The sequence below is a fragment of the Catharus ustulatus genome (genome assembly GCF_009819885.2).
Source record: "Catharus ustulatus isolate bCatUst1 chromosome Z unlocalized genomic scaffold, bCatUst1.pri.v2 scaffold_29_arrow_ctg1, whole genome shotgun sequence".
NCBI classification, from domain to species: domain Eukaryota; kingdom Metazoa; phylum Chordata; class Aves; order Passeriformes; family Turdidae; genus Catharus; species Catharus ustulatus.
In genome coordinates, this window is record NW_024879446.1 from 558,161 (window position 1) to 629,306 (window position 71,146).

General features: G+C 44.0%; 1 protein-coding gene and 1 long non-coding RNA gene across 4 annotated transcripts; one reads left to right on the forward strand and one right to left on the reverse strand.

Annotated features, from left to right (window-relative positions):
* The first annotated feature begins 3,447 nt into the window (after positions 1-3,447).
* TMEM38B (transmembrane protein 38B) lies at positions 3,448-43,939 on the forward strand. Of its 2 annotated transcripts, XM_042780197.1 has the most exons (7): positions 3,448-3,586; positions 24,767-24,858; positions 33,721-33,877; positions 36,411-36,595; positions 37,393-37,480; positions 39,462-39,579; positions 41,433-43,939. In XM_042780197.1, the coding sequence occupies exons 3-7, from the start codon at positions 33,750-33,752 to the stop codon at positions 41,637-41,639; spliced, it is 726 nt and encodes a 241-aa protein (XP_042636131.1). In that variant the 5' UTR covers positions 3,448-3,586; positions 24,767-24,858; positions 33,721-33,749; the 3' UTR covers positions 41,640-43,939. The 2 variants fall into 2 exon arrangements, with proteins under 2 accessions (XP_042636131.1, XP_032942442.1); XM_033086551.1 differs by lacking the exons at positions 3,448-3,586; positions 24,767-24,858 and adding an exon at positions 29,193-29,373.
* Positions 4,535-29,124, reverse strand: LOC117011224. 2 transcript variants are annotated; one of them, XR_004420907.1, is made up of 3 exons: positions 28,977-29,124; positions 28,199-28,278; positions 4,535-5,230 (listed from the first exon to the last, which is right to left on the reverse strand). It is a non-coding gene; the product is annotated as an uncharacterized LOC117011224 (long non-coding RNA). The 2 variants fall into 2 exon arrangements; XR_004420906.1 differs by lacking the exon at positions 4,535-5,230 and adding an exon at positions 21,586-22,418.
* Positions 43,940-71,146: the final 27,207 nt, after the last annotated feature.

Sequence of the window (71,146 nt, forward strand, 5' to 3'; positions counted from 1 at the left end):
AGCAGGACTCCGAACTCACAGTGATAACGCAGCTGTGTGTTTGCAGCTTCTCACTGTCCTTTTCCTGCCCATCATTCTGTGTGTGCTGCTTTCATCAGGCTCACCTGGGTCACCTCACATAGCAGGAAAAAAATTGCTTGAATCCAGGCCCCTCCTTTGAAATCTCTGTTGGTATTCAGGCAGGATTCTCTGCTACATCCTGGTCACTTGCAAGTAAGAGTTTTGCTAGAGAAAGACAGAGTTTGAAGTCTGGCCCAGTGGGAACCATAAACATTTCTTTGCCATCACTCTGTCTTGGAGAGGCTTCTCTTGGCCCTGGAAGTTGTGCAGCAGGATAAAGCCTTTTGCTCCTGCTGGCATACCACACAGTCCCCTATGCCAGAAACAGCTTTTCTTCCTTTTGAGAAGAGGAACAACGAGGGTTATGCCCCTAGTTTGTTTCAGGGGCTGGAATTTTAATCCAGGCACGCTGAATTTCAAAGAGACCCAGTTTTGAGATGTTCACACTTTGCAGCCACCCACATGTTCTTGACCCCTTGGAAGTGGCCAGCTCTCAAGTGTCCCACTTCACAGAGTCACACATGGAAAGTGCAGTTGCATAAGACAGAGAATCCCATCTGCTGCTTCATCCAGGTCAAGCAGTTCCTGGTGCCTGTGGTGCAGAGGTGAGGTGGCTGAAGTAACCTGCTATTATCACACCTTACAAAATGCATTAGATGTCCCCTTCAATTTTCATGAACTGGTAACAGGTGCCTGCTGAAAACCAGATCTGTTGCAGGTAAAAAATTGCCCCAGACTCCAGGAACATTGTTAGGATGTATTCCAGCAGTGATTTTTGTGAGGAGGAGCAAGACCAGGGTGAAAAGTTGCTTCCACAGCTCTTGTTCTGGGCTGAGCTGTACCGTCCTGGCAACTATGGGCTGGTCTGGGGAAAAGTAATGCCAGGACTGTAGGGATGGATTGGTAATGTGTTTCCCCTGCTGCCAGGTCACTGACAAGTATGGAGAGGAAGATGAATGAGTCTGGGGTGGTTCATGGGTGCCAAGTAATCACAGCTCCGTAGGAAGCTTAATAATGACACAGTGAAGCAGACTCTGATGTATGACCCCTTCAGAGCATTTTGACAGGGTGAAAAAGACCCTCGAAGCTGGCGTAAAAGTCAGCAACCCTGTGCCATCTCATCAGCAGTCCCAGCGCCGGCTCTGCACCTGGGACCTCCTGCCCCGTGCCTGGCAGTGGGTCCTGGTATGCCCCAGTAGTGCAGAACAAAGTGCTGTCATGTTCCTGCATGGGAATGAAAAGCAGTCCATGCTGTCCTTCTCCTTGCAAGGAAAGAAGCCTTCCTGATTGTGTATTTTATAGTGCTTTGTCTGGACAGGTTTTGGAAACTCTAGGCTGTCAAGTATCCAAGCAGTTAGGGATCAAGAGCTTCAGTTCCCTTCCCTTTCTGGACCCACAAGCCCTCTTCCCTTCTGCTGCCCCCCGGCTGGAGCATCTCAGGGCAACTTTTGGGTACATAATAGGTTGGAGGAAGTAAAAGTAAAAAGTAAAAGAGAGGAGGGGCACTCTAACTCTCCAATGTAAATTATATGGAAATTAGGCTTCTGTGAGGCCAAAGGCCCCTCCGGAATAGGGCCTTTAGTTAACATAACACTTGTGCTAAATGAAGCGGTTGACACAGCTTTCAGGCTGTAGTGCCACTGTTAATTTACCGTGTGAAAGGGCTGAACCTTCAGTCGAGTTCTGCAGGGAACAGCTCTGCCCCGGCAGGGACCCGAGGCTCATTCTCTCTGGAGAGCAACCACATCATTCCACTGCTGGCTTATTAATATTTATGGAGCAATCCTGTTAGCTGAAACATTCTCAGTGCTTTTAAAAACCCAATAGGTGGCCACTGCTGAGCCATCTTACTGTTTGGGGGTGGGCTGGTCTGGGTGATATCTGGGCTTTCCTGGGACTTGGCAGAGGGAAGTGATGGAGTGTGCCTAAAGCTGCTTACCCTGGGTGAAGAAGTTTTTTCTGCCCCATGAAAGTGGGATGATGAGCTGGGGCTTCTCCTTCCCCACCCCCTGTTCTCCTTTGTATTGCCAGGATATTTCCTGTTGCTCCAGGGCATAAGCAGGTATCTTGTTCTTGTTCTCCCTATTTGCTCTCATGTTCATCCAAAGCAAAATCCCAGCACATAACGGAAAAGTGGGTAGAGGAGCAGAAAGGATTGGACAGATCCCAAAGGATCTGTATGATTGCAGTAAGGCTAGTTTCCCTGTGCCTGGGGTAATTTTATGACTTTTTTCATGGAAACAAAGACTAGTTTGGGCTGGAAGGAACATTTAAAGGTCACCTAGTCCAACCTGCCTGCACTGAGCAGTATCTTCAATTAGATCAGGTTGCTTCATGCCCACCAAAGTGACCTTGAGTGTTTCCAGGGATGGGGCACCCACCACCTCTCTGGGCAGCCTTTGCCAGTGTTTGATCTCCTAATGAGGGCAAGGGTGAGGCTGGATGGACCAGTCTCTGTCATGGTCACAGACACATGATTGGGGTGGGGTTATTCTGCAGGTTTTGGGTTTTGCACTCACATGTCACCTTGCTTGCCTGTTCTCCTTGAGCAGAGAGGAAGGTCTGGGGACACCCCAGCAATGGAAAAAGAAGTTTGTGTTTCACTGACCCTACATCTTAGCCACAGGGGTATGGACCTGATTCATCTTTGCTGTAAAAGCGTGAGTTAAACCTTCAGTGCACTGCCTGGGCCCTGAAGTGAAGGGCAGGTGGAAGAGGTGTGAATTCACACCTGTGGCCTCCTGCTGTCACACAGAGTGAGGCAGAGGGGCAGCCAGCGCTTGGGGCAGCACTGGGACAGCAGCAGCTGTCGCTGTCCTCTGGCTGCAGAAGGTGCCAGCCGTGACTCCAAGTGAGAGGGAACTTCCACCACTTGTCTGCACAGGATCACCCCACAGCTGCCCCTCACAGAGCAGAGCAGGAGCTTCCTCCTGCCTGGGAGTGCAATAAATACCCCAGCCTGATCCTCAGCTCTGAGCCGTGCCAAGGAGGGCATTTGAAAGAGCCAGATCTGGAAACACTGACAAGCTCAGAGCTGGATGAGTAAGTAAAAATTAAAAAAAAAAAAAAAAAAAAAAAAAAAAAAAAAAAAATCTCCCCAAACAGAAGAGGAAAAAGAGAGGAAAATTTACTATTGCTAATGCTGGTTCCATCCTTTCCTGCAAAGTTCACCTGACCTAACCAGTGAATAAGCTGGTAAGGATGGTTCCAGCTACCACGCCACACCAGCCCCAGAAAAGGGCAGGGGGCATGTGGTGAGCAGAGAAAAGGCAAGACAGAGAGAAGATCTCCTGGGAGATGCAAAACAAGCTCCCTGGATTGCCAGGACTAGTGGTGACACGCGCCAGACAAAGGAACTGCTACTCTATAAATGAGGCAGCCAGGACCAGCGCTAGGCTGCCTCCAGCAAGAGCAAGCTCTGTGGCCAGGCACTGGAAAAGCAGTCGGGAAAGAATCACAGGAAGCGCCTGATTTTGCTGCCTGTTCGCCCCCTGACCGGGTTTCCAGAGGTACGAGTTCCAGAAAAGTAAGTGACAATGGCCTCTTCTCTTTACAGCTGTCCTCCCCTCTGTTGGGCTTATCTCGCAACTTTCTTAGGAAAGCCAAAATTTCCCCTCAGAGCAGGGAATATCCTTAAAGGAAGGGATTTGTGCAGTAGCCTTTTACCAATTCGCTGGATTTTCATTTCTTATTGTGGCACCTCTGGTTCTTGTCATCAAAAAATTAAGAGTAAGGCATCTTATCTGACAAACAGCCATTTATACCTGGCTGCACTTCATCCAGCGAAGAGACACTTTGTACCTGAACTTTCCAAATTCCTAGTGTCCACAGAGACTCGGTGAGTCAGACCTTACCAAAAGAAAATATTGATTGGTTTTACTGCTTTTGAGAGAAATGCTGGTGGTGAGATGTGGAGGAAATGAAAGCGATTTTTATAATCACTGTTCTTAACTATTCTTGGGTTTTCTTACAGCTGTTTAATTACACACTAGGCAAACTCATTTATAGCACTGCAAGCCGCTGTAAATCAGAGTTATTGCACTGGTGCAAAAGGATTAGACAGAGCATCATAGACTCCCTGAATTCAGAACTAAAACTTAAATGAATTCTCCAATGCTGTTTGATATTTAAAACAAATTCATTGCTGAAGACAAATAATCTAATTATCTACTATTCTGTGTGGAAATTCACTGACAGTGGCAACAGGTAAAGGTATAAGGAATCAGTTTTAAGTTCCAATTCTCACATATTTAAAAGTATCCCCAAACTTTATGGGTCATCTATGTTACAGCTGATGCAGATGTAAAATATATAGACATTTGGATTTTCCTTAGTACAACAGTGCACTTAGGACGAAAAACATATCTTTTTTAAAAAAAATAATTTCTCCTGTTAAATATTAGTAACTCTCAGATTTGTGAAAAAACTTTTGAAACTGCCGATATAAAACATGTTTCTATTTCCAGTGGTAGCCTTCTGCATAAAACTATTTGCCTGAGAAAGAACATAAACAGCAAAATATGCGTGTTTTTTGAAGCTGTCTCCACTCCATCCTTCCTGATTTCCTTGTAACACTACAGGACAATATTTCATTTTCAGAATTTTTTTCCACCATGCATTTCTATATTATTCCACAGAGACCAAAAAAAAAAAAAAAGCCAAACAAACAACCAACTGCAAAGTGAACCAACCAGAAAAAAGCCCTAAAATAAATGCAGCTTGTTTTCACTCCCTGTTTACATAAATCTTTATGATTGTTGTAATATGAGCAGGTGATGTGATATGAGCAGGTTTTCCAAGAAATGAAGTGCACTTCATAGCCAGCATGCCAAGAAATTTGTGAACAAATGCAGATGGTTGAGGCAGGGATGATCTTTGTGCTGCTGTTCCTCTCAGGAGCAGCCCCACAGAGGTTGGTGGCAAGACATTCAGGGGAAAACGGGGTTGTTATCCTTGTCCTGCAGTGGTTTGTATCTCACCTTCAGCAGCTAGCACCTCTGTGCTCATGGTGACCTCGTGTCTTAGGCACAGCTGGCACTGGTGTCACCCAGGGTGGTCAGCAGCCTGGTTTGGGCTTTGGCAGGAAGACAGGGCTCAGCACTGGATGCTGTCAGACCTTCTTGCTTTGGCTGTAGTTACAGACAGATTTGCCACCAGCCTCAGAGCACACCTGGATAGAATGCAAGAGCAAATATTGTTTGGAGGCCACGTCCAAAAATGATAAGTATCTACATTCCCTCTGGTGCAAATGTCCTTTGCAGACCTGGATTTTCTCCTTTCTGCTCCCAACAACTTATCTAGCAGAGTGAGCTGCTGCAGACTGCTCTCTGCTGAGCATCTGGTTCCACTCCTCACTTGCACCCCTCCTTCCAGGAAGATGTGGACTTCCCCACATACAAAGGCAGGGCACATGGTTTCTGCTATTCACTGCTGCCCTCCTGCCTCGTTGTGGCAGAGAGAGGGAGGCAGGAATGAGTGATGTGATGAGCTGGGAGAAATATGAGTGTAGAACAGGGTTTTGCACACTGGGTCTGGTGGGGGATGGGGGGAGAATAACAGAGACCTGAAGAACTTCTGGAACAGAACCAAACTGTTTTCCTCTCTCTCTTTACCTTAAAGCTTGGGGAGGGTGTCTCTATGTAGTATTTGAGCTGTTAATTTGGCAGAGACTGTTGTTAAAGGAAACCCACAGTAACTGTTGTTCAGGCCAGAGAAGCACTTTTCCAAGACAAACTCCTAGACTCTCTGAACAGAAAATAACACAAGTGCAACTTTAGCAAAGAAAGGCTAAACTTTCTGTCAGAGTGTTCTTTTTTCAGCTTACCAAGCTACCATGCCCCTGCCATTGCACTGGAACTCCATTTAGCAAAAGCTGTTGCAGCCCATGTGTGGGTTCCTTACTTTTTTTGGAGTAGAGCTGGGGTATAATTCACCTTTCTGCAAAGAGCCTTGAAAAGTATTGAGCAGAAGGGAGCTACATGAAAAAATCTAGCAACAACAACAAAAAAACAAACCCCGGAAAAGCCCACTCCATGTGCAGAGTAAACCATTTCTTGAGCTACATCTCTATCACTATTGACAAGTTCTTGGCCACATACTTTGTGCTCTCCCAGAGCCCATCTGGGTGGCAGCCCATTCATTGCTCTGCAGATCTTCCTTTCCCAAGGCAGATCTAGAGGGCATGATGCCACAGTATGCATGCTGTGGAGTCTGCAGAGTCTTTTTTTCTCAGAAAGCAGAGTGCTCTTCGCTGCTGAAGACCTGCATCCTCTAGGAGGGCAGCTGGATTACAAAGCTCAGTGACCCAGGGGCAGCACTGGATCAAGTGAAGGACCTGCCCCTTGAAAGTGGGATCACATGCAGTGTAGTAACCCCAAACAGGAAGAATGACTTATTCCTGAGACCTTCACATGGCTGCTTTTGAAGACTCCAGTGATTATCTTTTTGTAAAGGTTCAGTGAGAGCACAAATGTGGCTGTGAGAGTCTCTGTAAATGCTGCCCTTAGACAGGAGGGCTCCCAAGAGCAGATATTATACTATGTGTATTTTGTCCTAGATTTACACACTCTAAAAAAGGTAAATCACTGTGTCAGCATGGACTGTTTTTTATAGTGCTTTTGCTGCTCTGCTCTACTGTGTACCGTGGTGTGATTGTCAGGTAACAGCCCCAACAGAGGCATGAGGCAGGGAAAGGAGCCCTTGTTTACTCCTGAAGTAGCTCCTCTTCCCACATGTTATTTGAAATAAAATGAAGTTCACTGCTAGTGTAAGGAATCACCCTGGGGATGCAGGGAAAGGCTCTTCTCGTTCATTATACCAGCACTGCAAGGCTGGAACACCCTGGGCTTGTGTCTGCTCTAACACACAAATTCTTACATACACTTGACAATATTTTTTCCACAAACGCTGCAGAGATTTATAAGTGGGAGAGTCAAGGAGGTGCAGGGGAAAAATAAATAGAAAGGAAAAGAAAAAGGAATTTGCCAGAGGCAAGGAAACCACAGAAACACACAGAGAAGTTCATCTCCCTGGTTTCCAACCCGTCTCTCAGCACTGAGATCTCTCTGAGTCCTTGTCCTGTGGGATTTCAGGTGGGAGGTACTTTGGAAATGGTCAGCACTGAGTTACAGGGAGGCAGCAATGGGGAGAGTGAGCTGAGGAGAGCTGGGGGGAAGAGCCTGGTGAGCAGTGGTGAGCTGCTCGTCTTGCAATCCATCAAGCTGGGGTGCATTGTCCCCTCTGCCAACAGAAGGAAAGTCCCTGAAATCCAAGTGGTCACACAGGAAACTGTGCATGGTTAAGCAGCAAGGAGTGAGCTTATTCCTCCTAGGGAATGGGAAAAAATAAAGTCACATGTCAGCAATAGGTAGTGTTTTGTCTTGTGATACCCATGCTCAGTCTTGCCCTCTGCATGAAGATGAGTGCCACGCTCTGAGTCTTGTGTGAAACTGAAGAGGGAAACTGTGAGTTTCCCCTTTCTCCTCTTGCCCAAAACACAGGGATGCAAAGCAAACAAAGCACAGCAGCAAGGAGTGACAGCTAGGGAATCTTTGCTCCCCATAGCAGATCAGGCTCACAAGCACCTGCCTGGTAGAGGAAACAGGCACCATCTGCTCTTGTGTTGCCATTTACTTAAGGGCTGGGGGGACTTTACAGAATCCAGTGCAATGTGTTGAATAACCAATTTTAGCAGGCACTGGGTTTCGTTTCCCCTGTGGAGAGATGTTGTGGCACCGCAGGTTTGCTAGAGGCACTCCAATTCTTGGTGGCAGCAGGCATCTGCTCTCTGATCAAGATTTGCAGGAGCAGGTCTCCAGTGGCCAGTTTCAACACAGATTTAACTTCACCGAGGTCAGAGGTATAACTTGAGGGAGGAACTTTCTCGTCCAAGATCGTTAGTTAATAGCATCCTGCTAATTATGACTGAGTGCCGGGCCGCCAGCGAGTCCCCTGCCAGCCCTCAGACATGAACCGCTGGCTCGGGGGCCATTTGCTGGGGAATGTCTGGCTGAGATGTGCTTTGTACCTAAGCTGCTCTGCTGCTGCTGCTGCCTGAATTGCCTGAAAGACTTTTGCACGGAGAGAGAGGCTGTGAGAACTGTTGCTGCTACCGGAGAGATCTTCATCTCTTGCGCCGTTCAGTCGATGCTGCATTAAAACAGCCAGTATTCCGCCACCACACATTTTTATATTTTTCAAATGGCAAAGGTTTGGTAGGTTTGGTGGGTGGTGGTGGCTGGTGGTTTTTGTTTGTTTTTTGGTTTTTTTTTTTTTTTTTGGTTGGTTGGGGTTTTTTTCCCAATTTATTTTTTCTTTTTTTTTTTTTTTCTTTTCTCGTTCTGGCTGTTGGTACAGATTCGCTGGGGGTTATTTATTTATTTATTTGCATAATTCTCTTTACATGTTGCAGATGTGCACCTTCAGCTCATGAAACTGCATTTATCTCCTACTTCTGGACATGCCTTCTTGACCTGAGTTAAACCCCTTCCTCAGTGCAAAATTTTCTCTTTTCAAAGTAATTCCTCCTATGAAAATGGTGTAAATGTCCAGATTTACATTGCTGAGAGCAGCATTAATCCTCTTGAATTTAAGCAGCTGTCTTCCTGGATTTTTAATTGTCAGATAAATGTGGGGCTGTTAATCTGGGGTTAGGAAAGGTGAGCAGAAAGTACAGAGTCCAAACCTGCAGGTTAATAAATCTGTACATTATTTGTACAAACAGGTGATTTCTGCACAGATTTAAAGCAGACCAGTGGGAAACAAGCAGCACAGAATCAGTAGATGACATGTATTTTATACAGTGCATCAGAGAAAGCTAAAGAATACATTGCTTGGTTGTGCAAAATCAGCAAAGACCTGAAGTCTCAAATAACATATTGAAAGACAAGTTTGGAGAGAAGGGTTGGAGACAAGGAAGGAAGGAAGGAAAAGAAGGAAGGGAACGAGACAAAAGAAATGGAAATCAGATCCCTTGCCAGCAAACTGGCTGCATTTTAACTAGAAGGTGCTGTGGTTACAGAGAACTAGAGAGAGCAAAAAGCTGTGCTGAAACATTATAAGTACTGCAGGATTGGATCAGGATAATTTTTTATGCTATGTTTCTAATGGAAACTCCAAGCACAACAATAAGAAAGCCACACCAGTAGAGACAAAAAGGACAGGAATTTAAGGTGGAGAGACGTATTGAGGTGGCTTACACCTGAAACAAAGCTCCCCATAGAGCTATCCTTGCAAGAGAAGGCACTGGGAAAGGAAAGGAGCTGTTGTTTGCTGATGTCGAATAAATGTCAGAAATACAAACACACGTTTTTGAAGTGTAAAGCAGGAGCTGTTCTCACAAAGGCATCTGTTTGCCTACAAGGCTTGTGACCACAAACGTAGCATTGTCCTTTCCAGAGGCATGAGTAGAGAGACAAAGAAAGCATGGCGTGAAGGAGTAAGCTGGGTTTATTTTTCCACCAATAACACCACTAACAGGACAAGAGGGCATGTTCACAGCACCAGGGCTGGGTGTTGACCTGCTTTCCTGGAGTGCTATGCTGGGGGCTGTCTGGAGCTGGAGGAAGACAAGAAGCACACTCCCTCTTGGTATTTGTCACTGAGATGTAAAGAGGTACTCAGCAACTGATCCACATGGCAGAATTACAGTCCAGAGCACCAAAGTCCTGGCAAAATACAGTCCAGTCAACCCATCAGAAGAAAAAAGAAAGCCCAAATTACTTCCCCTATGTTACAAGAAATAACTACCTTTGAACAGATAGCTGTGTCTTCAGAAGAAAAAAAAAAATCAAAAGAAAAAATCAAACAACAACATAAACACCAAAACAGAAGACAGAGAAAGAAGCAGGTGGCATTCTGCATTTCACATGGGTCTAAGCAGCTGCCTGGAACAATAAATCTGTAAAGGCAAAATTTTTGCCTTGGGCACTAAAACATTGCAGTACAGAGAAGCACTGGAAAAGAGTGTTTAAATCTGTACCACTGGTGTGGCAGTGTTCTTGCCAGAAAGGTACATGCAACATGTTTGAGGTAGGTGCAAAGCACCACAGTACAAGCCAAAAATTATACATGGAGCAGGAGACCAATTTTTAAAAAATAAGTAAAAGAAGATACATAATCCCCATTTGGATCAAGCAATGAGTCTTAATGGAAGTTTACAAAAGACAAGAAAAACTCTCAGCAACCTGAAATATAAGGGTTTGTTTTTTTAAAGCAGCCTTTCATGAAGCAAGGCCATTTTGATGAGACAATTTTCTCATCCCCTAAAGCTATGACAGTAATTTCAGATTTCTACCAAAATAGAAATGTATTAGCAGTGCAAAGGCCAGGGTCAAGAGGAGCCTGTGAGGTGGTGTCAGCACGACCATTTACAGTGTATAGGGTTGTTCCTTACTGGGTGCAGCCCTGACCAGAGGTCTCTGAACACAGCTGTGACAGGATTTATAGTGCTGCAGCTGTGCTCCCCTGACAGCTAGTAATCCCTGCTGGACTGGAACTTGAAGGAACTGGGCAGGAACTTCCCTGCCTTGGCTCCCCGACAGGGCATCCCAATTAAACTGTGAGTCACATTTGTGTTTCTTTATTCCCTTGGACTTTCACTGTGTATTTTGGTGAACCCTGAGTGTCTTACAGGGTGTAAGGCTGCTTCAGATGGAAACAGGATCACAGCTGGGCTGTCATCCCAAAGTTTCCTCTTCCTGGGCATGAAGGATGCTATTCCCTCTGCTCCCCACTGCCCTTTATAGGACTACAGTAAAAAGGGTTTGCCAGTGAGTGTAAAAAGCTGAGGTTTTCACATGCATAAGAGGGTAAGTGGAAACATTTGTCCTTCAGTCTCTTGGCTGTGGATAGCTCTTCCCTCCTCCAAATGTCTGTGTGCCATTGGCATAATCAGCTGTTTCAGAAATGGAGTCTGTCTCTTCCAAGGCTGTGGGAGAGAAGGGAAGACACTTTCCCATGGTAGTGGGAGAAGTGTTAGGGCAACACAAAGAACTTTTGGCAGTCTTTCTGGTAAATGGCATTTAAAATCACTGTGCTCCCTTTGCCTCAGTACTCTTCTTTGCCAGGTCTGCTCTGGGCACAGGGCTCCCTTTGCTTGGCTCTGTGAGGGTGGACAGGGAACAACTGGGGAGAGGTTTTGTCTGGGATGCCAGCATACTTTGAAGGAATCATACTTTCCCTCATTCACTCATGGCACTTGTGGCTTAAGTCTTGGCATTTCTCAGAGGCTAAAGCAGAAGCCAGACTGAAAAGAGTCTGATACCAGCAGTGGGCAGCCACTGTGGGCTGGGCAGGGAACCAGACTGGTGCAGTCCTGGAGAAATAACCATGGTCACACAGGTCTGTGGTGTTGGCTGGCCACTCACTGAAGGTCCATCGTGATGTCCACATGGCTTAGTTTCAGCCAGGAATCATGCAGATTCCAGGGAGGTGTGAAATGAGGTTGGGAAACCGTGGATGTGTCTGCACTGGATCTGCCTGCTTTCCCGCATAAAAAGTGCCTGTGTGGTTCTCATTCAGCCTGGTGGGATGGCAAATGCATTGTCTGTTGGGAATTCTGTTGCAGGGGAACACTGAGGAACTCGGAGAAGCTGGGCTTGTAGCAGCACCAAATGCTTGTATAAGGAACTTAAACTCCTTTACCTCCTTTGTGAATTCTTACTGAACTCTGGAATCCAGTTGCATCTCTAATACTTCTGATCATGACTTCAGGGTGAATCTGTGAAGGGCATACAGAACAAGAGCACCAGCCAGAGAGGGTAAAAATTAGCAGCCTGGCACCACCACTCTGTGCTTGCCACTGGCCCAGAGGTTATGGTGCCCCTAAAAAAGCAGCCTGTATGAAAGCCAGGGATATCCTGCATTCACTCACCATCTCCTTTGCTTTACAGCACCTTAAGAATGACAAGGAAGATCTTCACCAACACCAGGGAGAGGTGGAGGCAGCAAAATGTCAACAGTGCCTTTGCCAAGCTAAGGAAGCTCATTCCCACCCACCCACCAGACAAAAAACTGAGCAAGAACGAGACCCTCCGGTTGGCCATGAGATACATCAACTTCCTCGTTAAGGTCCTGGGAGAGCCAGGCCTGCAGCAGACAGCAGTGGCTGCTCGGGGCAGCATCCTGGGATTCTTCCAGCAAGCCCCACACTTGCAGAACATGGAAAAGCTGACACTGATTGAAAACTGTGGTGTCTCCTGTCCCAGCATGAGCAGCAATATCGTAGAGTGTTGGTCAGAGGCATCATGTCCCTAGCAGACAATGAGATGTGCATTAGTGTGAGAGTCCCTCTCTCCTGGCAGGGTCTGTGGGCTGCTCTCCTATGTATTGTGATTATTTATTTATATTTATTGCTATTTAATTTGTGGTTTTATGTAATAGGATAGGAAATCCTTGGTCATGCAAAAACCTGGAAGTCCAGATGGAGAACTTGTGGTCTCTGGGAGCTTGGAAGGACTCACTGCTGTCATGGCAGAGTCCAAGCTGGAAGAGTCTTCTGCCCAGATCTTCTCCATAAGTCAGGGCATAGAAATTCCTTCAGTGTTTCTGACAGGGAAAGAGATTATTCTCTCATGCTATTTCAAGGAAACATTATTGAGATGAAGAATTATGACAGCATAATTCATAAGACACAAAATTTGTCCACAACAGACATCTCGCCTCGGTAGTGAAATATTTTGAGAGATGTGATATTTGACATAGTCCTCCATGAGTTGTTCTAGGGGCTAATTACACGCACTCTTGAACTTGTGAATCTTATTTCTAGCTTGATTATTTATTTATTTATTTTAAATATAAGTCCTAGCCCTTGAACCTAGCTATATCTTTCTTCATCATACCGGAGGAATCCCTTATGTCAGAGCAAAGCACATTAAAGAAAATTAAATATTAGGTTACAGCAAAAAGTGGCAATTTAAAATGACAAAATACATAGTCGTAGATGGCTTTCAGTGGGTTCAGTAGGCAAAGTAAATCTTCTCCATAGTAGCAACAGTGTGCATATGAAGGAAGACGGCCAGCTATGCCCCAGCTGTCTTAAATACCCATCAAAGAGGTTGGTGACTCAATGCCTTTCTTTTTCTGTAGGAGCTGTAGCAATGGGGGAGGTCCTATTTGGGAGGGAGGTCCCAGGACAAAGGCCTCAGTGCACTGTGAAAACCTTTGTGGACACAACTATGTCTATGGTTAAGCATGCATCCTTCACTGCCTGCCCTTAAACTCCCTGCTTTCACCTGCTCTAGCTGAGGTTCTCCCACCTGGATACTATCCCAAATGGGCCAATGGAACAAGGACAAAGACATGGGTATAAGCATCTTCCACTTGTGAGTCACTTCCCTGTAGGAAAGCACCAACCATCACGCTGTAGGGGTTTCTGTGACAAGCCGCAGGAAAAGAGGTTTCATGAAAGTGGCCACTGGGGGTTATTGTTGCCCACAAAAAATTCCAGTTTAATTTCCTGAGTTATAACCCATGCCAGCCATGGTGTGGTCTGCTCTTGTGACTTTCGAGCAGCTCAAAATAGCAGAAAAAATTACACCAGGTTTAAGTAGGATGGCTTTATGGTGAGATCCTGTTCCCACTGACACAAGTACCTCTTGCTTTCTATGTGGACCAAGGTATACGTCAAGGCTTAGAAAATACAATTGTTCATGACTGGTGAAGAAAAGTAGCTCCTGTAGGCCAGGGCATGTCCCTGGGCTGTTTCTATTTGTTCATGAGACAAAGAGGTGCTTTCAGAAAGCAGAATTAGGCTTTGTGCATGTAACATGTATGGCCTTTCTGCATGAGGGGATTTGGCACCTGAAGCTGAGCTGCCTTTCAAAGCCTCACCAAGCACCAGGTGCACCAAAGAAGCCAGGGCTGGCTCCTGCTATGGGAATGTTGAGCTGTTCTCAGCACTGACAAAAGCCAAGGTCTGACAAGAACGCAGCTCACCCCATCCGGTGCTGGTGCTGCAAGGTACAGGCATGCCAGTGGACAGATTTTGACCGAAAGAAAGAAAGAAAGAAAGAAAAAAAGCTGAAAGGGTACATGTTGCTTTGGTTTCCTTTCTGAACACTGCTAATAGTTTGCTTATCCCTGTTTGTGAGCTGTCAGGATGGCTCTGGAGAGCAGCTGAGTGGCAGGGCACCAAGAGTCCTTTGCACGGTTCAGTTCATTTTTCCCAACCTCTGCCCACCTTAATGTGACTAAACAGAGCCACAGCATTTTCTGAATGGCACCTCAAAGGTAATGAGCCACATCCTCCTCCCAGCTTTCCGCTGGTTTGCTGGAGCTGCAGCAGGACAAATTAGTCCAAGTAAATCAGAGCACTTCCTGCTGAGGTGGGGTGGTGCTGTTGGGTCTATCAGTCACTTGCTATCCTAGGAAACACACATCACCAAGGCCAGGAAAAACATCTTGTGAGCAGCTGTCATACTGGGAAGGGGAAAGAAAACCTGGCAATTTTTTAACATAACATGCTTGTTGTATTTCCTAAGCTAAAACCTTTCCCTTCTTGTTATTACCTCTGTTCATATCACCGTTTTCTTTGATCTCCTTTCAGTTTAGGGGCTCCCTACTGTCACATTCAGCAAGCATTTCCCTAGATCTCTCTACCAAAGACTTCTTTTTTTTGGTTAAGTTTCTTCTTTGTGTTTTGGGGATTTCTTATCAGTGTCATCATGAACAAATACAGTGCAACTGATAACACTTTGTGCTATATGATGTTATTTAACACCTAATATATTCCAAATAAATTATTTAAGAAACTAATCTTTGGTCTTCTGAACTTCCCTAAAAATTAATTTTACATCTGCATACCACTTAGTAGAGGATCCCAAAGACCTTAGGATGTAATTTCCAGCAGAGCATTTTTCTACTTTCTCTTATGCAAGAGTCTTGGTGGTAGAAACAACATTATCAGATGATGAATAATGACAGGAATTCTTTGCTTACTACAATTTCTTACACTTTTAGTCCATATTGTATTTCCATCTATGTGCTAAGAAGACTTCGACCAGCCCTTAAAAAAGACAAATAACTAAAATTTCATTGTGCAAGGTTGTTATTTATCTCTTCCAAACATTCACAATTCTTTAATCAACTTCACTTAAAAAAGCATAAGATGCTCTAAAGAACCAATTTGGAGTCCATTGTCATCTGGAAATATTCAGATAGGCACAGCCTAAAAATTCAAACAGGAGTCCAGGTTTGGATATAAAAATAAATTCAAAGTTGAGGGGAGCTTAGGATGTAAAGCTGTTCTTTCTGGCTAACAATCCAATCCCCAACTAAATCTGAGGGTGGGAGAGGGAGGGGAAGCACTAGGGTGACAGATGCAGTTGTGAGGAAGAGATGGAAAATCACTGGATCACAGGGACATTTTCAGTTTCATGGTTGACTGGATGTCTCACATCTATGAGAGTGTTCTATAAACACCGAGAGAGGAATTTCTGCACAAAATGTGTGCCAGGAAAGCACTGTCTCAGGGAATTATACACAAAACTCATGAAATCAGCAAATATGAGGTTCAAAATGTATTTATGTGTGATGTGCAGCATGTTTTTATACTAAGCAAGGCAACGTCACCTTGGAGAGAGCCCTCTGCTTCCAGCAGGTAATACCAAATCAGTTTGTATGCTGAGGATCATGTGGCAATTTCTCCTCTGGAAGTGGGCATGGCACAGCTATGCCAACACAGTGCTGTGACATAATGGGACCTGTGCCATGGAGATGTACCAAGTTATTTGGAGTTGGGTGAAAAGGTCTGAGATGTGTTGTTGCAGTGGCAAAACCTTAGTTCAGATGACAAAAATATCCCTCGTCCTAAGGACCCTACTGTGCCCTAGTTGTAACTAGCAGTACTGAATAGAGTTGTATGAATAACATTTTTTTTACTTTTATTTTTTTTTTCTGTGAAGCTACGGCTGTAAATATTACAAGGAAGACCAATTAAGGTGACATTTTCTAGAAGCATATCAGTATCTTCTGGTACAAAAAGGAATGCTGGAAAGTTAACAGGCAGGGTCTGCTCCAACCAACGGTACTCCTAACCTGCACAGAGAGTGTGAGGTGTGCTCCTGTGAATGCAAAAGCTTTAGTGAGACACTCCTTTACTTGGAATTTCTAACAGGATCAGTTGAAGAATACAGGTCCACATTTCAGCTCAGATGAAGATTACTTTCTTCAGGGGTGGGAAAGATGTTCTGCTGCTGTTCACCTGTCACAGAGCCTAAGGGAACTGATGTCCACCACATTCACTTTCTCAATATCCTCGTTGTGGCTGTGGAATGTAATTGAAGTTGAGTATTTGGGCCGGGTAAGGAAAGGAATAAGTTGCAAATGCATCTTGAAAGGATGCTGTAGTTGTGTGCACAAATCCCAGTGACAGCCAGCCTGCGGTTGGAAGAAGGGCAGGTCTGCAGTCTGGTTTTGGCTTGAAATTCTGTGGATTCAAATCCTGGTGGGTGTGAACATGCTGTGTCTGGCACTGGACAATGCACAGTGAGATTCCACATGTGTGTGGTGCCTCATGGTTTCTGGAGTATTGCTCATGCTGAGGAAGACTTTGTGGTGAGGCTTGTACTTGGCAGCCTTGTTTACTGTCCCTTGTTTAGACAAGGGGGAGGAAGGTACAATGAGCACCACAGAGGCGGACTCACAGGATTCCTGGGATGGCCACACCAAATGGCAAAGCAGAGCTGTTTTAAGGCCACTAAGAGCAATACTAGCACCAGGTTCTAAATAAAAAGTAAAGGTGCAGAACCAATGGTATATGATTTATGAACCATTAACAACTTATCTCCCAGCATCTAATCAGTTCACACAAATTTCTCTGCAGCTAGGGAATGATATGCAGTGACAATGGCTAAAGTAATGTGAGCAAGGCAGATCTGACTTTTGTTCTTTGAAGGCTGGGTGATGAAAGGAGGTGGAGAGAATGGCCGACTTAACTACTGACCTGTAGGGCAGGGGTCACTTGGGAGGCAATCTTAAATCTAAAGGTCATTGACGCAGTGACAGAGTCTAAATCCACCACTTTTCAAGAGTGTAATTGTATTTTTAATTCAGCAGGTGCTGAGAGAATCAGAGGGGAGAAGGTGGGTGGAAGAAGAAGCTCAAAGTACATGGGTTACAAAACGTAGAGATTTCCCTGTGCCCAGTCAATACCTATATCTGGTTTAATTTATTCACTTTTATTCTTTCTGTAAGCCATGGACAGCATTTTCTTTGCACTCTGATTTGGTCCAACTCTTCTCTGTAAGGAACAGAGCCTCGTCCCATTGTATTCTCACTCCACTCCCTTTCCATATGCGCACACAAACACACATCCCATTCCTCTACAGTTTGTTTTGCTGCCTTGGATTGCAAACCCAGCAGAGCACAAGAGAGGAGCCCATGGTAAACTTCTATTGGAGAAGAGACCCTCAGCATTGAGAGCCAGGAAGACAGGCAAAGAGCAGCCAGCCTTTCCTGGGTACATCTGTTCTGCTGACTGTCAATGTCACAAAACAGCACAGAAGAGGTTAAGGATGAAGGGCAGGAAGAAGTCAATGAGACTCCTGTGGATCTCAGCATGTACTGCACTGAGATTCAGATGAAGTCTCTGTCCGGCAATGCAGAGAGGTACTCACAAGCACAGGGCAGCAGAGGTTTCCCATGCAAAGTCCTTTGTGTAGGATGCCTAGCTGGGGAAGGCGCCTCACTTTCTCTGAAATTCCCTACTCTACACCTTGAAAGACAGACTCTTAGGTAGCCTAAAACCTTAATGAAAAACTAAAGTATGACTGCCTGTGGTCAGCAAGTCTCCAGAGAGGTGTTCTGCTTCCAAGCCTGTCTGTAGACATTCATTAGCATTGATTTTCTCTTAGCGACTGTATTTGGCAAACACTGGCATACAGCAGTGCTCAGTCCTGGAGCTGAGAAAGGCCTAGAGCGGACAATATTAACTCTGCCTTCAGATCACAGCAGAATTGCTGTGCTCTGATACATTTATTTACAACCAGCCAGAATGTAATCTATGGATTCCCTCAGCTCAAGACTTCACAGCACTAAATTCCAGCTTTAAAAAGCTTTCCACTTACTGGAAAGACCTGAACTCTCCAGAGGAAACTGCAGTGCCTGAAAGCACCTTGAATGGAGGCTATCAGGCCTAGTTAACCCCAAGATCCCTGGCCAGCTGACTGTGACCTGAAAAATTTTGCTGTCTGTAGGTTAAAAGGTATTTCAGAAGTAAGAATCTGGTCCTTGTGAGAGGCTTTGCAGTTGTCTGTGTGGGATTGAATGGCAAAAAGTCAGCTGCCAGTTGAGAGTTCCCTACAGAGAGAGTGAGCTTGGCAGACTGGACTTGCCAAGAGCACTTGGTGCTGGCACAGCCTGCTTGGGTGGGAAATATTCCCACCATTGAATAGGAACTGAAATAACTCAATACTGAAGGGAGCTGCCTGCTCTGGCTCTTCCTCCTGAGCTATGCTGCAAACATTTTTCCCAAATTTTCAGGCACAGAAGAGCAGCCAGCTGCTGTCTGGTGAACATGCCCAGACCACTGTGCTTGGCACAGGACAGCCCAATCTCACATTTCTGCACAGACATGTGAAATGCAAACAGGTGTTCCCCAGTTTTCTGGTTTAGAAGTGGGAAAGTCATGGCAGGTAACTTCAGCAGCACAATTTTACCTGTCAATTTTGAATGGAATAGCTGAGCAGATACAGAAAACACAACAACAGGCATGTCTGTCTTTATAGCTTTCTGTCTATCTCTCATCTATTTATCTGTGTTACCTTTATAGTTTCTTTGAAATCCATTTAAGTCCACTTAAGGTCACATGTGAACAAAAATGCACATATTTTGCCTTTATAATCAAAACAATTATTCTTTCAGACTACAGAATAATGCAAGTGAAAAAAAAATAAAACCAAGACATTGCCAGTGAAAGCATGGAGGATTAATTAACCCTGCCTGACATAATCTGGATGGAACTACACTTGTTGTAGGGATATAGACTTCTTCTCTATGACTCCTGTATATATCAGCTGCAAAAAACCAGAGTAACATCACCTTCTTACTCTTACATCTAAAAGTAATTCAAACTGCTAGTTCGGTAATTCTGAAGTAGCGGCTCCTATTAATCTCAAATATTTCCCAAAGGTACAGACACCTGAACCAAAACAAACATACAGTAGTTTCACGAATACAAGCCGCACGGATTATAAGCCGCACCCCCGGTGCCTCGACAATGTTGCTGTCTTTGTCAATAGATAAGCCGCACCCCGAATATTAGCCGCACTTTCGTTCGTAGCGAGAATCTGTGCGCAGCTTTCACAAATTGGCCAATTAGTAACAGGATCGCGGCATAGCGGGGTTTACTGGCTCGGGGCGGGGCCAGGCAGGCTCGGTCCGCTCATGGTTGCCGATAGGGGTGGATGGCCCGGCTCGGCGCTACGGCTTGGCTGGGCCAGCCGGGCAGTGTTGCTGCCGCCGCCGCCGCCAGGCTCCCTGCTCCCGTCTGCACTGCCACTGCTGCGTTTGCTTGCCCTGCGGGCGGTGCTGCTGCCGCCGCCGCTGCCAGACTCCCTGGCTGCCCGTTCCCGTCTGCACCGCCGCTGCCATGTTGGCTCGCCCTGGCCAGCACTGCTGGCCGCCGCACCGCCGGGCTCCCCCACGCTGCTGGCCCCGGTTCCCCTGGGCTCCCGTGCACTGCCAGCCCTGCTTCTACGGGGCTTTTCCCCGCCGCCGGGCAGCCCCGCGCCGCCAGGCTTCCTGCTTCAACTGTCCTCTCCTATGCAGTGTGGCTCCCGTGCACTGCCAGCCCTGCTTCTACGGGGCTTTTCCCCGCCGCCGGGCAGCCCCGCGCCACCGGGCTTCCTGCTTCTACTATCCTATCCTATGCAATGTGGCTCCCGTGCACTGCCAGCCCTGCTTCTAGGGGGCTTTTCCCTGCCGCTGGGCAGCCCCGCGCCGCCGGGCTTCCTGCTTCTACTATCCTATCCTATGCAATGTGGCTCCCGTGCACTGCCAGCCCTGCTTCTACGGGGCTTTTCTCCGCCGCCAGGCAGCCCCGTGCCGCCGGGTTTCCTGCTTCTGCTATCTTCCCCTATGCAGTCGGGCTCCCAGGCACTGCCAGCCCCGCTTCTGCCGACTCCCCCGCCCTGCTGGCCCAGGCTCTGCCGCCCTCCCTGCCCCGCCCTGCTGGCTCAGGCTCAGCCGCCCGCCCCCCGCACTGCTGGCCCCGCCTCTGCCAGGCTTTCCTACCTCTGCCAGGGCCGGCCGGGCTCCAGCTTGGCTTGGGGCTGCCGCGGGCTCTCACTTCCGTGTTGGCAGCTTTTAGAATTTTGTTAATGTATTAGCCGCCCCGGAATATTGGCCGCACTTCCGGGTTTCCACCAAAATTTTGGTCAAATTGGTGCGGCTTGTATTCGTGAAATTACTGTACATTGGTTATGTGTTTCTGATTATCAAATACGTTTTCTAGTTCCCTCAACAGTACAGCTGTAAGTCGCTAAAGTAATTTTTTAAAATTCAAATAAGTGAAAATACTGCTAAAATAATAGTTTAAAAAAAGTTACTCTGCTATTTGTCACAACTTCATCAGTTAAATATTTCCAGCACCTCTCTGTGTGGTGTTGTAAAGATAAATAAAATCAAATACAGTACTTCTTCTTGAAAACTGGAGGTTCAAGTTAGACAGGAGTTTGTCACAAATACTGCCTCAAAGCTTGACTTATCCTGACATCTATATTTCCTTTTATCCTGACTCTCTGAAGTACAGAGAAAACTCTAGGGCTGGGGCTGTCTGTAAGACTCTTGATCTCAAGGGCTCAACTTGAAATATTTTAGGGTTGCTATGACTGCTTTTTGGGGCGTTTTTCTTGTAATCTCTGTCCATGCCTGCTTTTAAGATGCATCAGAAAGACGAAGGTGACTGGTCAGACAAGTCAGCTGGAAGAGCTGGTAGTGTAGAAGCAGCCTGAAGATATTTTTAAAAACAGGCACCTTCAAGTAATTTAATCTCATGTTCCTGAATACACAAGCATATAGAGCCCCTAGCTGCTTTTAAAACCTGTGGCTACAGATTTGAGTCTTGAGTCCTCTGGGAGAATTCATCTCCCAGCATGGGCAGAAAGAAGAGAATTAGGGCAGGCACTAAGGCACTCAAGCAGATTGTTTACTACTCTTAGCAAGGCAAGTGCATCACAGAAAATGCCCAGGAACCACCCCCCCGCCCCCCAGACACATACCCTAGACAGATGGTTTCTCTTTCCTACCACATTTCTTATCAGTCTCCTGCAGAAACTCTAAAAGTCTTATCTTGATAGGCCAAGATGATCTCCTATCCTGAATTGAATAGAAATCAAACTGTTTTTCATACATTCCCAGTCCATATAGTTAAATCAATCTCTCCTCTCCTCTCCTCTCCTCTCCTCTCCTCTCCTCTCCTCTCCTCTCCTCTCCTCTCCTCTCCTCTCCTCTCCTCTCCTCTCCTCTCCTCTCCTCTCCTCTCCTCTCCTCTCCTCTCCTCTCCTCTCCTCTCCTCTCCATCCCATCTCTCCTGTCATCCTTTCAGCATCCTTACCCTCCCCCCTTTAATTCCTATGCTTTAATACCATCTAAGGGTCCTTAGTGAGAAGAGGATCTGCTTGCTATGCAGGTGCAAGTTTTCAGCACCACAGCACAACAGCAATACCACCCGCTCTGCCCTCCTCAGGGCTTCTCTTTGTGAGCCACTTTTTCTTTTCTTCCTTTTCAGCTCCGTGCTGAACAACCCCATGCAGATAATCTGATTATGCTAATTTGTACTTCATGAACCCAAAGTAAGGGGATCTGCGGAGGGTGAGCTGGGCTGGGGATAAGGGTGGTGAGGGCAGGAGAGAGGTTTGGGAGGGGGGTGCACAGACAATGGGTTCAAGTCAGTTAACAAAAAAAGCCGTCTGTATTGCCAAACAAAGCACACTCCGGGTAACCCCTTGCTGCTCTTGACAATTTAGAGTGTCCCAAACTGGCCTGCACCACTGAGCAGAAAAGGGAACACGGAGAATATACAATGAAGGGGCACAATAAGGAGTCTGTTTCCTGTTGAATGTAGTTTTTTTTGGGTTTTTTTCTCCTTAACTAATCCTTCCCAGAATGTAGTAGTTGAAGTATGGTCCATGAATTGTTTGTCAGGTGGTAGCTATGGCACTAGACAGCTTCTGAGCACACACATCCTCATCTGTCCAATCAGACTGACGATGCACTTGAAATTTATTGAATAATGGGCAGTGACTGCAGACACAAGCTCACAACTCTCAGCTTGGACTTGTCCTTCTGTAGGAGCTGACAGAGTCACAGCTTGGTTTTACATCATCTTTGCTGCAGCTGGAGTTGGTCAGGAAACAACCCTGAAAAAAAATATATAAAGGGTACAAAAAAAAATATTTTCAAGGTTAAAGCAATGCCAAAAACGTTTGCATTGGCAGGGGACTCCTGAGAACATCTGGCTTAGCCTCCTGGTCAAGCCGTGTCACCTACAGTTGTTTGCCCAGGACTATGCCCAGTCAAGTATCTCCACAGATCCTTTGCTATTGCAAGGGAAGATGTTAGAGTAAAGGAAGACAGTTGCTCTGCACTCCACCTTAAATAGGACAGCTCCTCCTCCTCATGCAGGACAGACTATTTGTTCAGTCCTGCAGCGCTAAGCAGAACACCTCTGGATACCACTTTATGAAAGCAAACGGAGGAGGAAAAATGTTATCCTTATTCTGAAGCTGTCACCTCAGGTCCAGTCTTGGGTCCAGTTGCATTGGCATTAGGATATCACACGATGTTTACCTGATAGGGTAGAAAACATTACTATCTTGGCAGCATTTCTTTAGTTGAGATCTCACTTGCTGAATGTGTAGTGAATTACAAGGCATATATCATTATTTAACAAAATTAGTTCTAAATAACACTGTGAATGGAGTAACTCAGCAAAGGAGCAGAAAAAAGGCACCAGAAATGTAAGATTACCAGGTTAAACTCAAGTATAAAGAGTAATTTGAAACTGTCAGAAGCATCTACATTCACTGTATGTGTGGAAATGTGCCTTGCTTTTCTCTCTTTTCCCTGAGAAGCAGGGAAGCTTATCAGATGTGAACCAAACAGTTTTTTTATGAGCTGTGTAACATTTCACATAAATAGATATGATTAAAAAGACAACTTTAAATCTGAGACAATCAGCAATCCCAGATCCTATGCTCCCTGAATGCCTGGAGCTCTTGGAACACTTCAATTCCACTGGTATCTAATGAACCTTAGAAACTTGGGCTTTTGCCCCCCTGATGCATGTAACATAGAAAAGCCAGTGAATGTTGCAGGACTTAACACATGGGAGTAGTTTGAGGCCTGGTCATTTTCTCTGTTTGAGGTCTTCCTGTATCCTTTTCTTCCCTTCTAAAACAGCTCTTAGGTGAGACCAGACTGGCAAGGATTTGACAAAGTAGATGAACAGAGTAAGTAGCATAATCCTGAGGAGAAGGTATTGTTCTTGTCTCCTGACCTGAGGGATGACCTGCCCCAACGCACTGCTTTTCCTAGCTTTTTTTAATAGAGACAGTGAGTCACAGTAAGCAAGGATGTTTATTTTGCTGTATATATACAGGGAGTTCAATGCAATGGGGTTTGGCCTCATTTGAAACTACATTGTGACAAATGATGTTATGTAACAAGAATATGTGAAGAATGTATTGTGTTGATTGATTACAACCTTGAAACTAGCTAGCAGTGACTATTATTGACATGTGCTTTTCCAGAAAAAGAGAATCCTGAGCAGTTGGATGAAGCAGGCTCACAGCAGTTGCATTACCTAGAGTGATGAAAGGCACAGTAGGTGTATCGAGCACCCAGTCCTGAGAATCAGGTACCTACTGCGAGGACAGAGAGGTTGCTCAGGGTTTGTTGGATTCGAACCACAGGTCAATACAATCAATAAAAACTCACCCAGGGGACATTATGGGATAGTGACAGTACAGCACTCCTGCATCCACTGCTGAGGGAAAATCACAGCTGTGGGGACAGGCATCCTTTGACATTGGTTGGATCAACACAGGGCTGGAGCTTGTCTGAGTCCCATCAACTAATCAGCCAGTGATATATCCAATGATGCAGCAGAGATATAAACAAGGTAGTAAGAGTTAAATCAGCTCCTTTCAAAGAGAATACTGTTAAGGAACAAGATATGCTAAGGACAGGCCTAGCAGCCAAGATCCTAACTTTTCTTAACCTGAATTCATCTCTGTGTGAAGTCACAGCTGAGTTTAGTACTACAATAAAGATACAAAACACTAGAGTATTTATTTTATAGACATACAAATTCTTTTTGTATACATCTACAGCCTGAAGCTCACACTTTTGCCTATTTGTGTGTCCATGACCTAAGGGTAGACGCCAGGGAGCTCTTGCATAGAGCCAGCGATTTGGCTACAGCTGCTACTAGTCCTGCTGCTTCAAAGGCTGTAGGAGAAGAGAAATTTTAAATGGATCCTTAAATACTTGCGAGAACAGAATCTGGTGTGAGAGAGGATGGATCTGAGGTGGATGTAAGTCAAACAGCACTGCTGTTCAGTTTAAAAAAACAACATTATTTCTGCACTCTGTAGTTTAGATTGGCACTAACCAGCATACAAGGAAAATAAACCAGAGCAATGTTGTGTTAGGAGAAAGTTGGCTGTCTGAACTTCCTATGATTTATTTTCTTTTTTTTTTCCAGAAAATCTGAAAGGAGACAGGACCTGACCTTCTGCAGGAAGACTGGAAAAGAAGGAGGGCAACCAGAGTGACGAAGCTGGAAGGCACACAAAGGTAAAAGTGGGGCCTGAGTACATAAGCATTGATTTAAGGCATTCACTAGTAAGGTGACAAAAATGGAATGAATAGCCAGATTCTCAGAGACAGACAGGAGAGTGACAGGTGTACTAAGCCATGAATAAATGCTGAGGATGGCAAAGTGAAAGCAAGAAAACCAGGCAAGATGTAGGGAGTGACACTGAAAGAAGTATGCAGTGTTGATGAATATATGGTGCTGGTGAGAGATGAAACAGGAAAACAGGAAAATGTACTAGAAGATCAAAGTAAGCAACTTGATTGGGATAAAAGACTGTTGGAAAACAAGGAAACAAGGCAAAAAACTGTAGACCAGAGCAAGAATTTGTTTGGAAGGAGATAGATAGCAGTGTGGCACATAGCTACAAATCACAAATGTGGCAGGATGAGAGCGGACAATGGAAATGTCCATTTCCATAATGCGATGAAGATTACTATTTTCACCTGACTTCATTTTGATGCACAGACTTGAGGTTGAGAGATCTTCTTAGAAGTTAAAAAACTTAACCTAGTAATTAATAAAAAAACATTATTTCTAATTCCCTGATTTGGGGAAGAAGAGGAAGAGTTTTGAGGCACACTGATGAAAGAAGTCGTCCTTTTTTCCCCTAAGGTGCCATTTTTGAACTCCAGGCTGCTGCCTGTAGGACCCCAAAAAACATTACAAAATAAAACACAAAATAAACATATCCAACATTAAGTAGCAACTTCAGCAGCTATACTTCCATGGTAAGTACACAGATTTTTTTTTTTTTTCCAAAAATTAGGATAATTCTACTGAAAAGTACCAGGGAGAATGTGCAAGTTGGGTAGCTATTCAGCAGGTGTTTACAGTGGGGTTTTTAAGGTCAGGATAACATTCCTTGGGCAAGAGAGTCAGTTCAGGCTTATGCTTTGATTTCATATTGAGCTTTCCACTCATATAACACAGCAGTTCATCCTTAAAATTCTTATATACACACACCATGCTGCTCGGGTTTCATTATTAGCCTGCTCCCAATAAATGAAGGGCCACCCGTTCTTCCAATTTAAAATCAGCAAAACACAAAAAATTGTTTCACACACATATAGACAAGTGTACCTAGCTTACACACTAAGACCATCAGCTCACACTGTCACAGTTCTCTCAGCATCTGCATACTTGACTCAAGGATAAGCCAACTCATGAACAGGAGTTTCATGTTTCAGATGATATGAAACATCCCCTGCTGTCTTTAAATTCTTGCTGAGATATTCAGGACAGCTAAAAATTTGTGATCAAATTTTAAATTTTCTTATTTGTTACTCTACTTCTATTACACAGAGTGTATTCTGTGGTCTGATTTTTCTCTGGTGGCTTCCTCTGTTCTCTGCTCTGCTGTTACCCTGAACACACAGGAATCTCTCCCTGGTCACCAGCAAAATTAGAGAAACTGCTGCTCTTATTTCCTGCTGGAGCTGGAGGTAGAAAACTCACCAAAATATCTTTATTATTTACTTTGTGGTGGTTATTCCCACCTTACTGCTATGTGATCCCCCTACACACCAGGTACCTCTGTGTTGTTTAACCCCAGCCACCAGCCCAGCCCCACACAGCCACAATCTCACTCTCCCACCAGTGGGACTGGGAAGAGAATTGGAAAGGTGAAAGTTCACAGGTTGGGATAAGGACAGTTTAATAGGGGAAGCAAAAGCTGCTCATACAAGCAAAGCAAAACGAGGAATGAGCTCCCTGCTTCCCATGGCTGAGCAGGTGTTCAGCCATTCCCAGTACAGCAATACCCCATCACATAGAAAGGTGACTTGGGAGGACAAATGCCATCACTCCAAATGTCCCCCCTTCCTTTCCCCCCAACTTTGCACACTGAGTGTGATGTCATATGGTGTGGAATGTCCCTTGGGTCAGTTGGGGTCACTTGTCCTGGCTGGGTCTCCTTAGCATGAGGAGCAGCAAAGGCCTTGGCTCTGTGCAAGCCCTGCTCAGCAGTAACATAAACATTTCTGTATCATCAGCCCTAAGTTCAGCACAAATCCAAAACACAGCCCCACACCAGCCTCTGGGAAGGAATTAACTTTACCCCAGCCCAAACCAGTACAACTCTGCTTTGGAAAGCAACACTTCAAATGCAGTGACAGCACAGTATCATGTATTTGAGGACCTGACAAAAAATTGAAAGTTCAGGCAGGTATTGCTGATCTGCTGCAAAATAGCACCAGTAGAGGTATCACTGCTGGCATGTTAAAGAATTTGGGTATATTTACCACAAGTTGCAGGCACAGTGGTAGCTGCAGTGCAAATGTTGCTGGCCCAAACGGCGACTTTTGTTTGTGTCACCAGGTTCCTTGTGGTCACTGCCATTTTTATTTCCCTCCCTCTCCTTCCATGATCACATACAAGATAGCCTGAGTAGTTTTCACTGCCTAGCAATGAAACGGATGCCACTCGGTGGGGATAAACCAGTACTGCAAGGAGTGAAAAAGACTATTGTTTTCCATCCACTCAGTAGCTCCGTGGCTGCAGCTGCACGGACACAGAGCCCTGCTCAGGAGGAAACAAAATGATGCTGAACTGATTTCTGCCACGGAATGCAGCTTACTAATTATGTCTAATAAGACTATTGTGTCTTATTACCTATAAACTGGGGCAAGTAGATATTCTGTTGTAGAAAACAAACTCTGTTTTCTGTGTCTGCACATAAACAAGACAGAAAAATAAGAATTAGACTTGTTAATGACAAGACTAGTAAGAGATCACTGAATAAAATAGGATCTCTTCATGGAGATGAAATAAAGATGGAAATGGCCAGGAAATAGAAATGAGCTGCAGGCACATGGGTCAGTCCTCAGGGAGCAAATGAGTCACTGGATGCACAGAAAGGAATAGACTTTGAGAATAGGAACTTATTCTGTGAATATGGTACTGATAAAAGGCAAATCAATGAAAATAACAGCTGGCTACTCATAGCAAGCTGAAATTATTCTGGGAAAAGCTCAAGTGCTTGCTATGTTGAGAGGCATAAACCTTTTCTCCAGAATTATTCTACAATTTCAGTTATTTCCTGAAATTAGTTCTTGGTAGGCAAAGAACAAGTTCAAGAGCACCTGTGAAAGTTGCACATTTTCAGACTGCTTTGCTTAACTTCACTATGCAATGTGCAAAACTTAGAGCCTTTAAGAGTTCTTCTCACCAGTATGTGGAAACTGAATGGGAAAGACAGAAATGGTCCAGGGAATATTTAGTAGGGAAAACCAGCCAAAAGTTCAGCGACTAGCAAACTTAACCTCCATCTCTGGCGAGGGGAGAGAAGGTTAATATGCAGAAAAGATGGGAACAACAAACCTTGAGAGTGCTTCCATCAAGAACAGTGTACCTTGGCTTCAGGATGACAAAACTGTAGATTTCCAGAGCCCAAAGGAACCCTGTCAAAAAGATGGAGAGCCTGTTTATAAGGGCATGCAGCGAGAGGACAAGGGGGGAATGGCTTCATACTGAAATAGATTTAGATTAGATGTGAGGAAGAAATTCTTCCTTGTGAAGGTGGTGAGGCTGTGGCACAGCTGCCCACAGAAGCTGTGGCCATCCCATTCTTACGGAAGTGTCCAAGGCCAAGCTGGATAGAGCTTGGAGAAACCTGGGATAGTGGAATGAATGAGCTTTAAGGTCCTCTCTAACCAAAACTATCCTGATTACACGAATTTCCTTCAGATCCTTTGGGTTAGCTACTCTGGTGAGCAAAGAAAAAGCAAACGTTGTACATCTTGGAGTTAGCAAGTATTTGAAAATGGGTAGCTCACAAGCAAACTAGCTTTGCTGAAAATACTGTGGGATTGGTGCAAGACTGGATACAGATCTTCAAGGAAGCAAAGTTAGCGATGGCTTTCACTACCAAAATGGATGTGAAAATGCATTAAAGCGTTTCTGCTGAGCCCTCACAGGATCTGGTGTACATTAATGCCCTCAGTAATGGGTAAATAGAAGCCATCAACTTGGAATCGACCGCACACGTCGGTAATGCCAAATACTCTTGAGGAGCTTCAGAAATACTTACCAGAAAAGAAAGAAAAAAAGAAAAAAAAAAAAAAAAAGAGAAAAATTGTATCGGGGTGAGTGTAGTGACCTGCGCACGAGACGCGCAGGGAAGCAGGAGAGGCTCTAAGGGACACCACCGCCGATCTCAAACCGCACGGAGCAGGACTACCAACGTTTTGCCCAAAAAAAGGCAAACAAAAGGCACGGCAGACGGCGCGGGGACCCGACCTGCGGGGCTGAGGGAGGGACGGCCCGTGAGGCGCCGCGCCCGCCCCGCCCCGCCCCGCGCTGACGGCGGCCGGGAGCGGCCAGGCCGCGTCCGCAGCGCTCTGCCTGCTTCGCCGTCCCGGGCAGCCGCCCCGCCAGCTCCCTGCCGGCTATGGAGCTCTGGCAGGTGCCGCTGAGCTTCTCCCGCCTCCGCATGTTCCCTTTCTTCGACCTGGCACATTATGTCGCCTCCGTGCTGGCGCTGAAGGAGCAGCGGGGTGAGCGGGGCGAGACGGGACGGGGCGGACACCCCACACACCCCCATCCCCACCGCGGTGTTCCCCTGATGGGCACCCCTGGGTGCCCAGCCCCAGCCGAGTGAGGATGGGGCCCCGAGGTTGCCCCATGGCCGTGCAAAAGCGATTGTCTGCCGCCTGCATTAGCCCGTCTGTCCATAAGCGAAGTCTCGCTGCCCGCGAAAGACACTAAGCCGAGCTTTCCTCGCTTTCCAGAACTTAAGAGGCGCTGGCTAAATCAGCCAAGAGTTCTGTTGGAAACCTTTCAGTTTTTTATTTAGTCATTTATTTGTTTGTTTCAGTTTTGAAGTCTCAGGGGCTGAGGCCCCTCGAAGTTGACTTTATGGGTGCAGAGGAGGTGTGTATAGCACAGGTCAATATCTCTCTGCCCAGATCGGCATCTGAGAGGAGAGATACTAGACTTTATATCTTTCATACACCATGTTTGTGCAGCGGGTGTTAAGGCGATTCTGCCGTGTTGGAAAACAGCTCAGGACTCCCATTGGTAGGTCCTGTGCCAGTAGCTTGTCAGCGTTGTATCCCATACGTTGTGAAGTGAATTTAGCAAAGCTTTCCACTTCTACTAATGGGAGCACATTTCAGTCTCTGCATGCTCTTTCCCAGCAAATATTTTACACTGTGGCTGTTAACCCGAAGTCTTTTTTTTTTTGGTTTGTTTCTTTGGGGTTTTTTTTTGTTTTGTTTTTGTTTTGTTTTGGCTTTTTTTTTTGTTCTTTGTTCATTTTTTTCCCCTGTCACAAACGTAGACCCTGGCCTTGTTTCACCACTTGTGGTGTGGGTTCAAACATGTTTACAGTAACTGTGCATCCCAAGTAATGACTGTGTAGGAAACTGACCTGGCTTTTGGGATTATAGTGCAAATGTGGGAGCTGCTGCTTGCCTCAGATTTCAAGGGCTCTGCACTGTTTAGTGAGAGCTTGTTCTTTGGTCCCTTCCTGAGTCTTCCAAGGTGAATTTTGACCTTCTGCTGAGGAAATGCACTTAACAGACTGTGAAGACTGATAGAAAGTGCTTCTTGTATTCTAGAATCTTCACCAAAGTTTGCTAATGCTGGTAAAATTTTTAAGGGGTGCTGGGCTGTGGCATTGTATAATATGTCTGTCCCATTTAGAAAGGGACTTTCTCATATTATCATGCAATACCTTTAAACTTTCCTCTGGAATGGGCACACCTAAAGGTGTGATGAGAGGATCACAGGATGAGAGGCCTCTTTGCTTGACATCAGCACAGTTTTTAGTGAGACAAAACTTATAGAAAGTAAAATTGCTGCCAGGTGTCTGGTCAGGTTCATGCTCTTATTTCTTTTTTTTTCTTCTCAGTGTAATAGCTGGTAGTTCAGAACTCCTGAGTATTTTCTAACACTTAGAAGGAATAACTGTAATCCAGGTGACTGCCTGCTGGCCTGTTTCTCACTTCCCGAGTGGTTTGAGCTGAGTATTAAATCATAACTGCAATAGCAGTTATTATGAATACTCAGTATGGGCATATTATTGTCGATTAATGCTGTGTAGGCTTTATGTTCTTTTTGGAAACTTACAACTGTAGCTATATTTGCCAGGGAAATAACAGGATAGCCTTGAGTGCATGGTGATGTAAGAAGTATGTGGTCGAGTTACAGGCACATTTATTTTATCCCAGATTACTGTCTCATTAAAATACCAACCTACCCCCACTGATTAAAATCAGATTCAGTGTGGGCAGTTGAATCATGGTTGGGTGCACACTAACTGGGACTTTTCAAATCCTCCTAGCCAGGCTTTCTTGCTCACTTGGGACTGGCAAACTACAGCAGTGACAACCAACTTGTTGCATTCTGTGTGTTTGAAAAGAAGAGTTCTTGATTAGTGCCTTTAGGATGGCTCAGTAGTTGCTTGTTTGTAGCTCCAGCCAATTATATAACTGTTTCAGTTACAGAAATTTTCTTTTTTTTTTTGGGATGGAGGGACAGCAAAAGGTGCTGATGGCTGAGGATATGTCATATTCAGTTTTTTACATTGTTCTTACATTTTCGTATGATGTGTTTCAGTTGATTTGAAAAGAAATAATTTCTTCAGCCTGGTTTTGCTCTATTAAGTCTCATTCTGTAAATTCTTTATCTTAACTAATGATACTGTGTATGGTTGAATGGGATACTAGAAAAAACTTGTACAAATCCTCCTGGTTTGCTCACTAGATGTGTGTGTAGTATGCATTATTGCCTTTTTGGAACATGCTAAAAAGTTTAAAGCAGATATAATCCTATTCACAGAAATGATTAGTTGGTAAGGGGTTTTTTTGTTTGTTTGTTTGCCTGGGTGTTTTTGTTTGTTTTGGGTGGTTTTGTTTTGTGTTGTTTGTGGTGGGGGGGCTTGCTTTTTGTCTTGGTTTGGTTTTTATTTGTTTGGGTCTTTGTTTTTTAATGTCACTATGGTTCAGGAACAATATTTAGAACTGTATTCAAAATTAGTCCTTATGTTTTGAAACCTTTCCTTAACTTTCTGAAATGCACGTCTGCCGGGCTACTGGCCTTCTGGCAGATCCACCATTGCGTGGTTGTGTGATGCCTCATTAATTTTAGAGGATGCATCAGAGGACAAATATAAATGACCACTTTGTACAAAAACATGTGACCTGCTTGAAACTGAATTTGTCTTCTGAAAGGCTACACCCCAGTCATAATTTAGGTAGCAATGCTGAGATGATCTTTAAATTAGTAATAACGGTTTTGCCTCATTGCCTACTGTATTGTCAGAAAGCAGGTATGAATTGTTAAAAACTGGCATTTGAGCCATTTGTAGTGCAGGCCAACAGAAAAATCTTGAAGTGCAGTAGAGTTTCCAGTTTCTTGACCTATTACTTGTAAAATGAAGAAATTTACCTGCATTTCTTTGGTGCTTACTGGTAGAGGGCAATCTGGATGTGATCTCAAACTGCTAGTTGTGAGGAAAAGAAGTGTGGAGAAGCTGGTAGTTGTTGGAAGGCAGGAGAATGGATTTGAAGGGAGAAGAGATACCTGATTTTACTACTCCAAAAGGGGTAAACAATCCATTAATACTTTGCAGGTGTCTTACTTGGAACACCAGGTACTGTGGTTTGAAAAAGAAATTACAAAATAGTTGAAAATAAAAGAGATGTTATTTTATATTCTGGTATTCTGCAATGCTTAGGAGTGTTCAATTTCATAAATTGGCTGTTACATGAGCATTTAGATAATGCTGCAATACTTGATGGCTATGCGAGCGTTAAAGTTGGAATGGTCTTGTTAATATAATTAATGAACTGTATTGAGGGTGCTGTATGCTTCTTTTTTAAAATGTTTGAGCCTCTCACCTTGGGTAAGATGCTTCTTTTCACACACAAATGCCTGATAAACCAAAGCTTCTACTGTGAATTGGGAACAGATGTCAAATTTCATTTTGGGGCAGGCAGTAGTGCTTTTGTGAACTTCAGCCTTTGGACTACAGAAAATTAAACTCGTTCAGGCAAACAGAGCTCAGAACCAGTGTAAAGGGGAAGCTTTGGCAACACTGAACTTTTAAAGTGGAAGGAAATAGTCAAAATAACTACTTGAGGATGTTTCTAGCATTGCTAAAACGTTTTCCTCTGAAAATGGTTAATACTTCCCATTAGTACTGTTTTTGGCATAGTTCAGTTGCATTTTAAAAAAAGATAGTTAATTTTAAAGGTAATGAAATAAAACTGTCAACCTTTTAATAATGAGGGAAATTTGCATGTATTATTCTAGTTCAAGGTAACCCTCAACCCCCCCCACCCCACTTCAGGAGTGCAGGTGAAAACAATTTGATAATGATCTTGGATGCCGTTTTCATTTTAGCCAACAATCACAGCAGGGTATTACGAGGAAAGAAGAGAAAACAGTTACCTTGGATTCTTGGAACACTCAAAAGCAGAAATGGAATTCCTAGAATAACCCTCCAAATGTTAGCAATCCTGATGAGATAAGCCACTTAGGTGTTTTTAATACAAATTTGAAAGCAAATGTATGTCCCTGGGTCAGGCTGTTAACAACAAGACCTCTCTGCTATGCTCTGAAAGCTTTTTCTTCTGGGTACCCAGATATAACAAACTAATGCATGAAGGATGTTCAAAGAACACTTTGCCAGCCCTTCACTTCTGTTCAGGTGATGTAAGTTAAAGTCACCATGCCCTGAGGTTTGTATTTCTGGAAAATTTTCCTGTAAGAGCCTGCCGATTGCTGAAGGATTTTTCATTACCTGAAGGAACTAAATTGAAAAAATACTGACCTTTAAAACATGTTATTCTCTAGTTTTCATTTCTGTTTATGGGGTCTTTTTTTTTTCCCCACAGGAGTTGTGGAAGTGTCGGTCCGAAGTCCAATGGCCTGCTGGTTTAGTGCAATGCTTTATTGCTTTGGGGGTTCAGTTTTGTCTTCGTTGATGCTTGGTGAACCTCCAGTAGCATTTCTGGCAAAAACCATAAATATTCTACTGGCATCCTCAGTCTGGTAAGCAGCCACAATTGGGTGACATGAGTGATACTGGCTTCTCAGGAAAGCTATATGCTGTGAACTGATACTGTATCATCAAGGTTCCACGAAATCAGAATTTTTACTTAAAAGTGTTGTGGATTTGGATGCTGTCTCTTCATCCAGAGGGTCACAGCAGCTGTTATGATCCTGTTCTCTGGGAATAGGGAGCAACTCTTAACAGGGTTTTGTTGTGTAACAAAATCCTTGGTTGCTAGATTGGACATGCCTTAGGTTTTTATTGTATTCCTGGTCAAACAGCTGCAAACATTACTTTTAAATAAAGTTAATTCAGTTTGCTGAACATAGGTATGTCATAAATGCAGTCAAGTTTCTCAAAAGTAACTCTTGAAGACCAGAACCTGGCTGATGTAAAAATTTTGGACTTTCTTGTAACTGAGGTACCATGACACATCTTTCTTCCAGTTCCTACTATCAGACACTTTTTTTTTCCCTTTCTGTATTTCATTGAGTATTGTGGTGGAAGCAAGCTGAATTGTATTATTGAATCAAGTATGAGGCAATTTGGCCTGCTTTGGAGTGAAGCAAAAATTCTGAAGTTATTTTCATATAAATGTGACCTTCCAGTTGAGTAATTTGTTCCAGAAAGTGATCTTTGAAGAAAACTTCAAATTAAAAAAAAATTGTGACCAGAGGTGAGGTTTTGAATTTAGAAAGCTCAATCACTATGTTTGGGTAGTCTGGACTGCTTAAAATCCTTTAGTTCCTTTAGTTCCTTTAGTCTTACTAGTTTTACAATTACAAATTCATTAAAGAGAAAGCAAGTGTTTCTCAGTATATATATTAGTTTTATGGTCTTTATGTTGTAATAGAAGATTACACATTTAATTCAGACAAATGGGTAAATTTAATAATATGTATTATTAGGGAATTATTAACAGAGCTGCCTGTGGTTCTGTTTACTTGTTTCATCAAGTGACACGAGCTAGGAGAAGCTTGAAGAGAACAGGATTTCTGTTTAACTCACCATGATCACATGTGATTTGCTGTGCACAATGCAAACGAGGTTCTGGTGAGGAACTGTGAATGTTATGAAATGTTTTAAGCTTACAGCTTTACAAAGTTGCCTGTTCCCGAGTGTAACGACCTTAATTCCTGGTCCCAGGTCATGCGAATTGAAATTCCCCAAGCCACACTTGGAACTGGAAAGTGAGTGGAGTTGTGCTGGGCTTGAGGAATGCTCCTGAATAGTCTGTAGGACAGCGGCATCTGCTGTTAGCAGAGTTTACGGGCAGGAGTGCTGTGGTGGGCCTTCATTACCATCCTCAGTCCTGTCACCACTGCTTCGGGGTCCTAAACCCACATTCTGCAGATGTAAATTAATTCTGCTGTGAGTTGTCTGGTGAGTGAGTAGGTGGCTTAAATGGCTTTCTGCAGTAGCCTCTAAATTACATCATCTCTCTACATCTTTGGCTTCATCATATCAGCTGAAGCCTGGTTGCATACAGAGGCATCTGACTTTACAATAAGAGATAAAGGAAAAGGCCTCAGAAATTCTTGGTAGACAGGATTGAGATCAAAAACCGTAAAACAAAGGGGCAGTGTCTATTTATTTTTTTTAAGAAAACAAAAAGTTATCCTTCTTTTTAAACACTTTCTCTGCTTTTACAGTTATTACTTTCTTACTCCAGTGCTGAAATAATCTACTTAGGATAACTTAATCAAGATACTTAATCTTGATTGGGTTTTTGTGAATGTCTCAGTAAGAACTGAATTTTGTTTATTATTGAAGAGATACAGTAAAACACTACATAATTTAATCTTTTAAAATTTACTGTCACTTAGGATTTAACTGTTAGCAATCTTTACTTGTTTTTAAAAGCAAGTTGATCAAAGATATTTCGAGTAGTGTTCTTTCAATGCTTAAAGAAATAAAGAAATATGCTTGTAATTGGCAAGCTAGAAAAGATAGAATTGGTGAGTACTAGGATGTTAAGTGTGTTTAAAAATAGCCATGCATTTCATCTAGCATGACACTAACTAGTGGAGGCATTCTTGCTGAAGTTATATAATTCCAAGTACCTACAGTCTAGAAGCACAGAGTCAGCATTTAATTTACCACCCTGTTGTAATCCTATTAAAAAAAAACCTACACAAAAAAATGAAACGAAAGTAACACCCTGCACCAAACTAAACAAAAAATAACTCATAAAATAAACCATACAAAGTCAATCAGATACCACTTTAATTACTTGAATTGTAATAATATGATATATAAAGTGTAGAACAATTAGGAAAATGTAAAGCTGTTTCATGTGGACTTTAATGGATTCTTCTCTGAGATAGTGAAGCAATAATGTTTGGGTTTGGTGCAAAAGCTCAGGTGTGCTCAGAAGCTTTCCAAATTTGTTCCAAGACGTGTGCCACAAGACTTTGAGCTGTCACTAGTATATCAGGCATTGCTAGTCAGATTCCAGAAATAGCTTTAGAGATTATGAAAAGATAATTCCTTAGAAAAAATATGGTTAATTTTTTTTTTTATTATTTTCAGGTATCTAGTGTTTTACTGCCCAGAAGACATGTTCTACCGCTGCTTTTCCTTGATGCCTCTTCGTCTTCTGGTGGCAGGAATGAAAGAAGTGACGAGGACTTGGAAGATCACAGACGGCATTGCACACGCAAACACTGTCTACAAAGATGCCTGGCTTGTCATGGTAGCTGTGGGCTGGGCCAGAGGTAACATGCATAGCATCTTGTTCTGAGGGTTTGGGGTTTATTGGAGTGGTATTTAAATGTCTAGCCCCTCAGCAGATCTGTTGCGCCATCCTGGCTGTGCTGGGTATGGTAGTCCTGATGCAGTCTGCTGTCCCCTCAAGGAAAAAGCTTGTGCTGCAGATTTTCTGCCTGCCTTCAGGGTGACATTGAAAGACTTTGATGGAAGTTCCCTTCAGAAGATCTTACTACAACTTGTAGGATGGGCAGTTGATGACAATAAAGAAATAAATATTCTATGTAGCTGTTGCTGAACTTCCCAACAGCATTATTGTATCAGAGCTGTGTCCTTGCATGAGGTGAAGAAGTGAAATGGTTATCTTAGGTTTTTGGGTTGTAATCATTATTTGATTTTAAGTATGAGGATGACCCTTCTTGCCTGCCTGTCAGCTGGGCCTCTGGAAACCACCTTCCTGACAGCTGTATTTGCAGCCACACCATCAGCTCGCTTCAGAAAGTAGTTGTGCAGCTCTTGTTTCTGCTTGACTTCTGTGCTACCTTGTAAATGTGATGATTGCATCAGCTCAGAAACTGTCTCTTACAGTCAGACCTGAGGTTGTTGCTGAGTATCTCAACCTCTGGGGTTTTGTGGCCATTGTTCAGATCTTGTTTGCATGAAAGGTTGGATTAAGTCTTTTTAAGTATAGGCTTTGTTGCCACATTTAGCACCTGGTGTCATGAGTTTTTCTGGGAGCAATGGCATTGTAGTGGTAACAGAAAGAAAGTCAGTAGAAATTTGCCATAAATCTCTGCAATTTCAGGTGCTGGTGGTGGCCTAATTTCCAATTTTGAGCAGCTGGTGAGAGGAGTGTGGAAACCTGAAACCAATGAGCTCCTGCAGATGTCTTAGTAAGTTGCTTTTTTTAAAACTGCAACAAGTTAGTGGTTGTTTTGCTAACTCCTTCTGTTGATGCTTACTTTCAATGGTTGAGGCCCAAAAAAACCACAATTAGTACATATTTGTACTCTATTTTGATGTGTATCTTTTGAAAGATGGGATGATGATCTTTGGGACTTTTAGAAGATGTTTTAATTATTTTATATTCACAGCCCAAGAGCTGCAAATGGGAAGAAAAGTCAACAAAACTTGTCAGAAAGTAGTAAAGACCTAGTGGGGAATTGCTAGAAAGCAGTATTGGCTCAGTTTGTCTTACAGGGTTATGGTCTTCTGTCCAAAATGAAAGTACAGTGGTACTCAAAATACACAAGTGAATTTTGGTGTATGTTCTGGGCATCACTAAGATGGCTTCCTTTGAACATTGTCACTCTTACTTTTGCTGCTAATGCCATTTTCCTCCAAAGACATCAATTATTTGAGGAGGTACAAATTGGTTATTCAGTATAGCAGAAATGACCTGCAAGATGGAAAAAGTTACTTCTCTTGCAGAAGCAAAGAATGAGGAATATTACAGGTCTCCTGGTTTTCTCTGTAGAATAAGAATTGAAACAGGCTGGAAAGCCACAAGCTATTATTGCAAGTCAAGATAAGGTCACTGTGATAATTTCCTTAAATTCTTTTGATCTTTCCGAGGTTGCAGTCAGGTCTTTAAAAATAATAATTTCATTTTTTTAAAAAGCCATCTTTCTTTTCAGCAGCCACTCCTAGACACAGTATAACAGGAGAGACATTTGTAGCCTTCTTTTTGGCAATATTTCAACTTTTTGTGGATTGTTAGTTGTTGGCTTTTTCTGAAATTCTAAGTATTTAGAATTTCTCTTTCTCTTGTCAGTGCCTAAATGGTAGTCTTTAAAATAAAAATTCAGAAGGAAATGTGACTGTCAAAAATAGCATTGCAGACACAAATAAAACTGTCTTTACAGGTGCAACACCAGAGCAATACATACTGACTGGCATAACATGCATATATTCTTCTTCTCCACTGTGGGTATGGCTCAAAGTAACTCAAAAAATACTTTAAAAGTTTTGTTTATGTGTAGGTCATAAGAGCATTAAGTTGAACTAAGTTACAGAGTTAATTTCATCAAACATCCTGCAAGTGGATGAAATGCATGTGTACTCACAGTTGTTTTTTGGGCTTCTTGAGCAGGAAGTTGGTTACTGAAAAGAACAGATCAAGAGTAGGTGCTCTGTGATAACAGGAATGTCACCTGTGCTTGTCACATGCAGATTAAGAAATGCACAGAATTCTGGAAACTGGCGAAAGATCTCTTGCTTCTGGCTGCATACCTAAGAAGGGATTTAGTACCACAACAAAGATTGCTGTAAACTGGAAATAGATTGGAAATCTTTGTATGTCTCAGGTCAGCACAGCTGTGTTGACAGAACCTGGTAACACAGGCCTGGCTCCAGTCAGGTCTAAGCTGATACAACCCCAGAGCTGCTGGAGTGTTACAGTGGACCAAGACTTGGACCGTGTTACTCTTCAACACATTAAGAAGCTCCTTGGAGTAACTGACTCCTGGAGTATAGTATAGGAACCTGTTTTTATGTCTAGTCCAAGCAGAGTGAGCTCCATAATTTAACTCTTCAGTAAGATATATTGGGAGAGGAAGAAGACAATTAAGCTGACATATTGAAGTCTGAATAGAAGCATTGGTTTGAGGAGTATTTATCAAATAGGAGTTTGCTGGGTGTGCAAAGTACACATTTGACTTGATGATTTATGGACAGAAAGCATAGTAATAGTATATAAACTGAAAATCTTAATTTAGTTATAGAGGGATTTTGGATCTTAGCATTGTTACCACAAGTTTTCATTAGTTCTATTCAGAAACAATTCTTTTGCACACTAAGAACGTGTATTGCTTTCCAGGCAGTTTCCACTGTAGAGCAGAGAAGAGAAATTAACATTCTTTGTTTGATTTCTAGCCCTGTGAAGGTAACTTTGATAGGAGCAGTTCTTTTCACCCTGCAACGCAGACAGTACTTGCCAATAGCAAAACACAACCTCATGTTTTTATACACCATCTTTCTTGTTGTCTTCAAGGTAAGAATTTGAAAGTTTTACTAGTGACCAAGTAACAGAAAATACTTTATTTAATAGTTAAAATGCATGCTTCCAACTAGGAAGGCCAGCTCCTGCTGAAGGCATGTGTTTAGTGTTCAGTATATGGGAGGAATGGAGGATCTACTCCGTTACTGATTCTGTTCAATGTATGCAGGGAACAGGGAGGAAAAGAAAAAAAAATCTGGAATTTTGGCGCCCAGTATTTGATATTCCAGGCTTGTATGTCTGTAATCTCAAAAAAAGCTTATTTTTTGTAGAAAGAAACTCTCCTGTTCTGTCTTTTGTGTGTACCCTTGTCACCAGTGGGTTTGTAAAACAAGGCAGCTGGATACTCATTTGATTTAAAGTGTTCACAAAATAAGTGTTTGGCTGACAATGGAAAGCATACCAAAACTACTTTGAAGTAGTTGTAACTATTTTGTAGTTAAATAGACACTACTTCTCTATTGAAGTCTTCAGTCCCTCCAGTCCTGTTCATTTCCAGAATGATTCTTTTCTTCTGGACTACTAGTTTGTAAGAAAATATAATCTCTGTTAGCAGATATCCGGCAATTTTAAGAACTTCAGAACTGGTTTTGAACAGACCAGAGAATGTGTGGAAGTGTGGTTGCCAGTCTCCTTTCTGTGAAGGAGCTGACAAGTTTAATTCTGCAGAGGTAACTTTTGGGAGCCAAGACTTAAAGCTTGTGTCCTTGGTTTTCCATCTGAATTGATAAAGGAATTGTTGAACTGTGGATGCTGAGAGTGGAGAAGGAAAGGAGTGTTATTCTGGAAGTGAGAAATTGCAGGTGTCCACAGAAGCTGGCTGTCCGGCTGCACTGAAGGAACTAAATCCTTACACTGATGGTTGTACTGTCAGTCAGGAACTCAACCACCCACTTCACTAATAAAGTCATAAAGCAACAGTGTATCTGGCATAATCCTTCAATAAAGTCTTCTGTAAACTTGTCATATCTCAAAGCTGTAGAAAGCTGTAGAAACTGTTGCAATGTAAACTTGTTCAGAACCTAAATCTGAAAAATGGGTTTTTCAATCCTGATTCCAAGTTATGTATCCCAAGGGGTGTCTGCCTAAATCTCTGAACTTTATGGAATGAATATGGCTGTCTGGAATTCTAACTGAAGTCTGGTTATGCACCTATACATTCAGGTCCTTAGACATTCCATTCTTCCAATTTAAGTGGAAGGAAGCCACTCTTGTTTATGCTTTTTCAGTTTGAAAAAGGCACAAAACTTACACATAAAAGTTGCTCTTCACCTTAGTTGTATGGCATTAAATGTGATGTACTGTCAGGATGATTAATCTTAGAGAGTTTTTTTGTGCACATTGTGTATAGCTCATACAATCATAGAGTCATACAATGTTAAGGGCTGGAAGGGACCTCAAAGGTCATCCAGTTCCAGTCCCCTACCGTGGACAGAGACATCTACTAGGCCAGGTTTGTCAAGGCTTTATCTAACCTAGTCTTGAGCGCTAACAGGATTAGGGTGTCAGCAACATCTCAGGGCAACCTGTATCTCATCACCTTCACAGTAAAGAATTTCTTACTAGAATCCAGCTTAAGTTTCTCCTCTTTTAATTTGTCATGTTGCTACAGTTCCTGATGAAGAATCCCTTTCTGCCCTCCCTTCAGAGCTGTGCCAAGAGTGTTGGTCAGAAAGAAAAGCATTCTTTGACCAATTTTGGCTAAAATGAGCAGACTTCTGTTAGTGGTGGCACAGCCTCATCTCTGTGTAGAAAGTTAAAAATGCCATACAACCTTTCTGCTTTGAACTTGTTTACCTGTGAAGCCATCACAACTTTTATTGTAACTTGATCCTTGTCCTTCGTAGGTAAAAATGATGTTGACGAGAGATGCAACTTCTCCACTTGCTCCCTTTGAGGCTGCACTGAGCCAAATGTTTTTTGGCTCACAGAAGACACCTTCCAAAGTGAAGGGTGAAGGTGTCACATCTTCCAACGGCTCTTCAGTCTGTGACCAGCCTTCTGAGCAGCACCATGAGGGTGCTAAGAAAAAGCAAGCAAAGAAAACAGAATAAATGACTTTAAATCCATGTGATGGTCATGAAGATGTTTGTCTTCCAGATCAGGCTGGCTGAGAAGTTTTTCTAAGGAAATGAGAAAATGGTTGTGTTGTGGTTTGCCTTTTTGGAATGTGCTATTATGTAAGCTATGTGTAAATGCACATGTTGGATTTGTGAGTTAAAGCTATGAATTTTTATAGTGGTGAAAAGTTTACTAATTTTTGTATTTATGATAACTTCAAGTGCTTACATGTTTAAAAAATGTGACAATCATTTTTTTTTCCTACTGTATCACTTGTTTCATGTCTTCCTATCTCCCAGGTCTTGTTTCATTTTGATAACACTGATTTGCACTGTCAGGTGTTCACTGTAGCACATCCCAAATAAGGAAGTCATTAAGTAAGACTTAAGCACATTGCACTGTGGAAAACCATAAAAATGTACTGATTTAATGCCTTTAACTAGAAAAGTAACTGATTTATTGTTGTAATTCTCATTGCATTGGTCTAAATTTTCTTCATTTCTTAAAGTAAATGTTTTAAAATATTTTTCAATGTTTTAAAATGAGAGTACATTATCTGGCACTTTAAAAAATCTTTACAGTTAGCAATTAGAAACATCAATATTTTGTTGTTGACTTACTTGGACTCTTCATTTGCAAGCATTTGAGATGTAGGTGTTTTTTCCACACTGGTGTTTTACAAGTGATTTGTAGTTACCTTTTGGTTCATTGGGGTCTAGACATTCTTTGCCTTAATTTTTTTCCAAGCATATGTACTTACTTCTTTGCAAAGACAAACTTCATTAGGAAGAAGAATACTGGACGGTACAGTTACCTTGTTTAGTCAGCACCCTGAGCTGCAAGACAGGGATGGGAGCAGTGCGAATAATCCACGAGGGAATGGTCAGTGAGCTGCTAGAACACCTGGACACTCCCAAGTGGTGGGATGGGATCCACCCTGAGGTGCTAAGGGAGCTGGCAGAGAGCTTGCTGAGCCACTTCCAATCATTTACCAGTAGTCCAGTTAACTGGAGGTTTCCAACTGTCACGTACATCTACAGGAATGGTCAGAAGGAGGATCCAGGGAACTCCAGGCCTGTCAGCTGCCCTCAGTGGCAGGGAGGCCATGGAGCAGATCCCCTGAGTGCCACCAGCAGCAGGAACAGGACAGCCAGGGCATCAGGCCCAGCCAGCCTGGGGTGGGACAGGCAAACCTGCCTGACCAACCTGATCTCCTGCTGTGACAAGAGTGAGTGCTCAGGAGTGAGGGAGAGGCTGTGCCTGCCTGTGCTTTACAGAGCCTGGGACACCTTCTCCCACAGCACCTCCTGGAGAAACTGGCTGCTCATGGCCAGGGCCTGGGCTCTGGGTGAAGAACTGGCTGAGGGCAGGGCCGGGGAGTCCTGGGGAATGGAGGCACATGCAGCTGGGCTGGGCTCAGTGGGGTTCCCATGGGAGCAGCACTGGGGCCAGGCCTGTTCAACATCTCCATCAAAGGTCTGCCTGACAGGATCGAGGGTGTCAGTCAGTTCCTGATTGAGGGAGCGGGGACAGGAGCTCAGCCTGGAGAAAAGGAGGTTCAGGGTGGCCCTTCTGGCTCTGCACAACTCCCTGACAGGAAGGGACAGCCAGAGGGTCGGGCTTGGCTCCCAGGAGGAGAGGAAGTGGCTGAGGAAGGTTAGTTTGGATGTTAGGAAGAGTTTCCCCACAGAAATGGTGAAAAGCATTGGAACAGGCTGCCCAGGGAAGTGATGGAGTAAACATCCGTGGAGGGATTTAAAAGGGTGTGTAGATGTTGCACATGGGGATATAGTTTAGTGTTGGACTTAGCCATGTTAATGCTTGACTTGCTCTGAAAGGTCTGTTCCAACTTAAACTACTCTTTAATGTCAGAAGCACTTAAAGTTTTTATTAGCATTTGCTGAAACCTTGCTGCTTTCTGCAAGTTGTGTCTTTTTTTGCTCAAGATGTGAAGCAGTTCTAAGTAGCATACACTTCATAACTTTGGCATGTTAGAGATGTTACAATGCATAAGAATAGAATCTTTTTCAGAGGAGTCTTTTTGTTAATGTGCCAATTTTTAGAATAAACTATTTTTACAAAACTAGACTATTTTCTTCAGAGAGTACTGCTGTGAAGAATATTGTTCAGCAAAGAGGAGTTAGGTTAATTTTTGTGCAGGGATGCCAGAGAGAATGTGGAGGGAGATCTGATTTGAAAAGATGAAGTTCTAGTTTCAGGTACATCTCTAAATTTAGAAAAGCTGTCACCAATGCTGTGCTTAGAGAAAAGAAAAATAAAAGTTCCAAAGAAATTTCTTGTGCCTGAGTAATCACATTTCCATGGTGATGACCAAAAGCATTGAACTCAGTTTGAAATCCAGCTTCATTGCAAATGTGCTGTACCTTGAAAGCTAAAATTACTATTTTTTTAACACTTAAGAATTAAAACATCCCAAATTCTTTGGACAAAGTAGGAGTCATATTCTTTTCACTGAAATTTTGCGTTCAGTTATGAATGCTTGGAGTATTCACTTGGTGTTTCATTGTTTTGTAGCTTGATGTCATGGATTAACTTGAAGCTGACTATTAACTAGTTAACAGTCAGCTAGCTATCAAGCAACACCAGCACATGCTGCCTGTCCATGTTTTCTTAAAGGTTTGGATGTTTTTCTGAATAGGTGTAATTGTGTATTCTAGATCACCATACAGAATGGATTGTGGTATGGAACTGTCTTGCACATCTGTGAAATTCTGCCTGAAAACTGGCTGTTCCTAGCCCAAGTCAATGTAAAAATATTCTTAGACTAAGTTTTTAACAAGTTGACAATTAGAGGGAAAATGTTGGTGGTGTCTCAGGATTTCGAGATGACTACCTGGGTGTGTTAAAAGTCTCTGTAGCCCAGCCCAAGAACTGGAGAAAGAGTCAGGACTCGTTGCCTGCAGTTTCCGAGGTTGTTTATTTTATGTTATCTAACAAATCTTCTCCCTGACCAGCCAAAGTCCATTCAGCAGGTCAGTCCCAGGCGCACTGCCCGCCTTCAGGGCGGTATTATCTTTGTATACTACAAACGATGTGAACATTATTTAGGTTTTGTCCAATACCTATCATCTATGTTGTACAGTCCAGTTCTACTCTAAACCAATCCAAAAGTGCCATCATCACCCAGAAGATGGATGCCAAGAAGAAGGAGAAAGAAGGACAGAACATGCCCAAATTCCTTCATCTTGACTCTGAACCCCTATTCTAAAAAAATCTTTAAAATTTACTTTTTCATCTTTTGATAATCTAACTTACACTCTACTTATTTGTTGTGACTTGTAACTCTTCATACAAAGGTGGTAATTTTTCCCATGGGTTGAAATCAAAGGCACAGGGGTCCTGGGCTCTGTGCCAAGGTCTCTGAGCTCCTTGCCCAGTCTAAAGCCATCCAGGTCAGCCAGAGGGATGGTCCTGGGTTCCGACAGGAAAACAGATAATGTTTTGTATTAATTTTCAGAGTTAACAACAATAATATTAAAAAATATTTAAATGTTTTCCTGTCTGAACGCCTTAAAATTAATATGCAACAAACAAAAAAATATATGTTGTTGTGAGACAGAGCACAAGTTATGATGACAGAAATCCTGTTTTAAGCACCATGAAAACAAAATTTTGTGTTTAAAGCTATCACATGCTGCTGAAGGATGGGTGCTCAAAGGAGCTCCATGCTGAATAACTACATGCAGATGTTCTGAGAACTACATTTTATCATACAGAAAAAGATAACAAGTTGCTCAGGGTTTAACCTGAATTTTGTAGGGGATGTTAATACAGGGTGTCCAGGATGCCTTAAATAAACAATTCCTAGATTTCATGCAGATAGTTCTCTATATCTGGTAAACTTCTCTGTGTGAGAATTTTGTTAACAATTTCTTATAACTGTTCTGGTAAAGTGTGTCAGATTCAGCACAGCTGCACACATGAACTACTTGGCTATATCTGATTTTGTCATTAACCTGGTAAAATGAAAAGATGCTGCCTTGTGCCAATATGAGCTAAGTCATTCTTAAAACTGCTTGATCAGCTCAGTTCTTGGGCTAGAAGGGCATATTCCTGATTAAACCAACTGCTGTTCTGAGTAATTTCTACTAAATACACCCAGCCTCTGTAAAAAGGAATACCTTAAAATTTGCTTCAGCAGCAGAACTGAAGTTTCTTTAGACAATAAATGCTATTTGCTTTCCTCTTCTGTTTTTTCTCCTTTTCATTTTATTGGAAAAAGGTGGAGGTGGGAGGATGTCACACAAGCAGTACCATCATCTGAAACATTCTTCAGTGTATTGCTAGGCAAGACACAGTTGTTCAAGAATTTCAAATGTCTGTCTTCTGTAGGAATCTGATTCTGCTCAGCACAAGGGGAGTGCTGAAATCTTCCAACAGTCTAGACAGTGAATGCAAGATTTACTCAGAGTGAATATTCCTAATTTGTAAGGTGAATCCTCATTTCTAAGGTCTAAGTGAAGTCTTAAAATGAGTAGCAACAGAGAAACACCATTTGGCGCCAATATGAGAATCAAAAATGTGTTGTAAATAGTAATTTGCATTTGTTCTGATAAAACTGCTTTATTAAGCAATCAAAAGCCTTTTGTAAAATGTGTGAAATTGTTCAGCAAGGAATAGATAGTAATATGAAGGCTTGCAGAGAAATACATTAATATTCCCAGACAAGAACACTGATGTGCCAGTGGGCTTTATCTACAGTCAGGAAGTAGAGTGTGGTGATCAAAATGGCATCCCAAATAAATACCACTGCAATCCAGTGTGATAGTTTATGCACTCAACCAGCAGTGGGATTGCACAACCCCTGGTGTCAGTAATTGCTGCTGAGTAAGAGGCTGGACATGGCCCAGCCGTGTTCTCTGGCAGCCCAGTAAGCCAAACGTGTCCTGAGCTTATCCTACAATGTGGGCAGCAAGGGAGGAGGGACTCTGCCCCTCTGCCCTGCTCAGGTGAAACCCCACCTGCACCTGTGGGGTCCTCAGTGCAGGAAAGACATGCACCTGTTGGAATGAGTCACAAAAATTATTAAAGGGCTGGAACACCTCTACTGTGGAGACAGGCTGAGAGAATTGGGGCCAAAGGCTCCTGGAAGATCTCATAGCAACCTTCCAAAACCTAAAGGGGGCTTATAAGAAAGATGGGAACAGATATTTTAGCAGTGCTGTAGTGATAGGACAAGGGGTCACAGTTTTAAGCTGAAGAAGGTGTTTGAATGAGATAATATTAGGAAAAAAGTATGCTGAGGGTGGTAAACACTGAAGCAGGTTGCCCAGAGAGATGGTAGATGGAAACATTCAAGATCAGGTTGGATGAGGTGTCAATCTAGTAAAAAATGTCCCTGCTCATTGCACGTGAGTTGGACTAGATGGCATTTAAAGGTCCCTTCCAACCCAAACTATTCTGTGATTCTTTGATTCTATGAAAAAAGATTTCTTCAGTGTTGAAGCATGTTGTCAGGGGGTTGAGGCAGCCCTTACTGACCCTGAAAGCTGATACTGCCAGTGTCATGTAGTTCTTATAAAAGGAACTAAAGAGCAAGAAAGGAAGAAACATGCATCTAAAAAAAAGAAACGTGTGTCTACTTTGTTGTCTTTGGCTAAAATTTTGTCAAGCTCTCTGGGACATTTTTCCACAATAAATTAGATAAGAATTTTTTTAGTGATAGTCATTTCAATCAGTCACCTTTAGTTTGGTTAAATTCTCTCCTCCCCCATAAAAGAAGACTGTTATCGGACAGTTGAATGTCAAGACTAGATTAGATGGTTTTGGTTTTTAAGTTGGACTTTTTCATGGCCAAATTTGGAATAAAACTACCAGAAGATGCTTTGATCTAAAGCTTTTTGGCACACATTCTATTTTCTGAAAATAAATACTTATGGTCCTGGGGTGTTTAGGAATTACGTGGAAGTGATTTTGAGTGTCTTTCACTGGAATTTGAGAGTACCTTTAAAGCACTTAACAAGTTGATTACACTGACCAAGATGAAAATACAAACTTGCATGATTCTATTGTCATAGCAGAATGTTGGGAAAATCCAAGATAAAGAAATCAGTTTTATAATGAAGAGGGTATATTTTCATGGCAACTGCTTTGTCACATGATTGACTTCTGCAGTTCAAATGTTGTTTGCATGAAAACTTTGCTCTTTTTACTTACCTGCCACCCATCATGCACCAAAGCCTGGTTCTGACTCTCCCAAAGTGAGCTGTTTCCCTGCAAAGGAGGCAGTTGTTTTCTGGTGTTTGCTCTCCAGCCCCTGCAGGCTAAAACAGCAGGGGAGAGCGGGGCTGAGTGCTTTACTTTAAATTTTCAGGCTGAGCCCAGGGAAAGAGCAGGGTGTGGGAACGAGACCCATCTCTCAGGGCAGCTGGGGTGTGTTCTTTTGGCTGCAGTCCAATTACCCGAAGTATTTTTAGTTGCCTTTAGTTCAGTGTCGCAGGTGAATGTTAAGGAAAACTCTCCTGTCTGATCATTCAGATGCTTCTCTGGGAGTCACACTCATTCTGCCTGAGGCTTTTAACTGCTGGGACTGAAGTAGTTTTGGAATTTGGAATTAAATAACTAATGTTCCAATAATTTGGGTATCTTCTCCTGCAGTAAATAGACATGCTTTTTATTTATTCTGGACGTTATGGATTAAAAAGTCCAGGATCAGGTTGGATTCCTCTGAATCCATCTCGCCAAGTATAATCCAGATGTCCTGTTGCTGACTGGTGTTTAGAACTGTCTTGCCAAAAGAATGATTCCTTAGAAATCAAATGTGTTAATGATTTTTTCCCTTCCCTTGCCTTTACCTAAATCTGCTTACATCAGACTGAAGTTTTGTTTGATTAAGTTTGGCAGGAATTTGATCATAACTGAGTTTAGAAGAAGCTGAAACACAAAGGCAGTTAAAAAACCAAAATTTCAAGGCTGGTATCTATTAAGTAAGAGGATGCCAAATGCTAGAAAGTTTACCAAAATAAAATAAAAAATTAGTGCTAATACTTTGGGAAAGCAGTGAATTTTCAGGAAACAACTCAGGCATTGCTATTGAGATAATGCACTGTGTACAGACACAGAACCATGTTTCCAAATTGCTATGATGGTGTTCGTGATGGTGTTCATGATGGTGTTCTTTCCTCAAATGCAAACAGAATGGAGCACACAGTAAATAAGCTTCAGACCAAGCTGAAGCCAGAATACAAGGAGTTAGGACAAAGTGGAGTAACTCTTGGGAATGTTATGCAGCATCTTATTACATGTTATAGCAAGAGGAGGGAACCCAGAATGTTGTCAGAAATTATCTAGGAATATGGTTCTAACACCAGTAAGCCTTATTGTTGCTGACCTGAAAGGTGACATGCTGCATTCCTGAGTCCGTACCTGGTCTGTATGGATGTCTGTGAAATCAGAGCATCAATGCTGCAAGGAAAAGCAATGATTAAGAAGGTCAAGCTGGGTAAGACCCCTGGGGATATGTTTGCAGCATGAACTACAAGAATGTGACCAGGCTTTTCAAGTTACTAATGAGAATGCACTTGTGATACCTTTAAACGCTGATTTTTTTTTTCCCAGAGTGAGACAATGCGAAGAAGAATTGGTTCTGAGCACTCCATTAATGCCAGAAGGAAAAAAAATGAGGGTGTTGAAAATTACAATAATTTCACTACCATAAGGCGCACCGGACTATAAGGGGCACCCCCCGGGAGTCGGCAAAATTCGCAACTTTGTAGATCAGATAAGGCGCACCGGACTATAAGGCGCACTTTTTTTTGCAGCGAGGCTGTGCCCCCAGCTCCCTCTGCACGGTTGCTGGCCGAGGCCCCGCCTCAACCCGGCAGCCATTGGACCCCGGGCCCGCCTGTACCTGGCAGGGGTGGTGCCGTGGGCCCCCAGGCCCGCCTGTATCCGGTGGGGCCAGGGCATGCCCGCCACCCCTCCGTGCCACCTCCACGGCGCCACGGGGTGCCTGTGTAGGGGCCGTGCCGCCTCCACGGGGCTGGGGGGTGCCTCTGGAGGGGCAGCTCCGCCTGCACGGGGCCAGGGCGTGCCTGCCACCATTCCGCCCCACCTCCACCTGGCAGCCATGGCCCTGCCGGCTCCCCCTGTGGCTCGCAGCTCTCACTTTCGGGTAGGCAAATTTTTTGAACTTTGTCCATCAGATAAGGCGCACTGGACTATAACGTGCACTTCCAGGTTCCGGGGAAAATTTTAGTCAAAAGGGTGCGCCTTATAGTCGTGAAATTACTGTATATTCCTGGTAAAATGCATCCTGGCTTCTAGGTATGCAGTAAAGTAGTCACATCATGCAATACAGAATTTAACAGCTCCAAGGGTGTAGGTCAACTATTGGCTCAAGCCCAGAAGAAGAGAGAGGAGAACACTGCCCATCTCAAAGTCTGTAAAATCAACTTGACCCTGATGCATGTGGAGTGATTTTTGCATAGCACAGCAATTTCAAGTGGAACTGGTAAGTAAAGGACCCTGAGCAAGCAAATAAACACACAAACAATGAAAAGCCATTCAAGTTGCACAATGTATAATTAAGCTGTGGAAATCATTGCCTGCGGTAGAAGTGTTAGAAATGGAAAGCAGTTAGATACCAGTTGTGACTCAGGCAGGCCTCACAGAGTTTTGTCAGATGGTGGGAGAGTATTTGGAGAGAAACACAGAATGGCTGGGGCTGGAAGGGAACTCTGTACATCACCCTCTCCCAAAGCAGGGTCACCTGGAGCAGGTGAGGGTGGAATGTCTCCAGAGAGGGAGATTCCACACCCTCCCTGGGCAGCTATCCCAGTGCTCTGCCACCCTTAATAGAAAGAAATTACTCCTGGTGTTGAGTGGAACAACTTACATTTTAGTTTATGGCCATATGAGTGCATTGACCTGTTCTCCAATATTCTCTCCTGTCATCCAGGGAATAGTGGTGACAGGGGGTTTTTTTTGGAAATTACAGAGATCAGCAATCTGGAGCACAAAGGATGGCTTCACCCTAGAAAACCCACCTTCCATGACTGTAGTGTCTTTCCTACCAGGGAAACAAAAAGCTCCTGGGCTGGAGAGGCTGTGTTGCAGCAGCAGTGTTTATATTTGCTTCTGGAGGGTGGGCACTTGTTTTGCTAGTGTGTCCTCTCTTACAAAACAAATGTCCTTCTCCTGCCTCTGTTCATTATTTGTAGTATGCTTTCAGGACCCCACATGAAAAGGTACTTTAGATGCATTAATTATTAGTGTTAAGTACAGCTGCTTTGTCTGAGGGCTTTCTTCCAGCTGAAAGCAGGTTTGACTGCAAGGAAACGTATTTTTCCAAGAATATTTATATATATTGCTTTTAAGTCTGGGAAGCAGAGAAAGCAAATAAAACTGTTTTGTTTAAAAAAATTATATCTTTTTCCATGGGTTAAAATTATTTCTTCCTTTATTTTATTTAGAAGTATTATTGTTTATGAAAAACTATTGTTTAATTCATCATGGCGAAATGGCCAAACACTTATAAAATTAATAGTTTTTGGAAGAAAATAATTCCCTCAGTTACTTTCAATTGTTTGCTTAGGTATTAACAGAAAATTTTCTTGGAAGCTGCCTTCTCATTCAGAAAGGAGACTTTGAGTTTAATGAAGAGTTTCAGCAAATATCTGCTGTGTGTAAAAAGCACCCACTTTTTTTTCGTCCCAAGACAATTTTTTTCTTTAAGACCAATCATACTACAGTATGGAAATTTTCTGTGATGATACAGGGTTTTGAAAGCTTAGATGGCAGGGAGAAATTCTTATTTATCAGGTTGTGGTCATGTGCTAATATTTCTGATGACTTGCTTTGCTGTTTAGGTTGCAGATAAGAGTTTTACTTCTTTACTCTGATCATAAAAGATGTTTTGTTATTTTCTGATGTCAGCCACATTCTCCTGTTGAAGGGCCTCAAAAAGCTTTAGTCTGAAAAAATGAATGGCTTAGTCTTATTTACAGCAGTCATGTCCTTTTCCCTTTCCAATGTTAAGCTGATGCTAAAAGTACCTGTTTAAGCCTATTACATGAGTGTTAATAATAGGGAGCAGGTATTGATTTTTTTTAGAAAAAATTGTATGAACTTAGGCTATTGAGCTCATAGTTTTGTGAGAACAGAGCATCTGAAGCAAGTGGAAAGCCACTTTGTTTATCTGGATTGTGCTTGGTTTTATGGAAACACAAACACTTGAAAAAAAAAGCAATACTGGAAGTGTTGAAAGAGGCATGAGAGGAGTGCTAAGCTTCTGCTTCAGCAACCAGGAGGAACACTAGCAGAGAAATTTTCTTATTCTTTGGTCCTTGGTGCCTCACTTAAGGGCATTACCTGATGGTTCTTGGGACTGTGACTTGTGAATAGGAAAAACTGTAAAATCTAAAAGGTAAATGTCTTCCTTGAAGTCATGGCTGGGAGCTGTGTTTAGCATTAGCTGAGCACACAGGGTTGGCCTGGATATGGACAGTGAAAAGCCATGGGTCACTCTGCACTGTTCTCTTGCATCTAATTTAGAGCATCTTACCTTTTGTTACATTTGTCTTGTAATGTTTATCAAATCTGTGAAGGTTGGCCTTTACTTTTGGACCTGGTGAACTTAAAGGTCTTTTTCCAACCTAAATGATTCTAAAAGAGTGAAAAACCTCTCCTTTACTTGCTCGGGGTTACTTTGCCTTGCATTATTGTGACTGGCAGGTGGTTTTTACACAGCCAATAAATTCAGCGCAAAGAAAGTGGGGTCAGGGCACTCCAAAGTACAGTAATTTCACGAATACAAGCCGCACCATTTTGACTTAGATTTTACTCTCAAACCGGAAATGCGGCCAATATTCAGGAGCGGCTAATATGTGAATAATTTTCTGACATTTACAACCCCAGAAGTGCCAGCCAGGGTGCCGAGCCGAGCGCCTGCCAGTAAAACCCAGGATTTCGCGATTGTTACAAATTGGATACTGTGTTGCGCGGCGGGTGGGGCCAGCTCAGCGCTGGCAGCGCGGGGTGAGGGAGGGAGGCAGGGGAGTTCCCTACTTCAGGCGGGGGAGAGGCAGGGTGCTCTGTGCTGACATCCCCACAGCTCGGGGAGGAGGCGGGGGGCTCTGCCCCCGCTCTCCACCGCGGCGCCGGGAGCAGGGGGCACTCCATGCTTGCCCGCCGCCGCCGCGCCGGGACCAGGTGCCCGGCGCGGGAGTGGGGCATGCTCCGTGCTCGCCCGCCGCGCCGGGTGCGGGGCGCACTGCCCGTGCCTGGCCGGCGCCGCGGCGGGAGCGGGGTGTGCTCTCCGTGCCCGGCCGGTGCGGCAGGAGCAGGGTTGGGGCGAGCGAACCCAGAGGCAGCGGCCATCCCCGAGCGGCACAACCGGGCTGGGCCACCTGGCCCCGTCAGCAGCCCCTAGCGGCCGAGCCTGCACAGCCTTAGTTGAGCCAGTAAACCCCCCGCCATGCCGCGGTTCTGTTAGTATTTGGCAACTTTGTTGCACGCGGATCCTCGCTGCGAACGACAGAGCGGCCTATATTCAGGTGCGGCTTATTTATGGACAAAAACCGAAACATTTGCCAACACCCATAGATGCGGCTTATACTCAGTGCGGCTTGTATTCGTGAATTTACTGTAACCTCTGAAATGGCCTGAATGCTGCTGTTGTCTGGACAGCTTTCCCAAATTAATTACAGATCAACTGTGAGAAAGTTTGAATGATCATTACCAACCATGGTGGCATTCTCCCAGCAGAAATATTGTCCCTGTGAGCCCCAAAAACATTTAAGGTGTATTGTAAGTAGCAAGATAGGAAAATGCAGGTCCTGTTTCCAGGTCTCTGTGTTTAGTCACTGGCAGTGCATTGAAGGCTCTAGACCCATCTATGCTCATTTAAAGCTTTGGTCTGAGCACTTAACAGAGGAGGCTTGGAAAGATTATGAGCACATTTAGTGTTTTTTTCCCCTTGGGTGTGCAGATTTCCAAAGCTGTTGTGATAATCTCGGCCTGGAGATCCGGCACAGAGCATGTTGTCTGCAGGGTTATGTGTCCTTGGCTCACCATCAGGTGGGAAGAGGTTCTGGGTTCTGGGTTTGCCGTGACTCTGCTTTTAGAAACAGCTTGGGCAAATGGAGGAACAGTTCTGCAGAGCCATTACTGTCTCTTCTGTACATGATGTTTGGGCACATTTTAAAGCCTTTATTTACTCAGCCATGAAATTTTCTTTGAGTGGTTGCATTCTGTCTTGGAAGTACTCTAGTCAGGGCTTTTCTAACACGTGTTTACAAACCTCTGTGAGTGTGCTTGCTATAGTAATTCCTGGCTAGATTTTATTGGGAATGTCTCGATACTCATAGGCTTGGAGAGAGAAGAAGCATTCCAAGTGGGAAATGATATCCACAGTTCCTAGTGGCATGGACCAAAGCCAAATGCCTAAGACTTCTTTAGAAAGTCTTCCTCTTTGTAAGGGATGTGCATTCTTTATATTTTCTGTTTGTAATAAAGTCATGCTACTTCCATCAATATATACAACTGTTCTCATTTTACCCTTTTTCTCTGCTCACTGTCATTATCCAAAATAGTCTTCAACAGCAACAAAAAAAAAGAGATTAACCTCCTCTGTTTTTTATGTGCACCTTCCTAGTTAAATGTGTTTGAGCTGCTGAGCTATCACTTGTTGAGTCACAGCAAATCCTTTGTCCACATTATGACTAGTAGATATTTAATTGCCTGCTGAATTAAAGTGTTCTTTCCACCCTCCCGTCGTTATTTTCCCTTATCTCCTTTGACATTCACATTACAAAGTAACAATGTTGTAATTATTTTGAGAAGAATGAAATTACTATTCCTGTGAGGCACTCAGTCTTGGTAGCTCTAACAAGGTAGAACTGTTGGGTGGCAGGCAAGAGTATCAGCCTGCAAAATGTGAAAGAAAAGCACAAAGGGAATTATACACATTATTTAAGGAGGGAGGGGTCATCTTGATGTTGGCTGAGACAGATGTGAAGCTGAAGAGTACTGTGTAGAGTAGGAGCATATAGGTTTTGTGTGCCGTGGTCAAGATCCTGATAAAAGAGATCCAAGAGTGAGTCAACAACCCAATGTGGAAGGTGTTATATCGGCACACTAACACTTGTAATCCATAATTAGGGCAGTGTGGACCAGAGTGTGGGAAGTGTTATCCATCTGCAGTGACCAACACTTGTCTTCCAGTGCTCACTTCCACACTGGAGCATTCACAGCATTCTTGAGGAGCAAAAGTTATGAATGCCAAGGTGTTGTAGACTTTGCTGAGAGGCATGAGAGGTCATACACATGAACTGTGTAAGGCCTGTGAGGGGAGATGCTGAGGGGTGGTGGAGAACACCCCTGAGCTGCTGTTTCTGACTGGGGAGCCAATCTGCATTCTTGTCTCTACAGTTCTGGTAGTCCCAGTATCCTGATGCCTCTAAGAGGAAGAAGACTCTTGGCTCCTTGTTTGAGCACAGTGTTTCTCCTTGTGAGTTCTGCATCCCTGTGCTCTGCACACACAGCCCTGGATGATGAATTTTAACTTTCATATTTCAAAATATAATAGAAAAAACGTAATGTTTTGGACTGTTTTTAGATTCTCGCCTGTTCTGCCTTATCAATGTGTTTTCTGCCACCATCTAGGATTTTCCTAGGTCATTCCCAGGGATCTGAAAACAAAGGTGTTAGTCCAGTAATTTCCGACCTTGGCTTATGGGCAGAAATCCTTATTAAGCAATATACTCTGAGCAGCATTAAGGTATCCCTGTCAGCTCTGGAAGCAGAGGGCTTGGCTTAGCATTTTAACTTGTCTGTCCACATATCAGTGGCAAAGGGCATTGCAAACAAGTGGTGCTGGCTGCTCACAGAGCAAGGGGACCCTCAGTCTGAACCTTGGGAATTATTCCAGATTTAAGGTAGAGTGTGAGGCATATCTCAGTTGGTTTTGCCCTAAGAATTTTGTATGCAGCAGCCACAGGAATGTCTGCGTGCCACCCGCTGGGGTTTGCAGCTGCTCAGGTGTCTCTCATCTGCAGCACCTGCCCACCCCCGCTTCTGCACGGCCCGGGGGACATCTGGTGGCCAAAGCTGTCCTGGCATCCCGCACGGAATCCCGCGGAATTCCGAGCGCCCCAAGCCCGGGCAGCACGGCAGGGATGGCAGTAACACACCCACCCATCCAGCCAGCAAGAGTTTAACACAAAACTCCACAGATGACTAGTCCAGCTTAACCAGGTGACTCGTTGTATGGGTGCACTTCTTCCATACACAAATGCTGCTGCCCCGGTTTGAAAAGCAAATGGGTTATGTCAAAAAGGTGCTTTTTGACCTGTGTGAAATGGCCATGGGATCTATTAATACATTGTATAGTTTATTATTGCTTTTGGTAAAAGTGCATAGTCATTTTAAATTCACTTTCCAAAACAAATAAACAGAATTTTATTTGAAGGATCCATGCTAGTCCAACTGGCTGATGACCCAGTCCAAAAGCTGTCAGATTATTCTCTTCTTTTCCAAAGGTAGGAAAATATGATGATCAAACATCATGCAGGTCCTTTTTTTGAGAAACTAAAGCCTTCTATTTCACCTCCTGCATTTAAGTTGCTATATAAGTACAAAATAGTTAAGCTGAAAACATCAACAGTAATATAGATCTAGCAGTTGATCTGCATGCTTGTTTAACTCTTGCTTTCAAAGAAGAGGTTTGCATTAGAACTGAGACTCATATAATTTAAATCACCTGTAAATTACATATAATTTATGTCAGGCATATATATGCAGGGGAAGTTTTGTTTCTTTCACTGAAATTGGGTGGAGGATAGAAATCTCCACTATCAGAACTATTTGCAGCATAGCCAGAGGTCAGAGACGTTTTACAGGGCAAGCACCAAGTCTTTGGAACAATCCCCCACTGCACATTTTCAACACAAATCTCCTCCTGACAGTGAGTATCTGGGTCTGAAAATGGTCCGTCCCCAGTTACCACTGTGCATCCCTGAAACTGGCAATATTATACAAGGAACAGGCGCCTTCTCTGTGCGTTCCTGGATGTATATAGAATTTGCCATGGCTGAAGTCTGTCTTTTGGGAAGTTCCAGAGGTAATTGTCTGGAGTTAACTTACAGGGCTCCTGTCAAAAGGAATTAGTATTTCAGCAGCTCCTTGGCCAATTCCATGGCACTACTAAAATAGCTGACTGCCTTACACATCAGCTGGCCTTGCTTAGGTGGAGAAACTCAAACATTTTTAAAAGCAAAATATTATCATGCTTCCATTGCTTCCTGCAGCAAAATTCTTCTGGCCAAAAAGGTTTCAAGGGAATGAGTGTCTTTATTTTTCTCTCCATCTATCTCTATTTATAGCTTATGAACATTGGGAAATGTATGACAAGAAACTGGGAGAGGAATGGATTTTAGGACTTGAAGGTCAAATATTTTGTTCAAGGGAAGCCTGAGTTGTTCATGATGGAAAGGACAGCCTGATGGTAAAGCTATGTGCTGTGTTTAAGGTACACAGCTGCAAAGGGAAACTGATTAAATTCAGGATTAGCTCTTCAGTGGACATAAAGGATTCTTTCTCACACACATACAGTGCTCATATGGAGTCCAGAGCCTCTCTTGAAGCTCTTTTTGATATGAAATTCGGTGGTCTTTATGACCAGATCAAGTGTTCTTTTTCCTCATTGTTCATAACAGTAGTTGCAGTCTGAGAAAATAATATTCAGTGTCAGTAAGAAATATTCAACTAAGGACAAATAAAACTGTGTTCCATCATGAATTTCTTTCCCTACAACACGCTTTCCTATGGTCATTTTATCCACTGATGACTGCATCCCAGCTGGAGCAGGCTGGCAAAATTAATCCAAAGTCCTTGAATTCAAGATGATTTAAATGGACAAGAGATCTTTTTCCGAGGTTATCAGTTTATAGTTGTCTGGCACTTGGCCTTCAAACTGTGAGCTGTATAATCCTTATCTAGGTAAAGTCAGCAGCAATGTCTTCACTGACTTTAGCAGAAGTGGACCTTAGATCATTACTGCTCAACTATGATCCTTTGAATCATTTCATCCTCAACAGCATACAGCTGTGTGTCAGATGTGATTATTTCATTGCTGTTTCAGGTTTTCTCTCATTTCCTTCTGCTTTTCTATTGCAAATGGTATTTCACCTCCACTGTTTCATATTTTACCAGACTCAATTTGAAATGCATTGGTCTTACAATTTTTAACACTACCCATTCCTCCTGCTCCTTGTACTTTTCAATTCCACAGTCTGGGCTGGGATGTTAAAACATCTTTCCTATAACTAGGGTAACACTTCATCTTGGAGGTCTTTGAAGGCAATGTCCAGTCACAAAATCTCAGTCTAGGTACAAGGTTGCTCAGAAATTGTATCTGGGATCTTGATACCTTTTAGACTTTTTTAAAATAAAAAAGGTGAAAAATATTCATGTTTGCATTATGTTGTACAATTTTTCCTGAACTATTGATTTTCAAGTTAAAGTTTTTTTGTTTTAAAATCATGCTTCTCACTTTGGTGGGGGAGGGGGGGAAAGAAAGTAAATCAACAATCTTGAAATATGTCTGTGTTACAAGGCTCACTTCTAATTCAGCTGACAGGTCTGGGTGATTCCAAAGAAAACAAAGAGTGGGTGGAAGCCTTCTACTAATCTAATGTTACTTTGAATTGCATATGTTGATGAACACACTCACTTCAGGTAGTGGTTATCCTCCCTTGTTAACACTAAAAATTAGTGGACGCTTTGGTTCTGCTTCTTCAAAATGGCTTTTCCTGTTCTATTCTGCAAGAGTGAAGTGTAGAGGTGCAGTGTATAATACACATGTATGCAATGAGTATTTGACTCAAAAACCAAAGCCCTACAATCTTTGAATTATTTAAAATAGAGGATCAAATGATGATTTCAGCTGCACTCAGCTGGGTAGATGATGTCAGCAACTGACAAATTTGACCCAATGCCTGCTTATTGTGATACCTGGTATTTTTTGGCAAACTACATAAACAAATATCCTGAATGTTTTTCTTGGCAAACAGCATGAATACCACTCTTGCTTTATTCTCTTTGTCTCGGCAAATACTTTATGGCAAGTATTCATCACCAAATAAAGTGTGAGATCATGTGCAGTGCAAAGCCCATTAGGTCATGTGTTTTGGCATTCTGCTGGGCTGCAAGGTCTGCCGCAAACTTGGCTGAGCTGCGCATGATGCTGATGCCCTTTTTTCTTTGTCCACAAAAGGAATCAGATGCCCTTTTTTCTTTGTCCACAAAAGTGTGTACTTGACGTGGTGAGTAGTGGTGGTGTGGTGCAGGGCTAGACTTGTTTACCTAACCAAGATTTGTGTGGAAAAATGACACATGTGAAACTGTGTAACGGTTTGAAAGCAAAATCAGTGACAGATTCCAAGTCAGAAATACAATTTAATATGAAAAAAGAGAAAAATAAAATACATGCAATAGTACAAAAGAAAAACCACTGACAGAGTCAGAATACAACCTGACACCCTGCTAGTTAGGGTGGTGGTAGCAGTCCAGATGAAGTGGTTTTGTTGAAGTAGTGATTCTGTAGAAAGGTCTGGTAGCTCTTGTCCTCTGGAAACCAGTGGGTAAGAGCTGCTTTGGTGTGCCAAATCTCAGTTTTTATCTAGGTGGGAAAGTCTTGGCTCCTCCTCCTGGGTGGAGCATTTCCCAATGGGATGGTGTAATTTTATCATCCATGCAGTGGGACTCAATGGCTCATTAACAGAAGATACCCCCTGCAGGAAGGATGGGTTGTGGAAAAGATAAAGAACACTGCCCCACCTGGTTGTTAACAGATGGTAATAGAACACATACTTTTGGGCACATCTTTACATTGTAACTCAGGACAAACTGAGATGTTTAAAAAATGCCCTTGCTAGGAGTTTTAAGAGTATTTACCCCCACTGTTGCATTCATGTGCTTTTTTCCCCATACTGCCTTTGCCCACTATCTCACTACCTTTTGTAGCACATCTCTGGCACCTTCCTCTCCCATCATGTCCCCTGCCCCACTGGTGGCTTCAGTCAGTTTAAAATACCATCCATTGCCATGAGTAATGAGCTCCTCTTGAAAGGTCTCCCTAGGAAATCTGAGACTTTGGCTTCTCCATCAGTATTTGCTCTGCTGCTGCTGGCTCTGATGTGTGTCCTTCAGTTACCAGAGCAGAAGTCAAGGGGGCTTGTGCATGCCAAAGCTCCTTTTCCAGCAGTGCCCTGGGGACGTGAGTATCAACCTGCCTCTAAGTCGGTTTTGAAACTCCTGCTGACAAATGGAAATTAGTCACTTCAATACATCCATGGATATGACATTTGATTTTTAGAAATTACAGTGCACTGGAATTGCAGATGGGCTGCATGCACAGTGCTTCTCACTCATCAAGTTTAATGAACCCTTGGTGCCCCTGATGACTGTTGTAGTCCACACATGCATTCTGTGGTTTTCCAGCATTTCTCGGAACTGTATGGATGTAAAATTCACTGGAATCAGTGGAAGAATTCAATGTAGCAGCATATACCCTAATCAGTGGTGTAGCCAAGAAGTGTTCACAGGCAACCTGATGGCCAGATCAATCCTGCAGTAGGTTTGTAACATGATCTTGGGGAGGGGGGTCTGTTAACAGGCTGAGTTACTGTTCAAAAGAAGTTAAAAAAGCTGCTGCCAGAAGAACTTTGATAGTGTTGTCTGTTTTTAAAACATTCATTTTCATTAACTTTCTTTCATGCTTTCCCTATTAAAAAAATTAAAAATCAACATTCACATTTTTGTAGCTTGGTCACTCTTCACCCATGTAAATGATAAAACTGAGAAAATTAACTCAGTTTAAGATAGAACTTTAAATGTTTATGAAGGGAACCATAAGACACAGTTATCTACCTTAATATAGATTGTGTGAGAACTGAGGGGGTCTTTTTCAGTCCTGTTTTTCCAGAACACATGCTGTAAAAATTCAAAAGATACAAATCTGCATGTACCTGGTACAGTACTTCCACACATTTGCAATTTTATTCTAGAGTAGCAACAAGACTCTTGACAAATTCTTGCTATTTATAGTGGCTGCTGGCTGTACCTTCACCAGAAATCTTGGAGGATGTGGAAGATGGGGGACAATACTGGAATGTCTCGCCTGTGCTGCTGCTGTCCTTAGGCAATCACCTGGAACTGAGCATCAAAAGGACCCATCTGTTCTGCTGTGCCAGGAAGGGAATCAGGTACAGGTGGTTTATCAGCTCCTCAGTGCAAGGGATGACGTGACAGAGCTGTTCACATAAATCTTTGTAAATCTGCACTGAGGTGTTTCATGGCATGGTACAGAATTGTGAAAAGAGACAATGTAATAAACATCCCAAAAAGATGGAGACTATCTGAAATTAATTCCCCTTTATCTCTTGATACTAAGGATATGCTCTAACAGGGCAGTTGATTGTTGACGGATGCAGGTGTCCTGGTTTAAATGAGACTCTGGAGCACTGATGCTTCTCTGTCAATTCTCTATTTCTTCAATGGTTCTGGATTAAATCTGAAAAAACTGGCTTTGTTCAAGTCCCTCTAACAATTGGCAATAAAGTTCATGGGAAATATTTGGCTAAGTCTTCCATGCTGTCTACTGTGGCTTCATTTTACATAATTTGTTTTGTTGAATTTTACGCACTCTCCTCCTCCCAAAAAAATCTTTTCTAGACAGCGAATGATCAGCCACAAAATCTTCTTGTGCCCACAGATGGCTGCAAGGCCTATAATTATTCTGAAACTCAGAGCTGTTACTTCTGAAAGACAAACACATACAAAAAACACACCCAAACCAAATCAAACCAAAGTGCTTGGTGTTCAGCTGGTGCCACCTCGGCCCCTGGACCCACGCTAGCCTAAATGTGGGTGCTGGAATAAAGGACCCCATGTGTGAAGCTATCCTGGGCAGAGCAGAAAAGCTGCAAACATTTTGATCACCCTGCGTGGCACCGCAGACATTCTTTTGGATAACTGGGCTAAATTGGGCTGGCAGTGCAAAAAGCTGACAGTGAAAGTGACAAATGTACCCAGAGTGCTGTGTCCAGTTTTGGGCTCCTCAGGACAAGGAAATGAGCTCCTGGAGAAGGTCCAATGGAGGCCCACAAAGATGGTTGAGGGACTGAGGGAGCTGAGCCTCTTTAGTCTGGAGAAGGCTGAGAGGGGATCTCATTGGTGCAGGTAAGTATATCCAAGGGGTGTGCCAAGAGGATGGTCCTTGACTGCTTTTGGCGGTTTGCAGCAACAGGAAACCACCAAAATGGTCATAAATTAAACCAACTCAAGACGAGGAAGAGTTTTCCACTGAGGGTGCTGGAGCACTAGAACAGGCTGTCCAAAGGGATCATGGAGTTTCCCTCTGGAGAGATTCCAACCCCACCTGGACATGTTCCTGTGTCACCTGCTCCAGGTGATCCTGCCTTGGCAAAGGGGGTTGGACTGGATGATGTCCAGAGGTCACTTCCAACCCTTACACTTCTGTAATCCTGTGATTTTTTGATGTGAGAAGAGGCAGGTTGCAAAAAATGGAAAGCGCAGCACATGTGAAAGCTCATGCTGGCTGGGCTGCTACAGAGATGGAGAACACAGCTTGGGTTTGAAATTTGGGGATGGAAGCAAAGGGGAAACTCCAGGGGTGGCAGCTGGGGAGGTGGGGATGTGTCTGGGCTGTGGTCCCTGCTCCAGTGAAGGGATAGTGATGATGCCTAGAGATGGGCAAGACTTACTTGATGATGATGACAAGAGAAGGGGGTTGAGAACATCTGAAAAGTATTTTCAGTGTTCTATGTCAGAAATAGTGCGGTCAGCAGGACCTGGAAAGTGATTCTTTCCCTTGTACTCAGCACTGCTGAGGCCACACCTCAAGTGCTGTGTCCAGTGTTGGGTCCCTTATTTCAAATGGACTTTGAGGGGCTGGAGTGAGTACAGGGAAGGGAATGGAGCTGGGGAAGGGTCTGGAGCACAAGGTCGATGAGGAGCAGCTGAAGGAGCTGGGACAGAGGCTCAGCCTGGAGGAAAGGAGGCTCAGGGGGCCCTTGTGGCTCTGCACAACTTCCTGACAGGAGGGGACAGACGGGAGGCGGATTTGGGCTCTGCTCCAGGGAACTGGGACAGGAGGAGATGACAAAGCCTTAAGCTGCACCAGGGAATTAGGAAGGATGTATTCATAGAAAAGGTTGCTGGACACTGGAAGGGGCTGCCCGGGGGGCGGTGGGGTCACCGTCCCTGGGAGTGCTCGAAGAGCAGCTGGACGCTGCCCTCAGCGCCCGGGGCACGCCGGTGTCGGCTCAGCGCTGCGCCCCGTGTCCTCAGAGTCCTTTTCCACCCTCATGGATCCCGCGAGGCCGCGGGGGCGCGCAGGGGCGGGCGCGGGGGCGCGCCCCGGGCCCGGGCGGCGCCACGTGGCCGCGCGGCCTCCGCGCTCCCGCCGGCAGGTGGCGCGCGCCCGCCGCTGCCGGGGCACGGCGCGCTCCCGCCCCCGATCCCGCTCCCGCCCCTGATCCCGCTCCCGGCCCGCCGGCCCCAGTCCAAGGCACTGCCCCCGATGCCAAGCGGGACCCGGTGCCGCCCCTCCCCCGTCCCGCTGTCCCCGCCGTGCTCCGGGCACGCTGCGGGAGCGGCCCCGCCGGGAGCCGCCGTCACCAGGGACCCACAGGGTCAGTCAGACTGGAAAACAGCTCTGGGATCATCGAGCGCGACCCGTGACTGATCCCCGCCTTGTCACCCAGAGCACAGCTCTGAGTGCATTCCAGTCTTTCCTTAAACACCTCCAGGGACAGTGACTCCATCACTGCCCTGGGCAACCCAGTCCAATGTCCAATCACCCTTTCTGTGAAGAAATTCTTCCTGATGTCCACCCTAAACCTCTCCTGGTGCAATTCGAGGCTTTGTCCTCTCATCCTGACCCTTGTTCCCTGGGAGCAGAGCCTGATCCCCACCTGGCTGCTCCCTCTTGTCAGGGGATTGTGGAGAGGGAGGAATCTGAGCCTCTGGAGCTCCCTCAGCTGCTCCTTATCAGACTTCTGCTCCCCACCCTTCCCAGCTCCACTGCCTTTCTCTGGACTTCCTCCAGAACCTCTGTATCTTTCCTGGAGTGAGAAACCCAGCAGTGGACACAGCACTGGAGCTGTGGCCTCAGTAGTGCCAGCACAGGGACAGTCCCTGCCCTGCTCCTGCTGCCACACCACGGCTGGGACAGCCCAGGGGCCATCGGCCGCTTGGCCACCTGGGCACCCCTGGCTCATCTCCAGCCACTGCTGACCCCTAGGTCATTTTCCACTGAAGTACTTTTCCAGACACTTTCCCCCCAGCATGTAGAACTTCAGGGGCAGCAAAACCCACCTGCAACAATCCTGTGACTTCCTAGGTTGTTTGAGGCTCACATAGTGAAATCTGAATTTTGGTTGCCCCCCTGTTATTTGCATTCTAGTATCTTTTTTCCTTTAAGTTTAGATTTGGTTTTCTTGCACTAAGGTGCTGCCAGTGTTACCTCATGACTCCAAACATCATGCTCCTCCATCAGGCTGGTCAGTGCGCCATGCAGCATTACGAGGTGCTACGGGTAATGTGCTACATGTTAAAATCTTTGCTGAGAGGAGGAAAAGTGCCAGCAAACTTCAGCCCTGGACATGAGAAGAGCAGACATCAGTCTGCTCAGGGAACTACTGAGTAAGGTCCCCTGGGAAAACACTTTTGACGGTTCTGGGGTCCATCAGTGCTGGTGATTTTTCATCCACCATCTCCCAGGAGCAGGCAGTTCCAGAATGCTGTATGTCAAACAGATGAAGCAGAAGGTCAGCTTGACTAAGCAAGGATCTTTTTTGGGAGCTTCAACCAAAAAAGAAGGCATTTCCCTCGTGGAAGCAAGGTTGGATGACACATGAGGAATACAGAGATGCTGCTCTCCACTGTAGGGAGAAAATTTGTGCAGCCAAAGCCTCACTGGGGTAGGGCACCATTGTGGGGGACCATAAAAAGAGGTTTTTATTAAGTATCTTAATGGCAAAAGGTGGTCCAGAAATAACCTGAATCCATTGATGAGGACAGTCACCTCAGAAACAGGGATATGGGCAAGAGAGAGATGTTCAATGCTTTCTTCTCTTCCATCTTCAACACAGATGACAGGTTAAGGGGTCCCAGGGCCCTGAGCTGGAGCTCCATGGATGTGAGAATTATCAGCTCCCAGCAGTCCCTGAACTTGCACAGGATGTGCTGCTCCAGCTGGATCCCTATAAATCTATGGAGCCTGGTGGAGTTCATAAAAAAGTAGTCATTGAACTGCTGATATCATGGCAAAACCTCTCTTGATGATTTTTGAACAGCCTTGGGAATCTGGAAAAGTCCCAGTTGACTGGAAGCTGGTGAATGTCCCAATTTGCAAGGGCAAATTCAAGAAGGGCAAAAAGGATGACCCTGCAAACAACAGGCCTGTCAGTCTCTCTTCAGTGCCTAGTAAAATTATGGAGAGGACTATTCTGGGAGGTATTGAAAAACACCTGGAGGACACACTGGTCACAGCCAGCTCAGGTTTATGAGGAGAAAGTCTTGCTTGCCAAACCTGATTTCTTTTTACAGCAACATAACCCACCTGGTTGATCAAGGGAAGCCAGTTGATGTAATATTTTTGGACTTCAGCAAAGCTTTCCATACTGTCTATCCCAGGATCCTTCTGGACAAAATGTCCATCCCACAGCAGGATAAACACATCATGAGAAGGGTGAACAGTGGCTCACAGGTGAGGCACAAAGGTGACTGGAGTCATATCAGACTGGGGACCTGTTGCTGGTGGGGTTCCACAGGGTTCAGTTCTTGCCCCTGTGCCCCTCAACATCCTCAAATATTACCTGGATGCAGGACTAGAAGGGATACTAGGCATGGTTGCCAATGATACTGAGTTGGGAGTTGAATCTCCCAAAAGCAGAGAGGCCCTGCAGAGAGACCTTGACAAAAGAGAGGGGGAGGCAATCACCAACCGTGGGAAGTTTAACAAGAGAAAATGCTGCATTATGTCCCTGGGATGGGATAACCGTGGATGTATGGACAGACTGAGGAAGGGACCTGGGGCCAGCTGGACATGAACCAGCAGAGCCAGGAGGGACATCCCTGTCCTGGGGCACCAGGCCCAGCATGGCCTTTCCAGCCAGGGAGGGACTGTCCTGCTCTGCCTCACCAGGACTATTGTGTGCAGTTCTAGGCATCACAACATAAAAATGACATTAAACTGTCAGGGAGTGTGCAAAGGAGTGGGGATGGGGAAGGGCCTGGAGGGGCCATTGAGGAGCAGCTGAGGGCACTTGCTGTGTTCAGCTGGAGAAGGGGAGACTGAGGGGAGAACTCACTGCAGTCCTGCAGCTTCCTGGTGAGGGGAAGAGGAGGGGCAGGCGCTGATCTCTGCTCTGGTGACCAGGGACAGGACCCATGGAATGGCCTGAAGGTGTGTCAGGAAAGGTTTAGGTTGGATATTAGGAGAAGGATCTTCCCCCAGAGAGTGTTTGGGCACTGGAACAGGCTCTGCAGGGCAGTGATCATAGCACTAAACCTGCCAGAGTAGAAGAAGCCTTTAGACACCACTCTTAGGAACATAGTGTGACTCTGGGGCTGTCCTATGCAGGGCCAGCAGCTGGACTTGATGGTCCTTGTGGGTCCCTTCAAGCCCAGGACATTTTATGATTCTGTGGTGATATATTTTAGTTTCTGCAGTTTTTGAAATCTTTCTGACTGTGTCAGGGACCTTTGGCTGGTTTACATGAGCAAGCTGGGAAGAAATTTCTCGCACAAACACCATTATTTTTTTCCATGTATGTTACTCACACTGTGCATACCTTGGAGGGGTGTTCTTGCTGGGTTGCACCAGAGTTCTTCCTCTGCTGACAGACAACCAAGTGAACAGCTTTGGCCTCCTGAGATTTCTCCTCTGCTCTCACCAGACAAGCCCAAACATCAGGCAGCTGTCCGGCAGTCTTCATACTTCCTTTGTTTAGGGATGTGGTGTTTTAAAATCTGTGAATTAGCAACATGGCTGGGTTTCAGTTCTGCAGAGGGAAGTTACATGGGTAATGTCACCTGTCACCCACAGCGCAACTTTTCCAATGGCATTGTCTAATAAAAACATACACAACAGTAGTATTTGCAAGTCAGCTGGGTTTTGTTTCTCGTGCATTGGCAACATAAGATAGAGTCATTCTCCCAAAAAGTTGATTTTATAAATAGCTAAGGTCCCACACTGAAGACTCGTGGAAGGAGATCTTCACTACTAAGTGCATGGCAGTCTTTACTTACCCTTAATGACAAATTATTAATATAGTTCAGGCAAATACATCATTCTCAACAGCTCCTTGTTTTTTGCCATTCTCTCTGGTCTTGTCCTTGTAAATTCAATTTCACAGGCACAATCTGTAACACAGCAGGTGCCAAGTGTAGCCTTCTTGTTTCATAGGATCCAACTAACTGTCTATGTGGGATTCATTTAGACAGCGGCATAGGCAGCAATGAAAAAAAATTTGTGTTTCTCTACACAAAAAGAAAACTATGCTTCTCAAGTAGCCTCCCCTTGTAGTTTCTTCTAGCGTTCTTAAAGACCATCTACTGCCATGCTTCTGTGGGAGCTAGTTCTGGACACTTCATTAATTCCATGGAGAAAACAGTCATGAGTGTGGCTTTGCTTTTGCAGTTTTGAAGTTTTGTAGGTCAGGCCAAGATAATCAATGGTGCTGAAACCAAAGGAACTCAGGCACTTGAATACCTTTGAGGGTTTGGACTCCAGTTCTTAATGGAAGTCTGTTATTAAGGTTCTGTAGCTTGGGCTGTTAAAGTTTTGCAGATTCTCTCTGACTTGTGCCAAATAAATTGACCTGTGTACATGCCTCAGTCCTGGTGTAAGGAAAGGAGCTCCCTAACTCATTGCCTCTACACTTCCTCTTGGTTTTTAGAGCAGATGCAGGCTCCACATCCAGAAAAATCTTCTGGAGGCTCCCCTGAGGGAAGCCTTTGTGTAGATACACATGAACAAAACGTCTGCATGACAGAAACTACCCCTACAGAAAATTTGTTCTAATTGACACTGCAGTAGTGATCAAGAAGGGCAGGGTGATTGGTGGGGCTGAACTGCATTTTGCCAGTGGGATGGCTGTGCATCTGGAGTTCACATCTGCAGAGCTCAGATGCAGAGATCTGTACATGGAGCTGGCAGAAGGGAGGGCTGAACACAGCTGAGGGTGCCAACACAGCTAAACCCAAAGACAGAAGTGACTGTTTCCTATCAGCACCCTGCACTCTGCACCTGAGCACCAGATGAAGCAGGATCTGAGCTTTTTTCTTTTTTTTTCTCGGTGAGGATTTCCACCAAGGCGGAAACTAACAGAGAACACAAGGGCTGCTTTAAATTTGGTGGCAAAATTAATGAGCTTCTGTGTGTCTGACTGCTCTGATTCAGAGCCTACAGCCAGACCTCTTGGTTCCAGCATGTAACAAGGAACGGACATCCTAAGGAAGATGCATGCTGAAGGAGGAGCACCCTAAAAGCACCTTTCTGGAAGCTTACAAATGCAGGAGGTTGTTGCAATCTCTCTACTCTCTGGAGTGCTGGCCATAGACTCGAGCACTTTGAAAACCCTCTACCCAAGAAGAAATGCTTGTGGTTGCTTTGAAGTGAGCAAACAGAAAGCACGCTTTTGAAGTCAGCACAGTAGCTGGAGCGGGATATTGCTCTGCTGCAGTTCAGATCCTTTTATTCAGCAGGGCAGTGGCCAGTGCACTCATCTGGAGACCTGTGTAGGGAATGCACAAAGTGATTTGTGCCACAGCCTTGCATGTGGTTGGTGGTGCTGGTGAAGGTCACTGCCTAGGGTGACACGTTCTGGTTGAACAGTAGCGTGGAACACAAAAAAGACACAGTGGGACAGCCCAAACTCCAGGTTTCCTAGGGGTTAGTCTGCCACAGTGGATCATCTGATGCAAGAGTGAATTTCCCCACCACCTGAGGGCAAAGTGAGCAGGCTGCACTGATGGCTGGAGGATCTGGCTGTAATGGTGACAAGTTGGCTGCTGGGCTTCAACTGTTTTTTATTTTTATTTTAATTTTTATTTTTACTTTTTTTTATTTTTTAAACTTACATTTAGTGCCACAGACCATGTTCCTAGGTGTCCCAGAGAGAAACTTTGCCTTTTACTTTTCAGACACTCTAGCCATAAAATTAAGTAAGAGTGTTTGGCATATTAGCAAGTGTTCCTCTCCTAACCTTTTTCAGGAGTATTCTGGGTTCGTGCCACAGATACTGATGGTGATGGGCTGCCAAGTAAGTGATAAAGCATTACTTGCTTTTTACATACCTGGTTATGTGTAAGACTTGACTATTTTAGGCTAAGTAGGAGGAAAATTGTTTTATGACCTTATAATTAGCAGTTGTGTTAGCATAACAGCAAGACTTATTGAGTCATTCTGATAGCACAGTTTCCCTTTTCTTTTTAAATTGCTTAATTAAAAAAAAACCAAAAAACCCCAGTTCAGCATGTTTTGTAACACAGCTTTAAATAAGCAAACAGACAAACCTTATTTCAAGGGATGGTCTCTGTTACTTAGGATCATAGTGACTGAAACGTGTCTTGAGGAACTGAGAAATGCTGATGGTTTGGCAAAGAGCAGATGGGGCAAAGGACAGAGGTGATACTCAAGAAATTCTTGGGGTGATAATTACAGATGGAAGATGTGGGAGAGAGATAAATGAATGACCAAGCTGGTAATGGTACTGTGGCTGAGTTGCTACAGTATATCCTTGATGCCAGTGAACAGCAGCTCCATTCGGATCTACTGACTGAGTTAATGATGCATTTATTTGCCTCCTGCATCTCCCTTACACTTCTGTTTCTCCTCCTTTCATTTCCAGCTCCTTCCATAATGTACATATGACACAGTCGTTTCTGATCACCTTCCCAAAGATTTAAAGGGGAGTTATTTGCCTGCTTACCAGTGAATTTCAAAGTAGGTAACAATTCCACCCTCTTTTTCAGAGTGGTGGAGCTACTCCTCTCCTTGAATGCTACTGCTGGGTTGTCAGTTTTCTTTTCAGGGTCTGTCATCAACTCCTTTACAGCGATTTTGGTCACTGCTTGTTTAGCAGCCCCACAGCTAAGTCTGGATGACAAGGCAAACAGTACTGGCATTTGTGCTTACATCTGAAATTCTTGAGATGAGGAGAGCTCAGGGCCTGGAGAAACTGCTGGAGGACCTCTTGTTTGTGTTGGGTTTGAGATATAGTTTGAGAAGGTGGGAGCTGGAGAAGAATGCTTCTGTTGAGACCTGAGCATGCACTTCTCTGTGTGACAGAACCTAGAGGCAGTCTTCTGTCTTCCCGTTTAGGTTTTTGTCAGATAATCCCTAGTGCATCCCAGGCACCTGATTTATTTGGTTTTTCGAGGAGAGAAACTTCTCTCTTCTTTGAGTCATATCAAAAGGATCCCACTCAGCAGATGTCTGTCAGCAGTTGCTTGGGACCACAGACCTGCAGGATGTTTTATGAACAATATGTTCACATTTAAATGATGTTTTATGAAACATGCCCAGTACCAAAGCTGATATACTGTTCCCAGAAACAGGGCTTTCTTATTATCTTCATTTTTTTTTTTTTTTTTTGGTGGGAGGGGTGGGGGGTGTTGAAATTTCCCTCCAGTACTCCAAGACCCAGTGGTCAGTTTATCTGCTGGTGTGAATCATTACCACTCCAGCCTGATCCACTCTCATTTACCATCTGTCTCCTTTGTTTTCCACATGGATCTCTGAGGGAAATGAGCCTGTAATGGGAGGTGCACGAACACCTACAGACTGTGAGTCCTTCCCCACCCCCCAACTCCTCCTCCTCCTCTTCCTCCTCGGTCCTGCCTACCCTTTGCTGTCTGCCATCCCTCCTCCTTGGTTTGAGACTGGCCAGATGTTTTCTGGGCTCAGAGCTCCTGGAATTTTCATTGCAGCTGATATTCTGGTGTGCTGTGGTGTCGGGTAACCTGCACTGAATGCAGTGAAGAGGCACTGTCCTGACCTCTGAGGCTGGAGGCTTTAGTGGACTGGACTGTGAGGGGAAGCCCTGGGAGATGCACTGTTGTTCTAGAAATAAAGAGTCCTACCAATCTCAGTGGTTTTACACATCATGTGCTTATTAGATAATTAGATTATTATATTTTTGCACTTATGGAGACAAAAGAGTGAGCATATTTTGGTGGCCCACAGCGTGGCTGTGTGGTAGATGAGAAGCTCACCTGCTGTGGATGCTTTGTGGGGTTGTGTTGTCACTACAGGTGGCAGGCAGAGAAGCAGATTCCCCATGAGAATGAGGGTGGGTGACTCAACACCCTTTGAGCAGGTGTCCTCTGTCAGTAAGGAGTATCATGTAAACAGAACTGTGCTCAAAAACCACCAAAATCCTGCCAGTGACACCAGGCTGAGAGACAGGTATTCACTTGCAGGATTTGCCTGTTTCCACCCCCGTGC

Excerpts from the sequence above, each read along its gene's own strand:
- TMEM38B (XM_033086551.1), top strand. The coding sequence starts at position 29,268 with ATGGAGCTCTGGCAGGTGCCGCTGAGCTTCTCCCGCCTCCGCATGTTC. Across the intron at positions 36,596-37,392 it reads AGCTGTGGGCTGGGCCAGAG|GTGCTGGTGGTGGCCTAATT; the intron begins GTAACATGCATA and ends CTGCAATTTCAG. Across the intron at positions 37,481-39,461 it reads GAGCTCCTGCAGATGTCTTA|CCCTGTGAAGGTAACTTTGA; the intron begins GTAAGTTGCTTT and ends TTTGATTTCTAG.